The sequence below is a fragment of the Henckelia pumila genome, chromosome 3 (genome assembly GCF_033568475.1).
Source record: "Henckelia pumila isolate YLH828 chromosome 3, ASM3356847v2, whole genome shotgun sequence".
In the NCBI taxonomy this organism is placed as follows: domain Eukaryota; kingdom Viridiplantae; phylum Streptophyta; class Magnoliopsida; order Lamiales; family Gesneriaceae; genus Henckelia; species Henckelia pumila.
Window position 1 is genome coordinate 135,706,942 of NC_133122.1, and position 72,089 is coordinate 135,779,030.

General features: G+C 37.8%; 4 protein-coding genes across 10 annotated transcripts; 1 reads left to right on the forward strand and 3 right to left on the reverse strand.

The window, feature by feature from the left end:
* Nucleotides 1–32,173: 32,173 nt before the first annotated feature.
* Nucleotides 32,174–42,643, reverse strand: LOC140887586 (gamma-tubulin complex component 2-like). Of its 7 annotated transcripts, none has more exons than XM_073294928.1 (23): nt 42,284–42,643; nt 40,787–40,840; nt 40,131–40,244; nt 39,909–39,967; nt 39,697–39,742; nt 39,060–39,194; nt 38,806–38,937; nt 38,131–38,214; nt 37,947–38,045; nt 37,725–37,816; nt 36,513–36,585; nt 36,289–36,441; nt 36,101–36,220; nt 35,954–36,007; nt 35,472–35,555; nt 35,265–35,339; nt 35,054–35,185; nt 34,398–34,523; nt 34,217–34,324; nt 34,036–34,098; nt 33,306–33,380; nt 32,668–32,855; nt 32,174–32,584 (listed from the first exon to the last, which is right to left on the reverse strand). In XM_073294928.1, exons 3-23 carry the CDS (start codon nt 40,203–40,205, stop codon nt 32,461–32,463), a joined length of 2,097 nt encoding a protein of 698 aa, XP_073151029.1. In that variant the 5' UTR covers nt 40,206–40,244; nt 40,787–40,840; nt 42,284–42,643; the 3' UTR covers nt 32,174–32,460. The 7 variants fall into 7 exon arrangements, with proteins under 7 accessions (XP_073151029.1, XP_073151028.1, XP_073151024.1 ...); XM_073294927.1 differs by having other exon boundaries at nt 40,131–40,261; XM_073294923.1 differs by having other exon boundaries at nt 40,787–40,892.
* Nucleotides 42,644–45,031: 2,388 nt separating this feature from the next.
* LOC140889557 (uncharacterized) lies at nt 45,032–45,829 on the reverse strand. The gene has a single exon (XM_073297270.1). It carries the CDS (start codon nt 45,827–45,829, stop codon nt 45,032–45,034), a length of 798 nt encoding a protein of 265 aa, XP_073153371.1.
* Nucleotides 45,830–50,978: 5,149 nt separating this feature from the next.
* LOC140891374 (GDSL esterase/lipase CPRD49-like) lies at nt 50,979–52,982 on the forward strand. The gene is made up of 6 exons (XM_073299835.1): nt 50,979–51,282; nt 51,775–51,852; nt 51,929–52,069; nt 52,213–52,289; nt 52,394–52,543; nt 52,665–52,982. The coding sequence occupies exons 1-6, from the start codon at nt 51,172–51,174 to the stop codon at nt 52,873–52,875; spliced, it is 768 nt and encodes a 255-aa protein (XP_073155936.1). The 5' UTR covers nt 50,979–51,171; the 3' UTR covers nt 52,876–52,982.
* A 245-nt stretch (nt 52,983–53,227) lies between these two features.
* Nucleotides 53,228–58,753, reverse strand: LOC140889463 (LIMR family protein At5g01460-like). Its single transcript, XM_073297183.1, has 14 exons — nt 58,174–58,753; nt 57,987–58,072; nt 57,195–57,319; nt 57,010–57,120; nt 56,490–56,588; nt 56,253–56,375; nt 55,676–55,738; nt 55,460–55,524; nt 54,978–55,087; nt 54,775–54,889; nt 54,610–54,675; nt 54,179–54,289; nt 54,031–54,097; nt 53,228–53,665 (listed from the first exon to the last, which is right to left on the reverse strand). The coding sequence occupies exons 1-14, from the start codon at nt 58,521–58,523 to the stop codon at nt 53,618–53,620; spliced, it is 1,539 nt and encodes a 512-aa protein (XP_073153284.1). The 5' UTR covers nt 58,524–58,753; the 3' UTR covers nt 53,228–53,617.
* Between the last annotated feature and the right edge of the window lie 13,336 nt (nt 58,754–72,089).

Sequence of the window (72,089 nt, forward strand, 5' to 3'; positions counted from 1 at the left end):
AAAGGTTTGCCGGGTTTTGACTATCGATTTTCCTTTTGTTCGTTGTTACCGGTTTATCAACATAATTTATTGGAACGTCTTTTAATTTTAAGTTATATAGATCGTTTTCAAGTTGTCCATTTCCAATCAAACATTCATTCTTGTAAATATTGCAAATCTCATTCACAAAATTGCAAGAAAAATCATCTCTATCAAGCATAGAAACAGAAATAATGTTTTTAATCAAGTCTGGAACAAATAAAACATCTCTCAAAAGTAACTTAAAATCGTTCTGCAAAATTAAATAAACGTCTCCCACAGCTTTGGCTTCAACTCTAGAACCATTTCCGAGCCTCAGCTGGGTCTCACCCATTCTAAGCTTGCGACTTTTTGTCATCACCTGCAAATTATTGCAAATGTGAGATCCACATCCGGTATCCAATACCCAAGAAGTAGTATTAAGTGAAACATTTATTTCAATATAAAACATACCCTTCGCAGTTCGCAACTGCTCTAGATATTCCTTGCAGTTACGTTTCCAATGATCGGGTTTCTTGCAGTGATGGCAAACATCCTTGGACTTTTTCATGTTTGAAGCCTTTGTCTTGTTCTTCTTCTCGGGTCCGGTTTTCTTGGATGGGGCAGAACGTTTCTTATCCTTTGTACTTGGCCCCTTCTTAGCAGAAGAAGAGGAGCCCACCAAGAGAACCGGTTTATCCTTCTTTAAAGTGGCTTCATAAGTTACAAGCATATTGACCATCTCTTCAAGGGAGGCCTCTATCTTGTTCATATTGAAATTCACCACAAAACCATCAAACGATGAAGGAAGAGAGAGAAGTAATAAGTCCACATTGAGTTCATGCTCCAATACCAATTCAAGCGTTACCAACTTCTGAATGAGCCAAATCACGCGTACCCCAAGATCACGGACCGAAGTCCCTTCACGCATGTGACACGTCATTAACTTTTTTACAGTAGCGAACCTTTCAGCTCTCGATTGAGCCCCAAAAAGTTCCTTGAGTTGTACGTGAATGTCAGCAGCATTCACGGTATCCTCAAATCGCCTTTGGAGTTCATCAGACATCGAAGCTTGCATATAGCATTTGGCCTTGATATCATGGTTCCACCATTTATCAAGTTTGGCCAACTCTTCCGGACTTATATCAGCTGGTGCTTCCTTCGGAGGAGATTTTTCTAACACGTAGAACATCTTCTCCGAGGTCAAGACAATCTTCAACTTACGGAACCATTCCGTATAGTTTGCGCCAGTCAGTTTATTTTGTTCGAGAATAGAGAATAGTGGATTGCGCGAATTCATCTTAATGAAATACTGAAAAGAAACAGACAATAATCAGTGATTGTTTAATTAATTTACTAAGACTTATTCGAAATTTATTTTATGAATCTCACTCCCACTATTTTAACGATTTCACTACCCTCTAGTGAAAACGAAAAACATTTTCTTTAGTGGGAACATGGAGTCCAATTGACAAACTATAGTCCCGAATAATATCAGCCAACCATAATTTTCAAAAGGTAGAGCCCAATTGCTTCCAAAGCAACCTCCATGTTTTTACCTCATGTCCAATAAGGGCCCAATAATATGACGCAGTTTATTGTGACATGTCAAGATGACCCATCAATATCAAGTTGTGATGGACGGTCGCCATGTGGATCCCCAATAATATGAGCCAATCCCATGGGAGTTCCATCCAACTTACAACATGTGTCGATCCAATGTACAGCTTTCCGACAAACGGGCCCCCCCCAATAATATGAGCCGGACCGTATCCGCGGGTAGCATCTCATACATTGATCGTTGATGGAAGGTAGGAACATTTAAACAATATTTAAATTTCCTTTATTTATCTTGATATCAATTTTAAATCATATTTAAAATGAGGGATTTTAATTTTGAAAATTTGTCTCATCATTTAAAATTTGTATGCTTGCGGGATTCATACAATTTAGTCTAAACATGCATACAACGATAATATCATATATTATATTTTAGGATGATCGATTCCATTACTAATCGACCCGTGGTTGCCAATCACGAGTCTAAGTCCAATCTTAGCTGATATGCAAGTATGCAATGCAATCCTATTACATTGTGCTTCCAATTTACATTTCTTCAGTCTTTATCATTGCTTGCTGGTCCCACCTCCATCTTCAAAATCTCCCACTATTTCTAGTGAATTTACAATAAATTACTATGACAAATAAAGGGATACATTATAGTGGTGGGAACGGGCCATAAACCAGGCCCATTTTTATTACAAATGATAAAATCAAATTTGGGCCATAAACCAGGCCCATTAATAAAACCCAACAATCAATAATAAAGCCAAATGTAAACAACCTAACATACACCTATAATATTGGTCATGGAAATCGATCATCCTTATCCAATAATATTTAATTCAAAAATTAATTTATTGGATATCATGCAATGGCAATAAATATAAATAGATAAAATCATATTTCATACATAAAATCTTATTTTATATATAAAATCATATTTTATCTAGTTTATCCATAAAATCATATTTTACATATAAAATCCAATTTTATACATAAAATCATATTTTATTATCAATTGTACCAAAATTAATAATTAAAGATTTAATTTATGGGATTAAATTTATAAATTTCCAAAATTCAAAATTTATCCAAAAATTAATTTTCTTAAAAATTTTGGGCTCAAACAATTTTGACCCATTGCCTCGTGGACCAACTGAAACAATCTTCAATCGGGCCAAAAATTGGGCCCAAAACCATTTTGGGCTAGAATTCATAATTCACGAAAAATTTTAATTTTTAATAAAAAAAAATTTCTGGGCAGCCCGGGACACTCCCGGGCTGCCCGCCCGTCACTGGGCTGGACTCGTCCAGCCCAGCTGCGCGGGCTAGGGCAACGCTTGCCCTAGCTCGCGCAGGGCTGCTGCGTGCAGCCCATCTGCGCGCAGGCGCTGCTCGCTGCCTTCGGGCAGCAGGCAGCCCCGAAAATATTTTTTTTTTTTTTTTTCGTTTTATTTTTCTGAAAAATCGAGGCTTTGTACAATCGATAAAATTTTAATCGTAAAATCCGAGAACAGCCTGGCTCTGATACCACTGTTGGAACACGGTCTTTCTCCGGATTGAAAAAGAAAGTGATACCCGGTGCAGCGAAAGTTTTAAATTTTTTTATATGGAACGATTCCATATGGGTAGCAAATTCCTACGATTAAAATTGATAATATAAAATTTAAACAATATAAATTTTACCTTAAAATCTCGAAACGAGATTATGGACACCAACAGATTAAACTGCTCTTGTTGTATATCCCAGGAACTGATGAACGAACAATTCTTCAATCAGGTCCACGAACAGAAGTTTAATCCCTCTGATAGACTGCACTAGAAAGTCTATCAGAAGTTTCTACAAAGAGATAGAACAGATATGATCTGCTAATTCAGACTGCAAATTCGAAATTCGCAGACTGAAAATTCTCTAAGACAGATAGAGGGGGGAGGCCGAAATTCCAAGTCTGGAGGCTAGGGTTTTCGAAAATCTGAGTGTAAGTTGTGTGTAATTTATGTACTGCAATAACTTATTTATAATGTGGGCTGCTAACAGCTTAGGGCCCATTAGTCCTAAGTTCAAGCCTGACAAGCAAAGCCCGCATGTTCAAAAATTAATATAAAATTCATCGTGACTCAGATTGATAAACCAATTTCACCAATGTGCACAGAAACCATTTCTGCATCTTTTAAAGTCAAGATAAATTTTCTTAATCCGAATTCAGTGGTTTCCAAAAATGTCCATCACTATGTCATTTTAGGAAATCTTACTCCCTCTACTCTTAAATAAGAAGTCCCACTTCTTTATTCACTAAATTTAACTCTTTAAATTTAATTATCTCAACGGGGATTAAAAATCCATTACTTGTGTGACCCTCAATGGTTCAGGGATACAGCTAGCCGTGGGCTCACAACTCCTTGTGACTCGGAACAACAATTTCCAACTTGCCCATCGAATTATGGTAAGAGCGCCTAGAAACATCGCCCCATGATTCCCTAGGTATCACTAATAGTGCCTGCAAGAACCAATAGATTTTGGTTAGCATACAGTACGGTCCCTTCATCCAAATATCCCGATCGAATCAACAACCATTGGTAAATCGAGAGTCGTTCGAGATTCGATAACTATGCAATACATCTTGAAGATCAAATAGTGACATCGCATGTGCTACTAGGAAACCAAGTAACCTAAAACACATCATGTACTCTGGCCAGAGATTCGTCACACTAATATCTCCTCAGATTGCATAGGATATCCACACTAGCAAGTATGTGGTGAATCCTTGACAACAAAGCATCGACTCCTATATGTGTCATAATTGTACCCAATCCCGACACCTGATGACCCCAATAGAGTCGGTAAACGAGTCAAAGTACAGTACTAGCATATAGAGTCTCAATGATGTTTCAAGTAGTAAGGACTAATGGTGTACAACCAAAACCGCGGAATTTATCCACTCGATAAGTGATAACCACTTGGAAAGTCCGAATAGGGTAGTTCGATTATTCATCGTATGAATATCCGTTTGCATGCTTTGAACATCTCTATGTTCCATACCAATGAAACGTGGTACTCGGCATCGCAAATTCTAGTCTCAATCTCGAGCGATCCTTATCCTTATTAACGGACGGCTCAATCAACTAGGAACTGTTTAGAATATACAGTGACTATAAGATGTGTTTCATGATAGCCATCCCCATGTGCCACCACATCTTACATACACTATAGTATATTCAAGGTCTTCATCTAAACATCTTATAGTATGTCACAACATAATAATATGATAAAAGATAAAGTAAATGTCATTATAAAAGTGTAAATTATATTAAACAAAAGATTCTTTATACATAGAGTCATAAAAGCCCTTAGCCACAAGTTGGCTCACCGGGCACCCACTCTTTCAGGAGGATCACTGCCTGTCTGCTCATACGTCCTCACCGCCGGTAGGTACTACATCTTCCTCTACGTACTCACCTGCATCATATAAGTGTAGTGAGCCTAGAGGCCCAACATGCTAACATAACAAGGATTTAAAATAATTTAAATCACTGAAATACTAATACATAACATATACATGAATGGGCATGCTTAAAATAAATCATGAATCATAACTTAAAATCTTGCTTAAACTTGATCTTAAATATAATCATATAATACATACTCACACATTGTTGAGCATAACATTTTTCTAACATCGCATGGTCATATCCATAGTGTAACCTTAAACTTAAATGGTTCGACTGATCAGTCTCTTAAAACCTACGTACACGGCGGTGACGAATCACCTCTTGCTGGTAGTAAACTACCCTTAAATTGACAGTAAACTGCCCTTAACATGTGGGGACTTGCCCCCCTTAAATTGTCGCACTACTTCAACTTCCAACATAAAATTATTTTCTTGCTCAACCTTAAACATGAAATCATGCCATAAAATTATTTCATAAATGCGTGTACTTAAATAAAATGTGTGTCCTTCATATATATTTAATTTAATTTTTATACTAACATATAAATACTAAAATAACTTTCATACATAAAATAATTAAATATATAATTAGTACACATGCAATTTCTCATGGTTTGTACTGAACTGCTGGCCCTAACACTCAAGCCCATTTTCTTATATTCTGGCCTATTAACACTGAGATTGGTCCATTAACATACTTAAGACCATTAACACATTTCTAAGCCCAATAAATCAATTAAAGCTCATTAGCACACACTTGGCCCAATAACAACTTAATATGGCCCAATGGGCCCAAAAACCCAAAGATTGGCCCAATAATTTCCATGGACTCCCAAGCCTATAAAATTATTGGGCTAACTTAATTTAATTTAATTAATCCCAATAACAATTAAATTCAACCCAAATAATTAAATGGAACCCAATTAAATTTTTGGGATTTAGTTAGGCCCATTTAACACTTAATTAAACTTAAAACTTAAAAATAAAAATACCCGAGTCCGACTCACTTAACCTGGACCCGAACCCAACTAACATAACCCATGACTTTCCAGACCCGACCCGGACCCAACAACCCGACCCGGATCCACTCTAACCCTAAAACCCGATACCCCCTCTCTTGCGCAGCCCTCGGCCGCGAGCATCAGCCACTCCATGGCTGCTGCCGGCCTGCTCCGGCCGCCCCTAGCCGGAGCTCCACCGCCCAGACGTAGCCCATGTCTGGGCGGTCCTAACCTAACCACAACCCCAGCCCCATGCAGCCCTAGCCACCTAGCCGATCACCCCTTCCTCTGAACCCTAAACTGCGTACAAAAGGGACCCGATCTTGCACCAGCCCTTACCTGGGCTCGTTTGGCTTGAACCACTCGAGCCAATTGAGTCCAGACCACCCTCACACAGCCTAGGAACCCTTGGACAGCAGTTGGACGCACCCATGGCAAATAAAACGTGAGCATGATTCAACAAATACATGAACAAGGCGCATACATCCAAACCAATCTCGATTTCTCTGAAAATTCTTGAATAAAACTGATGCTTACACACACACGCGCATAAACACTGATATGGCATAAATAAAAACGAAAAGAAACATGCCTAGCACCGAAAGTTGAAGAGAAGTAGGCGTAGATAACGATTCCGGGACGACGGGACGATGATCAACCACCTTGGAAGCTTAAAATCGATCTCCTATGGGGTTTTCTGGGCTGGCACGATGAAGGAGGTGAAGAACAAGGGAGGGGGTGGCGGCTGAAAGCTTGAAGGCGTGTGTTTGGGTAGATTTAGGGTGTAATTTCAATAAAATAAGGTTTTGGATAATTAAAATATTAATAAGGGTTTTAAATATAAAATATATATAACTTAAAAACTCTAAGTAATAAGTAAGAATCTGATAACAAATTTAAAATCCCGAAATATAAATTTTAGGGGATTTTAAAGGTAATTAAAAGTCAATATTTTGGCTAAATTTGGATAAAAAGGGACTCCTAAAATTATATAAAGTCAAATACTGAAAATTTTGAGGAAATAAAACTCAAAATAATATTTTTGGGCTCTAAAAAGACTCATAAAATAATTTGGGTAGAAAGTTGTCATCTCGTCCGTCCTCGGTCCCGTCTACGCGATAAAATAACTAAATTTCCATTAATCATGAAAAAAATCTCTAATTATGGGTTAAATGCTTCAAAATAACTTAAAACATGCACAAATAGTTTCACATAATTATTTAACCCAAAATCTAAAATTTTAAATAAATAAAATCCCTAATTATGCATGCGAATTTACGTACTAAAAATACTGGGTGTTACAATTCTCCCCCCTTTACTTTGAATTTCGTCCTCGAAATTAAAGTACTTACCCGAATAGCTCTGGGTAGCGAGTTCTCATGTCTGCCTCGGTCTCCCAAGTGGCTTCCTCTTCGGAGTGATTCAACCACTGGACTTTGACCATCGGTATGACCCGCGTCCTCAATCTCCGCTCCTCTCTGGCTAAGATCCGAACGGGTCTCTCCTCAAATACTAGATCCGGTGCTAACCGCAAAGGCTCGTGATCTAGTACATGTGCCGGATTTGAGACGTATCTCCGCAGCATGGATACATGGAAGACGTCGTGCACTGCTGCAAGCCCCGGCGGTAGTGCTAATCGGTATGCCAAAGTGCCAACTCTCTCCAAGATCTCAAATGGCCCTATATATCTAGGGTTAAGCTTGCCTCTCCGGCCAAATCGCACTACTCCCTTCATAGGTGACACCTTCAGGAATACGTGATCACCTACAGCAAACTCCAAATCTCGTCGTCGAGTATCTGCATAACTCTTCTAACGACTCTGAGCAGTCCTCATGCGATCCCGAATCTAAGTCACAATATCAGCAGTCTGCTGCACTATCTCAGGACCCAATAGAATCCTCTCTCCAACCTCATCCCAATGAATAGGAGATCCGCATCTCCTCCCATACAAAGCTGCGTAAGGAGTCATACCTATAGACGCCTGAAAAAGCTGTTATTATAGGTAAACTCCACTAATGGCAATATTGTCTCCCATGACCCCTAAAAATCGATGACACAGGCTCTCAGTAAGTCCTCAAGAATCTGTATCACCCTCTCAGACTGACCATCTGTCTGGGAATGAAAATCTGTGTTGAACAGTAGTCGAGTCCCCAATGTTGTATGTAGACTCTTCCAAAACGCAGACGTAAATCTCGGATCTCTGTCTGACACAATCGACACTGGTATGCCATGCAGTCTAACAATCTCCTTGATGTAAAGCTCCGCATACTATGTCAATGAGTAAGTAGTCCTCACTGGCAAGAAATGAGCTGACTTGGTGAGTCTATCCACGATCACCCAAATAGTTGTGCAACCTCTGGCACTCCTCGGTAAACCAACTACAAAGTCCATCGTAATGTTCTCCCATTTCCATTCCGGAATAGGAAGAGGTCTAAGAAGTCCTGCTGGACGCTGATGCTCTGCCTTGACCGGCTGACAAGTCAAGCACTCTGACACAACTCTCCTGATATCTCTCTTCATCCCGGGCCACCAATACAATAGCTGCGAATCTCGGTACATCTTCGTACTTCCGGGGTGAATGGAGTACGGAGATGTGTGAGCCTCTGCTAAAATCTCAGCTCTCAACTAATCGACGTTCGGTACCCACATCCTACCACGGTACTGAACAATGTCATCCACAACTGTATAAAGAAGACCACCCTTGGCCTCATCTCTCTGCCTCCAACGCTGTAACTCCTCATCAGTAGGCTGTCCATCTCTGATCCGATCTCGTAGAATCGGCTGCACCGTCAACACTGACAAGCTCGGTGCATGACCACCCGAGTAAAACTCCAAATCAAACCTCTGAATCTCGCTGTGCAGTGGTAACTGCACTGTCAAACACGATGCCATTGACGACTTCCGACTCAAAGCATCGGCCACTACATTAGCTTTACCTGGATGATAGCTAATGTCACAGTCGTAATCCTTCACCAACTCCAACCATCTCCGTTGCCTCATGTTCAACTCCTTCTGAGTGAAGAAGTACTTGAGGCTCTTATGATCAGTGAAAATCTTGCACTTCTCGCCATACAGATAGTGCCTCCAGATTTTCAAAGCGAAGACCACTGCTGCTAACTCCAAGTCATGTGTTGGGTAGTTCTGCTCATGAATCTTCAGCTGCCTCGACGCATAAGCAATAACCTTACCACCCTGCATAAGTACTGCACCTAAACCTAGCTTAGATGCGTCGGTGTACACCACTAACTCCTCGTATGGTACTGTCATCGCCAAAACCGGTGCGGTAGTGAGTGCTTCCTTCAGCTGATCGAAGCTCCTCTGACAGTCTGAACTCCAAATAAACTTTGCATTCTTCTTGGTTAAGGAAGTCAAGGGTACTGCAATAGAGGAAAAACCCTTGATGAACTTCCTATAATATCCTGCCAAATCCAAGAAACTGCGAATCTCCGAAGCATTCCTCGGAATACCCCATTTTTGCATTGCCTCAACCTTCGACTGATCCACTGCAATCCCATCTCTCGAAATAATATGGCCAAGAAATGCCACCTGCTCAAGCCAAAACTCGCACTTGCTGAACTTGGCATACAAACGTTGCTCCCTCAAAGTCTGCAAGGCTGTCTGTAGATGCTGCCTATGCTCCTCAATGCTCCTAGAGTAGATCAAGATATCATCAATGAAGACTATGATGAACTGATCAAGATACGGCTGAAATACCCGATTCATGAGATCCATGAAAACTGCTGGAGCATTGGTCAGCCCAAATGGCATCACTAAGAACTCGTAATGCCCATAATGTGTCCGGAAAGCAGTCTTGGACACATCTGCATCTCTAACTCGCAGCTGATGATAACCAGATCGCAGGTCGATCTTGGAGAACACCGAAGCTCCCTGCAACTGATCAAATAAGTCCTCTATCCTCGGCAGTGGGTACTTATTCTTCACTGTGACCCTATTGAGCTCTCGATAATCGATGCACAGTCTCATACTGCCATCCTTCTTCTTCACAAATAACACTGGAGCTCCCCATGGAGAAAAGCTAGGACGAACAAAGCCTTTCTCTAATAACTCCTGAATCTACTCCTTCAACTCTTTCATCTCGGTAGGAGCAAGTCGGTATGGTGCCTTTGAGATAGGCACGGTGTCTGGCACTAAGTCGATACTGAACTCCACATCTCTCACTGGTGGAATTCCTACAACAACCTTCGGAAAGACGTCCGGAAAATCACGAACCACCTCTATCTCTGATAATGATCTGCTTGATGGTTCTGAGGCCGTGACAATACTCGCTAGAAAACCTCGGCAACCCCGTCTCAACAGCTTCCTCGCCTGAATATAAGATATCACCTGAGGAATATCACTGCTCTGAGATGCATGGAAAGTAAACGGATCGCCTTTCGATGGTTTCACTGACACTGTCCTCCGACGAAAATCAATCGAAGCTCCATTGACTGTCAACCAGTCCATACCCAATATCATATCAAATCTGCTCAACGACAAAACCACTACATCTACGCGAATGGAGTGCCCCTGTAGCTCCAACTCCAGCTCTCGGATGACACTAGAGGTAGTAATAATCTGTCTTGACGGCATAGTGACATCATAACCATTGTCGGCAATCTCAGGGGTGATGCCTATCCGTCTGATAAACTCCAGGGAGATAAACGAATGCGTAGCCCCTAAATCTAGCAACGCAAACGTGGAGTTGCCTCCAACTAGAATTCTCCCTACAAGCAGAAGAATCCCAACAATTTCATACTACTACTAAACTTTCCCCCAAAGATGAGTCACTAATAACCCTTAATTCTAATCACAAGTAAAACATGCTTCTTATTCTAACATGCAGATAGGTAACCCAAATAACAAATTATTCCACAAACAAAAATCGAAAATCTTACCCAAATGAAGAAATCATAAAATGCTAGGGGTAAGATATACCGGTGATCAAGGAGGTATCTGGGTCTGCCTCCTCAGCATGCATCACGAACACTCTCCCTGTAGTGTTCTTCTTCCTCGGGCAATTGGCTATCTGGTGCCCTGGCTCTTTACAATGAAAATAGACGCCTGCTCCTAGAAGACATGGTCCCGGATGCATCTTCTGGCACTTCGGGCAAGTAGGATGTCCTCCAGTATTAGGGGCCCCGCCCCTAGGATGCTGTCTCTGCTGCTGTGGCTTCTGCTGGTTTGGGCCCTTAGACGGCCCAGTAAACTGCTTCTTCGCAGGAGGCTGCGAAGATGGTCGCTGAAACCCAGACTAAAACTGCCTCTTACTCTGCTGTTCCCTCTGGATCTCTCCTACCCTCCTCAGAACGCAAGGCTCTACTGACTGCAGCCTCATAAGTAGGGACGTCCGACATGCGAACGTCATGCTTGATTTCTTCCCTGAGCCCCTCAATAAACTGTCTCATCTTCTCAGGTGCACTCCCAGCAATCAACGGCACAAGGTGACAGCCCCTCTCAAACTGTCGGATGTACTCCACAACGGTCTTGTCCCCCTGTCGGAGAATCATGAACTCTCGACTCATGCGGCTGCGCACGTCCTTAGTGAAATACTTGGAATAAAACATCCTTAGGAAGTCTGCCCATAGCATAGTAGTCAGATTCACTCCTCGTGATGCACTCTCCCACCATAAGTCTGCATCACCCTTCAGCATGTACACTGCGCATCTCACCTTGTCCGCATCAGTCAACCCCATAATCAAAGATGCTCTCCAAAGAACGGATCCACCCCTCAGCAATGAGTGGATCTGTGGCACCTGTGAACTCCTTCGGTCCCTTCTTCTGGAACCTCTCAGCCACGTCCTCATCATGGGAAATTCTCGGACGTGCCGCCTGCTGCTCCAACAGAGCAGTAATCCCAGCCATCATGTTTGCATTGGCCTGCTCCAATGCTGAAAGAGGGTTCTGCGGAGGTGGGGATCCCCCACGCCTGTTAACTGGTTTCGGAGGCATTCTGCACCACCACATATTTCTTTACGTAAATCGTCATGAATAACTAAGTACTTAAAAATTTTCTGCTAACATAAATGCTTAAGTCTTAAACATGCTACTACAAAATTATACTAAAAGCAATTAAAACTTACAGACCGGTAGCGTGGATTTCTGAGCTCGCATAGCAGTGATGGCTCCTCCAAGAACGCGGCTTTGATACCAATTGAAACGACCAAATTTTCTAAAATAACATATGCGGAAAAAAAAAATTAAATACTAAGTAAAATAAATGTACATACATGCCCATACATATATGCACAACAATAAACAGATTTTAAAATAACTTAAATAAAATGCAACATTTCATACTTAAATATCTGAGTCAAACTTAAATAAAATACTGTCAAAACAATTAACTTAAAAGTTTGCATGCAATAAAATTACTTAATAAAAATAGTATTAAAATTCGCCACTGAAAAGACTTAAAAGAAATAAATAAATAACAGAGTTTAAAATTCTTAAAAATATTCATAATGACTCAGACGACGGCCGCGGGGGATCACTGCCTGTCTGCTCATACGTCCTCGCCGCCGGTAGGTACTACATCTTCCTCTACGTTGTAAGGCCCTGAAATTAATTATTTCGAGATTAGAAGAATTGATTATTATTTAATTTGGAATTGTTGGAGATTATTTGAGCCGGGATTGAATCGATTTAAATTGGGAGATTCAGGGACCGAAATGCAAAAATGGGATTTTTATATTATACAAGCAAGTTGCCTCCTCCCCATCACTTCAACCCATCACTCTCCTTCTCCCTCTCACTCTCTCGATCCCTCTCTCCTCTCCCAGAAGCCATGGCCAACGACATTTCGAGCTTTTTCTTCCGTCCGATTCGCGCGATCCGACCGTTAGATTTCAGATTCGAGTTGAGAATCACGATCACCGCAACGAGGGCGTCGTTTTGACGTAAGTTTTGCTACGATCCACGAAATTTGATTTTTGTCGGGTTGTCAGAATTTGATAATCTTCGAGTATGTTGTTCTTGAGCTAGCATAGATCGTGTATTCGAAGTCGGTTCAGAAAAAGATCGAATTTGGATTTTATATGATTTTTGGAGCTTAAATTCGAAAATGGGTCTTTGGATTTTGGTTGGATTTGGTTGTTTTTAATGGATTGGAAGATGATATGAGTTGCTTAGAATTGTTTAATGATGTTGATGATTTTTGGTTTGACCGTTTATAGCCGTTATGCCGTCGAAATCGAGTTTTGGATTATCGATCGTTTGTTTCGGTTTGATTTCCGGATTTGTTGAGTTTTTGAATTGATATCGAATCCGTATGTTCAACATTTTCGGATTTAGTTGACGATTCGGGTTTGGAACGAACTTGGGAGTTTGAACCGATTCGAGAATTGAAGACGGTATATTGATTGAGTTTCTTTGCTTTGATTTGTTTTGATTCGATTGATTATTGATTGAGTTTGTTGTTATTTTCAGACTTGAATCCTCGACGAACTTGAAAAGGTAAAAAGACGACGATTGAATGAACGGGACGATTAACTCGAATTTGAATTAATTCGAGTGCCCGAAGGAAATCACATACTCGTATGCTTTTCGAATTATTTGATTTTAAATGGAATGAGTTTAGTTTCATTTGCATACATCTTGAACCGAAGATTCGATTCATTTTGAATTTAGACGATTTAGGGAGCTATATTGAAGTGGCTTTGGATTTCGAGTTTTTCCAATTGCTAGAATGCTTCTTATAGTTGCTCTGAAGTCTAGGGGTCTGAGTTGAACGACATCCACCCCGAATGGGTGTGTCGGTGAGTTGTTCGTGAAAACTTGACCCTGGGATCCCAACCGAGTACTGATTGATATTCGATTATCCGATTAGAAAATCCCGAGTTTTGAAGTCATGCATTGCATTTTAATGCATTTCGAGTTGATAGCTGATATGCCTTTTGAATTAATTGGCTCGTTGTTTTATATAGCATGAATTGTTATATTATTTGAAATTGCTTTACTTGTCTCTTTTACTGGGAATTATATTCTCACCGGATTATCCGGCTGTCGTTTTGTTTGTATGTGTACTTGACGGCAGGTGGGGCAGGATCGAGTCACAAGCTGCATGACTAGATCGAGTTGGAAGTGATAGAAGTGAGACACCTTGCGTCGTAGAGTTATGTCTTTGAACTTGTATTATTTTGATTAGTCGAACGAACCCTATTGTCGAACTTGTTATTTTATTTTTTTTGGGCAGAACTTAGAATATTGTATGTTCTAAATGTTGATATATATGTGTTCTTGAGTTTAGAATTGATCGGAAATGCTCTTGGTTGTTTTTCAGTGTTTCCAGGTTTCTGTCCGTTTGGCCTGCGCGCGGGCGAGGCAAGACCTCGCGCGCGCGTGGCTTGCTTGGAGGGGCCCTGGAAGTTTTGCCCGCGCGCGCGCGAGCACTCCCCTTGCGCGGGCGCGAGCACTTCCGTGAGCCTCTGGATCTTTTGCCTGCGCGCGCGCGAGGAGAAAGCTCGCGCAGGCGCGAGGCAATCCTTTAAAAAAAAAAATTTGATTCGATTTTTCCGCGGCTCTTCGTGATTGATTGTGTTTAATTATTCGAGATTAGATGATTAGAAATGGGGTCTCACATTAAGTGGTATCAGAGCGATAAGATTCTTGGAATTGAATTAGAGTGAGTGGGATAGATCGAGTCCGCATGAATTGAATTATCGCATGTGATTGATTTATTTAAATGACTATTTAAATACTTGCGAGCATGATTTATTGATTCTTGAATTAATTGAATTACATGAGTTGTGATTTAATTTTCGAATCACGATTACTTGATTTGATCGAAAGCATGCTTTATTATTTGTAAATTACTTGAAATTGCATGATTATGTGATTTAAAATTTAAAGCATGAATTACTTGAAATATGAACTGTATTTTAATTTCGGACCCGATTTCCACCATCTGCTTGAGCTAGCAGATCAGAGATTGTTTGCGATGTGAATTAGAATCCGATTGAGATCCAAAATTCAGTAACATGTAGTTGATTGAACTTATCAAACAGAGATGTGGAACGCCGAAGGTTGAGATGTATATTTGGTATCCTTTTCATACTGATTATCAGAATTTTCTCCTGAAGAACTTTAGTAGACGACAACCAACAATAACTCCTTCGACTGATCTAGATCGTACCACTATTGCACTGATAGATGTCACACTTACACCGATGGGAGTACTACTGAGGAGGTTTTAGTCGTTTGTATTACCAATTTTGAAGAGTACCGAGAATGTTATCTGATGTAGAAGTTGAATAGAAGAGATCGATAAGTTGGGTGATTCTCTGAACTACACAGATGACCGGAGAATTCGGTTAGTGTGGTACCAACTTAGAGGATTGGTAAAAGTTGGTAGAATTGGAGAAGAGAGCTTTAGGGAATCAAAGTTCGATCACTTTTTGGAATCCTCTTTCATCCGAATTTCTTCGACAGACTCCTTTTCACCGCTTGATCAGAGTCATAGGAACGTAGAGATCATCTTTAACTGAAGAGGAAGCAGTTTATGAAATCAGTGAGCAGTGCATTGAGATCAGAAGACACTGTCAGGTCTGTCATCAGCCCGGACACTATGTCAGAGTTCATCATCATAATATTATCGAGAGATCTTCGAAGAGGAATTCCTTTTGTAGTCAGCTCTGACAGAGATGCAAGCTGTTTCAGTTGCTCCTTTTGGCCGCAATAACAGAATCTTGGAGAACTCAACCTTATGACGAATCAATCTTTGAGGCAACAGATTCTAGTTGCACTCTTATCAAGGATCAGAGTTAGATTTCACCGATGACGATGGCAGGAAACAGTAGAGTATGTTTTCTATTCTTATTCTGATATGATCGGTTACGCACCTTATCTTCTTCTTATTGATATTTATTGATGCATCTCGGTTGTTGAATTTTGATTAGCAGTAGTCGCAATTCTTGAATTGATGGGTTAAGTTGGAACCGAGCAGTAGTGTACTTCAGATTCTGATTTGATGGAGATTTTGAATTGATTGTAACTGAGCAGTATCGTACTTCAGTTATCAGATTTTGATTTGATTGGTTGTTAGTTGCTTTATCCAGTACAAGACTACGGTGGATTTGTTTCAGGAAGTCGACAGATTCCGATCCGAGTCAATAGACGAACGGAAATCCTCTGGTAAGGATTCTCGATTCCAGGTTTCCTTGTTAGTTAATCTGCCAAATGACCTTCTGATTTCAGAATTTTGCGGAGGAATTCTCTTGTTCAACTGATGTCCTAGAAACTAGCCTGATTTGGTTGATAAACCAGTGGTTAGAGAGTTGCTGTTATCATCCAGATGAGATTTCTGAATTACCTCTGAGTCATGAGGTTAGATTCAGCAATGACTTGAGATCAGACATCATCAGCTGAGAGTTTGATGGAAAGTAATATTGAAGACTGGACTTGGATCGAGGTATGACTTCTTTGGAGTATAGTTGTACCGTTTGAAGAGAAACTCGTCTACAGTATTTTAGATCTTTTGAACTGAATATATCAGAGATATTTAGATGGAATTATAAATCCTCATCGATCTTTTCGTTTTTCTTTTCGAAAAATAGTACTGATCTTACAAAGTATTGAAGAAAGGTCTTGCAGAATTATGTGCCGAGACGTTGCATGCTATGCTATTGAAGTCTGAATTTTGATTGTATCGAGATGTCCTTTCCTCGATCATTTAATTCTAGAGCTGGAATTTCTGTGATCATTGCAAGACCGAAGCTGTTTTGATTGAAGCCAAACCGACATATGTACCTGAGAGTTGAAGATTTTGAGTTCTATAGCAGATTTTCGAGAGATTCTTATCGTCGTGGAGCCGATTTCTCATCTAACTCTAGAGAATGCACTTGTATCTGAACCAAATCTTATGAGATCAGTTTGTTGGCATGAATAAGAGATCGACCCAAGCTCCAGTATTTCTTGTTTTTCCTCTGTACTGATAATTTTCAGTGCATTGCATCTTCTTATCCAGATTTTGGAGGTATTCTTATTCAGAAGAAGTCTGTGATAGCTCAGTTATAGTAGCAGCTGGAGCGGTGCGAGACTCAAAGTCCGATTTGCAATATTGAATTGACAGTGATCTTGTTGCTTATAAGATCGGGCATCACTATCTCCAGTGAATTTTCGAAGTCTTTTCCGAACTGAGAAGTCAAAGTATGAGTTTCGAAACCGAACTGATTTTGAGATTGAGGAAAATATTGGATATGATGAAGATTCTGATGGTGAATTCCAGTATGATCCGAAGTGACACGATGCAATGATTGAGGTTTGAGTAGGATTATCTATTATTATTTTATCTATTGTCGTTATTCTCTTTGAGCCGATGAATCTGTTCTTATTTTATCTAATATCCTTGACTTCGTCGACCGATGAGTGTTGCACTTCTGATTTGGTGACTGGAACAGATATGAAGTTTATCAGAATTCTTTTATCCGAACTGAACCAGAATTGATTTAGAAGATGGAAATAGCGCAGAAACAGATTCGAATTGGAGAATTTAGTGAAGAAGAGTCAGAACTGGGCATAGATTGAATTTCAGAACAATGACGATATCTCAGTGGTGAGTATTTGTGTTTTGTGCCGGAGATTTTGATAGAGACCGAGTATCTTGAGATTGGCACTTTGCGGTTCTTCATTATTCTTTCAGACGACCGAAAGATATTCAAAGGATTGAGAAACCGACCTTTGTAGGGACAGATAAGAATGATGTTCGAAGTATGATTTCGTAATTGCTAAGTCTGTCCACAGTTGATAGCTGATTGAGAGAAGGAACCGGCTATCTGTGGTACAGTTCATTGTCAGAATGAAAAGAAGATTTCTTTTCGATGAATACCTTTCTGAAGCTATCGATCAGTCTGGAAGCCAGCTGAACTTTATTAGACCGATTGCAGAAATCTGCTTTTGGTATTCCGTACGGAATGAAGTCCTGACTCGACCCGATGTTGAGAAGTTGGTCAGAAAGAATTTCAGGTTGTTTTGCTCTGTCGCAGTTTATCCATGCAGAATGGAATGGAGAGTGTTCGGCATGTGGTCACGGAGGTACAGAACTGTCTGATTTGGAGATGATATTTTATTAGAATCGAATTATAGCTATAGTCTACTTCTGTGTACGTACAGAATAGATTTCAGACACGACAATATGAATGAGATTGTTGTCAGGAGAATTTTCAGATATGGTCGATTTGTCAAAGGCTGTCCTTTCATAATAGGATTTTGAATTAACTCTCACCTTGAACTCAGTCTTTGAAAGACTTTTGTATTGGATTATAATTGAGTTCAGTTTATTACCCTCAGAACGACGGACAGTCAAGATTAAGCGATATAAACTTTAAGAGGATACGCTGAGCTGTAGTGCTTGATTTTGGCACTAGCTGGATGGATTTCTCACCTTTTGCAAAGTTTTCGAACAACAGCTATCAGACGAGTATCTTGATATCAATTGTTGTGAATGAGTTGTACGAGAAGCAATGAGAATACCAATCGAATCGGGATGATTTCATGAGTTTCCTGAATTGGGATCAAATTTTTTAGAGGTTCGATAGACGAATAGAGATTTCTTGTCTAAGATGAAGGCGACTTGAGAAGAAGGATGAACGAAGTAGTCGAATTCCGACGTAGATCGCGATACTTATGTTCAGTTAGGCGGGGTAATTCTGAAGATTACTCCTTTTAGAGGTTGTGGCAGTTTTGATAAGAGAAAGAACTGTCTCGATGAACTCTCGAGTTCTTTTGAGATTCTAGAGGAGATAGGCGACCTCACCTATCGACTTTTACTCCTTCAGTTCTCTTTGTTTTCCACTACCTTGATCTTCCGTATTCATCAGGTATTCTCGACGTGATTATTGTCTTTTGTTGCCAAGTTCACTGATTTTCTTAGATGTCGAGACAGAAATTGATGAGTCGCCAGTTTTGTTTGAGACGACCGATTCAGAGTTGACCGAACTTAGTAACAGCTCCTTAACGGGACCGATTCAGATGAGTTTGTGTAGTTGAGCCGATACGGATTTGAAGAAATGGTGCAAGAAGCAGAGTTTGATCAAAACGGCGATTTCAGAAATATTTTGAGAGAAGAATCGTTCTAGCAGTCTTCGAACTGTATCTTGTTTTCTGAGATGAAACTACTTTGATTTCGAGGACGAAATCGATTCTTAGAGGGGGAGAATTGTAAGGCCCTGAAATTAATTATTTCGATATTAGAAGAATTGATTATTATTTAATTTGGAATTGTTGGAGATTATTGAGCCGGGATTGAATCGATTTAAATTGGGAGATTCAGGGACCGAAATGCAAAAATGGGATTTTTATATTATACAAGCAAGTTGCCTCCTCCCCATCACTTCAACCCATCACTCTCCTTCTCCCTCTCACTCTCTCGATCCCTCTCTCCTCTCCCAGAAGCCATGGCCAACGACATTTCGAGCTTTTTCTTCCGTCCGATTCGCGCGATCCGACCGTTAGATTTCAGATTCGAGTTGAGATTCACGATCACCGCAACGAGGGCGTCGTTTTGACGTAAGTTTTGCTACGATCCACAAAATTTGATTTTTGTCGGGTTGTCAGAATTTGATAATCTTCGAGTATGTTGTTCCTGAGCTAGCATAGATCATGTATTCGAAGTCGGTTCGGAAAAAGATCGAATTTGGATTTTATATGATTTTTGGAGCTTAAATTCGAAAATGGGTCTTTGGATTTTGGTTGGATTTGGTTGTTTTTAATGGATTGGAAGATGATATGAGTTGCTTAGAATTGTTTAATGATGTTGATGATTTTTGGTTTGACCGTTTATAGCCGTTATGCCGTCGAAATCGAGTTTTGGATTATCGGTCGTTTGTTTCGGTTTGATTTCCGGATTTGTTGAGTTTTTGAATTGATATCGAATCCGTATGTTCAACATTTTTGGATTTAGTTGACGATTCGGGTTTGGAACGAACTTGGGAGTTTGAACCGATTCGAGAATTGAAGACGGTATATTGATTGAGTTTCTTTGCTTTGATTTGTTTTTATTCGATTGATTATTGATTGAGTTTGTTGTTATTTTCAGACTTGAATCCTCGACGAACTTGAAAAGGTAAAAAGACGACGATTGAATGAACGGGACGATTAACTCGAATTTGAATTAATTCGAGTGCCCGAAGGAAATCACATACTCGTATGCTTTTCGAATTATTTGATTTTAAATGGAATGAGTTTAGTTTCATTTGCATACATCTTGAGCCGAAGATTCGATTCATTTTGAATTTAGACGATTTAGGGAGCTATATTGAAGTGGCTTTGGATTTCGAGTTTTTCCAATTGCTAGAATGCTTCTTATAGTTGCTCTGAAGTCTAGGGGTCTGAGTTGAACGACATCCACCCCGAATGGATGTGTCGGTGAGTTGTTCGTGAAAACTTGACCCTGGGATCCCAACCGAGTACTGATTGATATTCGATTATCCGATTAGAAAATCCCGAGTTTTGAAGTCATGCATTGCATTTTTTTAATGCATTTCGAGTTGATAGATGATATGCCTTTTGAATTAATTGGCTCGTTGTTTTATATAGCATGAATTGTTATATTATTTGAAATTGCTTTACTTGTCTCTTTTACTGGGAATTATATTCTTACCGGATTATCCGGCTGTCGTTTTGTTTGTATGTGTACTTGACGGCAGGTGGGGCAGGATCGAGTCACAAGCTGCATGACTAGATCGAGTTGGAAGTGATAGAAGTGAGACACCTTGCGTCGTAGATTTATGTCTTTGAACTTGTATTATTTTGATTAGTCGAACGAACCCAATTGTCGAACTTGTTATTGTATTTTTTTGGGCAGAACTTAGAATATTGTATGTTCTAAATGTTGATATATATGTGTTCTTGAGTTTAGAATTGATCGGAAATGCTCTTGGTTGTTTTTCAGTGTTTCCAGGTTTCTGTCCGTTTGGCCTGCGCGCGGGCGAGGCTGGACCTCGCGCGCGCACGGCTTGCTTGGAGGGGCCCTGGAAGTTTTGCCCGCGCGCGCGCGAGCACTTCTGTGAGCCTCTGGACCTTTTGCCTGCGCGCGCGCGAGGAGAAAGCTCGCGCGGGCGCGAGGCAATCCTTTAAAAAAAAAAATTTGATTCGATTTTTCCGCGGCTCTTCGTGATTGATTGTGTTTAATTATTCGAGATTAGATGATTAGAAACGGGGTCTCACATTAAGTGGTATCAGAGCGATAAGATTCTTGGAATTGAATTAGAGTGAGTGGGATAGATCGAGTCCGCATGAATTGAATTATCGCATGTGATTGATTTATTTAAATGACTATTTAAATACTTGCGAGCATGATTTATTGATTCTTGAATTAATTGAATTACATGAGTTGTGATTTAATTTTCGAATCACGATTACTTGATTTGATCGAAAGCATGCTTTATTATTTGTAAATTACTTGAAATTGCATGATTATGTGATTTAAAATTTAAAGCATGAATTACTTGAAATATGAACTGTATTTTAATTTCGGACCCGAGTTTCACCATCTGCTTGAGCTAGCAGATCAGAGATTGTTTGCGATGTGAATTAGAATCCGATTGAGATCCAAAATTCAGTAACATGTAGTTGATTGAACTTATCAAACAGAGATATGGAACGCCGAAGGTTAAGATGTATATTTGGTATCCTTTTCATACTGATTATCAGAATTTTCTCCTGAAGAACTTTAGCAGACGACAACCAACAATAACTCCTTCGACTGATCTAGATCGTACCACTATTGCACTGATAGATGTCACACTTACACCGATGGGAGTACTACCGAGGAGGTTTTAGTCGTTTGTATTACCAATTTTGAAGAGTACCGAGAATGTTATCTGATGTAGAAGTTGAATAGAAGAGATCGATAAGTTGGGTGATTCTCTGAACTACACAGATGACCGGAGAATTCGGTTAGTGTGGTACCAACTTAGAGGATTGGTAAAATTTGGTAGAATTGGAGAAGAGAGCTTTAGGGAATCAAAGTTCGATCACTTTTTGGAATCCTCTTTCATCCGAATTTCTTCGACAGACTCCTTTTCACCGCTTGATCAGAGTCATAGGAACGTAGAGATCATCTTTAACCGAAGAGGAAGCAGTTTATGAAATCAGTGAGCAGTGCATTGAGATCAGAAGACACTGTCAGGTCTGTCATCAGCCCGGACACTATGTCAGAGTTCATCATCATAATATTATCGAGAGATCTTCGAAGAGGAATTCCTTTTGTAGTCAGCTCTGACAGAGATGCAAGTTGATTCAGTTGCTCCTTTTGGCCGCAATAACAGAATCTTGGAGAACTCAACCTTATGACGAATCAATCTTTGAGGCAACAGATTCTAGTTGCACTCTTATCAAGGATCAGAGTTAGATTTCACCGATGACGACGGCAGGAAACAGTAGAGTATGTTTTCTATTCTTATTCTGATATGATCGGTTACGCACCTTATCTTCTTCTTATTGATATTTATTGATGCATCTCGGTTGTTGAATTTTGATTAGCAGTAGTCGCAATTCTTGACTTGATGGGTTAAGTTGGAACCGAGCAGTAGTGTACTTCAGATTCTGATTTGATTGAGATTTTGAATTGATTGTAACTGAGCAGTATCGTACTTCAGTTATCAGATTTTGATTTGATTGGTTGTTAGTTGCTTTATCCAGTACAAGACTACGGTGGATTTGTTTCAGGAAGTCGACAGATTCCGATCCGAGTCAATAGACGAACGGAAATCCTCCGGTAAGGATTCTCGATTCCAGGTTTCCTTGTTAGTTAATCTGCCAAATGACCTTCTGATTTCAGAATTTTGCGGAGGAATTCTCTTGTTCAACTGATGTCCTAGAAACTAGCCTGATTTGGTTGATAAACCAGTGGTTAGAGAGTTGCTGTTATCATCCAGATGAGATTTCTGGATTACCTCTGAGTCATGAGGTTAGATTCAGCAATGACTTGAGATCAGACATCATCAGCTGAGAGTTTGATGGAAAGTAATATTGAAGACTGGACTTGGATCGAGGTATGACTTCTTTGGAGTATAGTTGTACCGTTTGAAGAGAAACTCGTCTACAGTATTGTAGATCTTTTGAACTGAATATATCAGAGATATTTAGATGGAATTATAAATCCTCATCGATCTTTTTGTTTTTCTTTTCGAAAAATAGTACTGATCTTACAGAGTATTGAAGAAAGGTCTTGCAGAATTATGTGCCGAGACGTTGCATGCTATGCTATTGAAGTCTGAATTTTGATTGTATCGAGATGTCCTTTCCTCGATCATTTAATTCTAGAGCTGGAATTTCTGTGATCATTGCAAGACCGAAGCTGTTTTGATTGAAGCCAAACCGACATATGTACCTGAGAGTTGAAGATTTTGAGTTCTATAGCAGATTTTCGAGAGATTCTTATCGTCGTGGAGCCGATTTCTCATCTAACTCTAGAGAATGCACTTGTATCTGAACCAAATCTTATGAGATCAGTTTGTTGGCATGAATAAGAGATCGACCCAAGCTCCAGTATTTCTTGTTTTTCCTCTGTACTGATAATTTTCAGTGCATTGCATCTTCTTATCCAGATTTTGGAGGTATTCTTATTCAGAAGAAGTCTGTGATAGCTCAGTTATAGTAGCAGCTGGAGCGGTGTGAGACTCAAAGTCCGATTTGCGATATTGAATTGACAGTGATCTTGTTGCTTATAAGATCGGGCATCACTATCTCCAGTGAATTTTCGAAGTCTTTTCCGAACTGAGAAGTCAAAGTATGAGTTTCGAAACCGAACTGATTTTGAGATTGAGGAAAATATTGGATATGATGAAGATTCTGATGGTGAATTCCAGTATGATCCGAAGTGACACGATGCAATGATTGAGGTTTGAGCAGGATTATCTTTTATTATTTTATCTATTGCCGTTATTCTCTTTGAGCCGATGAATCTGTTCTTATTTTATCTAATATCCTTGACTTCGTCGACCGATGAGTGTTGCACTTCTGATTTGGTGTCTGGAACAGATATGAAGTTTATCAAAATTCTTTTATCCGAACTGAACCAGAATTGATTTAGAAGATGGAAATAGCGCAGAAACATATTCGAATTGGAGAATTTAGTGAAGAAGAGTCAGAACTGGGCATAGATTGAATTTCAGAACAGTGACGATATCTCAGTGGTGAGTATTTGTGTTTTGTGCCGGAGATTTTGATAGAGACCGAGTATCTTGAGATTGGCACTTTGCGGTTCTTCAGTATTCTTTCAGACGACCGAAAGATATTCAAAGGATTGAGAAACCGACCTTTGTAGGGACAGATAAGAATGATGTTCGAAGTATGATTTCGTAATTGCTAAGTCTGTCCACAGTTGATAGCTGATTGAGAGAAGGAACCGGCTATCTGTGGTACAGTTCATTGTCAGAATGAAAAGAAGATTTCTTTTCGACGAATACCTTTCTGAAGCTATCGATCAGTCTGGAAGCCAGCTGAACTTTATTAGACCGATTGCAGAAATCTGCTTTTGGTATTCCGTACGGAATGAAGTCCTGACTCGACCCGATGTTGAGAAGTTGGTCAGAAAGAATTTCAGGTTGTTTTGCTCTGTCGCAGTTTATCCATGCAGAATGGAATGTAGAGTGTTTGGCATGTGGTCACGGAGGTACAGAACTGTCTGATTTGGAGATGATATTTGATTAGAATCGAATTATAGCTATAGTCTACTTCTGTGTACGTACAGAATAGATTTCAGACACGACAATATGAATCAGATTGTTGTCAGGAGAATTTTCAGATATGGTCGATTTGTCAAAGGCTGTCCTTTCAGAATAGGATTTTGAATTAACTCTCACCTTGAACTCAGTCTTTGAAAGACTTTTGTATTGGATTATAATTGAGTTCAGTTTATTACCCTCAGAACGACGGACAGTCAAGATTAAGCGATATAGACTTTAAGAGGATACGCTGAGCTGTAGTGCTTGATTTTGGCACTAGCTGGATGGATTTCTCACCTTTTGCAAAGTTTTCGAACAACAGCTATCAGACGAGTATCTTGATATCAATTGTTGTGAATGAGTTGTACGAGAAGCAATGAGAATACCAATCGAATCGGGATGATTTCATGAGTTTCCTGAATTGGGATCAAATTTTTTAGAGGTTCGATAGACGAATAGAGATTTCCTGTCTAAGATGAAGGCGACTTGAGAAGAAGGATGAACGAAGTAGTCGAATTCCGACGTAGATCGCGATACTTATGTTCAGTTAGGCGGGGTAATTCTGAAGATTACTCCTTTTAGAGGTTGTGTCAGTTTTGATAAGAGAGAGAACTGTCTCGATGAACTCTCGAGTTCTTTTGAGATTCTAGAGGAGATAGGCGACCTCGCCTACCGACTTTTACTCCTTCAGTTCTCTTTGTTTTCCACTACCTTGATCTTCCGTATTCATCAGGTATTCTCGACGTGATTATTGTCTTTTGTTGCCAAGTTCACTGATTTTCTTAAATGTCGAGACAGAAATTGATGAGTCGCCAGTTTTGTTTGAGACGACCGATTCAGAGTTGACCGAACTTAGTAACAGCTCCTTAACGGGACCGATTCAGATGAGTTTGTGTAGTTGAGCCGATACAGATTTGAAGAAATGGTGCAAGAAGCAGAGTTTGATCAAAACGGTGATTTCAGAAATATTTTGAGAGAAGAATCGTTCTAGCAGTCTTCGAACTGTATCTTGTTTTCTGAGATGAAACTACTTTGATTTCGAGGACGAAATCGATTCTTAGAGGGGGAGAATTGTAAGGCCCTGAAATTAATTATTTCGAGATTAGAAGAATTGATTATTATTTAATTTGGAATTGTTGGAGATTATTGAGCCGGGATTGAATCGATTTAAATTGGGAGATTCAGGGACCAAAATGCAAAAATGGGATTTTTATATTATACAAGCAAGTTGCCTCCTCCCATCACTTCAACCCATCACTCTCCTTCTCCCTCTCACTCTCTCGATCCCTCTCTCCTCTCCCAGAAGCCATGGCCAACGACATTTCGAGCTTTTTCTTCCGTCCAACTCGCGCGATCCGACCGTTAGATTTCAGATTCGAGTTGAGATTCACGATCACCGCAACGAGGGCGTCGTTTTGACGTAAGTTTTGCTACGATCCACAAAATTTGATTTTTGTCGGGTTGTCAGAATTTGATAATCTTCGAGTATGTTGTTCTTGAGCTAGCATAGATCGTGTATTCGAATTCGGTTCGGAAAAAGATCGAATTTGGATTTTATATGATTTTTGGAGCTTAAATTCGAAAATGGGTCTTTGGATTTTGGTTGGATTTGGTTGTTTTTTATGGATTGGAAGATGATATGAGTTTCTTAGAATTGTTTAATGATGTTGATGATTTTTGGTTTGACCGTTTATAGCCGTTATGCCGTCGAAATCGAGTTTTGGATTATCAGTCGTTTGTTTCGGTTTGATTTCCGGATTTGTTGAGTTTTTGAATTGATATCGAATCCGTATGTTCAACATTTTCGGATTTAGTTGACGATTCGGGTTTGGAACGAACTTGGGAGTTTGAACCGATTCGAGAATTGAAGACGGTATATTGATTGAGTTTCTTTGCTTTGATTTGTTTTGATTCGATTGATTATTGATTGAGTTTGTTGTTATTTTCAGACTTGAATTCTCGACGAACTTGAAAAGGTAAAAAGACGACGATTGAATGAACGGGACGATTAACTCGAATTTGAATTAATTCGAGTGCCCGAAGGAAATCACATACTCGTATGCTTTTCGAATTATTTGATTTTAAATGGAATGAGTTTAGTTTCATTTGCATACATCTTGAGCCGAAGATTCGATTCATTTTGAATTTAGACGATTTAGGGAGCTATATTGAAGTGGCTTTGGATTTCGAGTTTTTCCAATTGCTAGAATGCTTCTTATAGTTGCTCTGAAGTCTAGGGGTCTGAGTTGAACGACATCCACCCCGAATGGGTGTGTCGGTGAGTTGTTCGTGAAAACTTGACCCTGGGATCCCAACCGAGTACTGATTGATATCCGATTATCCGATTAGAAAATCCCGAGTTTTGAAGTCATGCATTGCATTTTAATGCATTTCGAGTTGATAGCTGATATGCCTTTTGAATTAATTGGCTCGTTGTTTTATATAGCATGAATTGTTATATTATTTGAAATTGCTTTACTTGTCTCTTTTACTGGGAATTATATTCTCACCAGATTATCCGGCTGTCGTTTTGTTTGTATGTGTACTTGACGGCAGGTGGGGCAGGATCGAGTCACAAGCTGCATGACTAGATCGAGTTGGAAGTGATAGAAGTGAGACACCTTGCGTCGTAGAGTTATGTCTTTGAACTTGTATTATTTTGATTAGTCGAACGAACCCTATTGTCAAACTTGTTATTGTATTTTTTTGGGCAGAACTTAGAATATTGTATGTTCTAAATGTTGATATATATGTGTTCTTGAGTTTAGAATTGATCGTAAATGCTCTTGGTTGTTTTTCAGTGTTTCCAGGTTTATGTCCGTTTGGCCTGTGCGCGGGCGAGGCTGGACCTCGCGCGCGCGCGACTTGCTTGGAGGGGCCCTGGAAGTTTTGCCCGCGCGCGCGCGAGCACTCCCCTCGCGCGGGCGCGAGCACTTCCGTGAGCCTCTGGACCTTTTGCCTGCGCGGGCGCGAGGCAATCCTTTAAAAAAAAAAAATTTGATTCGATTTTTCCGCGGCTCTTCGTGATTGATTGTGTTTAATTATTCGAGATTAGATGATTAGAAACGGGGTCTCACAACGTACTCACCTGCACCATATAAGTGTAGTGAGCCTAGAGGCCCAACATGCTAACATAACAAGGATTTAAAATAATTTAAATCACTGAAATACTAATACATAACATATACATGAATGGGCATGCTTTAAAAAAATCATGAATCATAACTTAAAATCTTGCTTAAACTTGATCTTAAATATAATCATATAATACATACTTACACATCGTTGAGCATAACATTTTTTTAACATCGCATGGTCATATCCATAGTGTAACCTTAAACTTAAATGGTTCGACTGATCAGTCTCTTAAAACCAACGTACACGGCGGTGACGAATCACCTCTTGCTGGTAGTAAACTACCCTTAAATTGACAGTAAACTGCCCTTAACATGTGGGGACTTGCCCCCCTTAAATTGTCACACTACTTCAACTTCCAACATAAAATTATTTTCTTGCTCAACCTTAAACATGAAATCATGCCATAAAATTATTTCATAAATGCGTGTACTTAAATAAAATGTGTGTCCTTCATATATATTTAATTTAATTTTTATACTAACATATAAATACTAAAATAACTTTCATGCATAAAATAATTAAATATATAATTAGGACACATGCAATTTCTTATGGTTTGTACTGAACTGCTGGCCCTAACACTCAACCCATTTTCTTAAATTTTGGCCCATTAACACTGAGACTGGCCCATTAACATATTTAAGCTCATTAACGCATTTCTAAGCCCAATAAATCAATTAAAGCTCATTAGCACACACTTGGCCCAATAACAACTTAATCTGGCCCAATGGGCCCAAAAACCCAAAGACTGGCCCAATAATTTCCATGGACTCCCAAGCCCATAAAATTATTGGGCTAACTTAATTTAATTTAATTAAGCCCAATAACAATTAAATTCAACCCAAATAATTAAATGGAACCCAATTAAATTTTTGGGATTTAGTTAGGCCCATTTAACACTTAATTAAACTTAAAACTTAAAAATAAAAATACCCGAGCCCGACTCACTTAACCCAAACCCGGACCCAACTAACATAACCCATGACTTTCCAGACCCGACGCGGACCCAACAACCCGACCCGGATCCACTCTAACCCTAAACTCGATACCCCCTCTCTTGCGCAGGCCTCGGCCGCGAGCAGCAGCCACTCCATGGCTGCTGCCGGCCTGCTCCGGCCGCCCAGACGTAGCCCACGTCTGGGCGGTCCTAACCTGACCACAACCCCAGCCCCATGCAGCCCTAGCCACCTAGCCGGTCACCCCTTCCTCTGAACCCTAAACTGCGTACAAAAGGGACCCGATCTTGCACCAGCCCTTACCTGGGCTCGTTTGGCTCAAACCACTCGAGCCACTCGAGTCCAGACCACCCTCACACAGCCTAGGAAGCCTTGGCCAGTAGCTGGACGCACCCATGGAAAATAAAACGTGAGCATGATTCAACAAATACATGAACAAGGCGCATACATCCAAACCAATCTCGATTTCTCTGAAAATTCTTGAATAAAACTGATTCTTACACACACACACGCATAAACACTGATATGGCATAAATAAAAACGAAAAAAAATATGCCTAGCACCGAAGGTTGAAGAGAAGTAGGCGTAGATGACGATTCCGGGACGACGGGACGATGATCAACCACCTTGGAAGCTTAAAATCGATCTCCTATGGGGTTTTCTGGGCTGGCACGATGAAGGAGGTGAAGAACAAGGGAGGGGGTGGCGGCTGAAAGCTTGAAGGCGTGTGTTTGGGTAGATTTAGGGTGTAATTTCAATAAAAATAAGGTTTTGGATAATTAAAATATTAATAAGGGTTTTAAATATAAAATATATATAACTTAAAAACTCTAAATAATAAGTAAGAATCTGATAACAAATTTAAAATCTCGAAATATAAATTTTAGGGGATTTTAAAGGTAATTAAAAGTCAATATTTTGGCTAAATTTGGATAAAAAGGGACTCCTAAAATTATATAAAATCAAATACTAAAAATTTTGAGGAAATAAAACTCAAAATAATATTTTTGGGCTCTAAAAAGACTCATAAAATAATTTTGGTAGAAAGTTGTCATCTCGTCCGTCCACGGTCCAGTCTACGCGATAAAATAACTAAATTTCCATAAATCATGAAAAAAATCTCTAATTATGGGTTAAATGCTTCAAAATAACTTAAAACATGCACAAATAGTTTCACATAATTATTTAACCCAAAATCTAAAATTTTAAATAAATAAAATCCCTAATTATGCATGCGAATTTACGTACTAAAAATACTGGGTGTTACATATAGACACACCAAAATTCTCAATTTCATTCATATTTTCTCATCAAATCTCAAAAATAGTTTTATGAAACGTTAAGAACGATACACGTATCACAATTCTATATCATGCTCTTAAAAACTCTCAAAATCATGCATAATACAATACATACACATCAATACACATGAAGTTTCATAGTAAAAATACCTATATTCTTGAATGATGGTTTCAAAACATTTAAAACTTGTCTGATTGTTGAATTTTGGATTTAAGTTGTACTTTGGGAGCGATCTAGCCTCGAACGGCAAAGAACTCGGCCTAGCTTTGGAACAAAGATTTGAACGTGTACGGGAAAAGGGAGAAAAGACGTAGGCGTACAAGGAGAGAAAAGCAATGAAAAACTTTGATGTCTAATCTGTTTGTGACTAATGAGCTTGGAAGTCGGCCCCTTATTCTCAAACAATAACTTTTAAAGTTTTTCTCCTCTCAACTTTTAAATTGTATTAAAGCATTAAACTTACATAACATAAAATATTTTCTTTTGACCTCGTTCGACGGCTAGTCTCGTTTTTCCAGTCCAGTATTAATCGCAAACTTGAAAACATTAAATTAACTTGAAAAACATTAAATATCAGGCATATTCATAGCATCACATAAATCAAACATAACTTTTAAATTTCTTAATAAAACGCATAAAATCATATAATTCATTTACAATTTTTGTGATTGAGCTAGTGGACTTTTGGACCTTACAACGTGACTTGACTTGTCCAGCCGTGATTTCATCCAGTTCAGCTTGTAGACTATTTAGCTCAGTTCAGTTTGGGACTTGAATCGTCCAGTTTAGATCTTTAGTTGCTTATGTAGACTAAGTCACTTTAATTCAGTCAAACTCAGTAAGTTTGTCAAACACCAAAACTTAAAAGCTTAATTTTCCAACATATTCTTCACAAACAAAGAAATAATATACAAGGAAAGAAATTTCTCCCCTAGCCACTGCTAGTATTCCTCACAAACAAGATGAATAAACATTTGAATGAATCACTAGTCTCACTCCTCCATCCCATTTTATTTATGGCTCCCTCATTTCTAGATTCTTCTAAAGCTCAAATAAGGCCCAATACTTTAAGCCCATAATAATATAAGTCTGTAACACCCTTCAAGCTGGGTTGCTTTTGATAAAAGAGCGTGTGTGCGTCATTTGCAAAATTTTACCATCTTCAGTTGCTAACACCATTTTGGAAGATTCAATATTGTGCTTAGGGCATCCACAGTGGGAGCTTTTTCAAGCTCCCACTATGCCACTTGGCATAGATGAAAAAGCTCCTCCGATTGGAGGAGGAGCTTTTTCAACTGTCAGACAAAAGGCGCTCTTAAATTCAAAAGTATCCTTTGTTTTTTTATTATTATTAAAAAATGTTGTTTTTTATTATTTAATGATAAGCTTGCCGGCCTTTTTTTTTTTTCCTTTTTTTGTTTTTTTTTCATTTTCATTTATAACGTTATTTTTCTTTTGTTTTTTTGTGTTTTTTTTTAAATTATATGTTTAGTTTAGTGGTTGTAATTTTATCCTCTAAATACACATCAAATTTTTAAAAATATATATATAAATTTCAACTAATAAAAATAATAGTTATTTTTTATTAAGTATAATTAATGAATATTATAAATATATCCATGATAAATTATGTATACAAAAATATATTAAATGTATATATTGATAGTGTAAGTTAATAGTGTGTTTCATTAAATAATAGTTGAGATGTTTGAAATAAGTGTGGGGTTCATAAAAGAGTTGTTTGATATTTTTATTATAGTGGATAGTTAAATGATATTTTTTGTTTTTGATGTGGCGGAGTTGATGTGACGGAGTGAAGACACAAAAGAGTGGTGGTGGGAGGTTTACCATTGTGGATGCCCTTAAAAAGCTTATACAGTTATTCTCATTTTCATGCATCGAGTTAGAACTGTCTTTATTTTGGGTTTGTGCAGTTTAGTAACTATATTTTATTTCTTTGATAGTTAAGTTTTTATTTGTTGATAACAGAAAAAAGGACCCCTTGAAAGTTATTGCAAATATGATATATGGAAGGTTTCTCTAAGAAAAACAAAACAAAATAAAATCTGATATAAGGAAGTTGATTGGTAGAGGCCTTAATTCACTGAAAGAAAATGCCTTACCGGACCGAAGGCATACCCACAAATTTGATTGATAAATTCTGAAAACCCAAATAAGTTCATGTGATTACATAATTTACAATTAGCTCGGATGGGTTAGTTATCATGTTGATACCAAAAACGGAGTCTACACGGACCAAAGATAAGATGTTACAAAGCGAGCTTCGCATTGAAAGAAAAAAATAAATAAGGGCTCGAACATTAAAAGCATCATGTATGCGGCGTTTCCTAATTTGGTTACACCCGAGCTCTCTGTACTACAACGTAAATTACTAATCCCTTCCAACACCAAGAAGCAACTGCACAAGATGTGTCAAATACGGCTCTGCACTAGAGCTGCTGTTCAATATTGGCCCTAAGCTCCGAAGCTCAGCCGAGAATTCCCTTTCAAACTTCCTGCAGATCATGCATTGAACAACATCAGATAACACGCACGGAAAGAGATGTTGCGGTTCAGGGAAAATTGTCTAACAACATACAGAATTGAATCAATGACAGTTGCATTATCAGACACCACTTTCTGTGCCTGAGATTGGGTCCTTAGTTTCAATTTATTGTATTTTTCTACATCAAGTGCATCTGTTTCGGGAGTGTCGACTGAATAAGTGATCAATCGTGGAGCTGCTGCTGCATACTGAAGGCACATCATTTTCATTTTCTCCAGTTTCTGCAATGAAGGCAGTCATTGAGTGAGGAGAGTAGCATCTTCATCGAATTAAATTGCCATATTAAATCAAGGTTGTGCTATTCACAAGCTAGAAACAAGTTTAATACTTTACTGAAAAACAAAATAAATGTTATTTAGATATATAGCATGTGTTACTGCTATACCAATGGGAGTTGGTTACCTGGCACAAGCAAAAAATACAAGATGGGATTTCTAGACATCAGGTTTTACTCAATGGCAAATGGCTTCCGAAAAACATATTCTTCAAAAGGCTACCATTTAAAATGACTTGCCAAACAAGAAAGATACTGTTCGGCAATTTGCACACCAAATAATTAGAGCAGAAAATTGTGTGATTTTACTGATATAAAAAAGTGAGTTGTATCTGATAATGATTACCAGTTATTCACAAAGGCAAAATATAAACCAATGATGAAACAGATAGCATACCTGGAGAAGAATGGGAGAAAGGAGCAAGCATTCTCGCAAACACTTATCCAGAAAAAAATCATGGTACTCAATAACCTGGATCATAGAATTCAAAGAGCTAGTTTAAAAAATTTCAGGGTTTGCATAACGATGAGAATTTCATCAAACTTAAGATTTGTTCACTACCAGAATCATTACCTCCATCCCTATTATATAAGTCATATTATCTTTTCCGTGGTCCCAAATATATAGACATGTATCTATGTTTAGCAATATTTCTTTTATTCTCTTCCTAATGTACCCCTATTTAATTAGGGTCTTGTAATTAAGTAACTATTGGAAAGATGACAAGCCAATTATATAAACACTCATTATATAATGGTACAAGTACAACTTGAAAGTTGTTTGTATTATTGTCGATATATTAGGCCTGATTTGATTAGATTAAATATGTTACGATTTTATTTGTTTAAAATAAATTTAGGAAGGTAAATATTAGGACGAGAATATTTCCTTATTTGTGAGATTTGGACTTGTAAGCTTTCTTCTATTTAACGTTGTATTGAGATCTGAATAAAATAACAGATTTCAGTTTTTCTCCTTCACTTTCTTTCAGTGCATTATATACAATTATTGATATTTTCAATAAATATATTAATCTCTGTGACAAAAGAATCAAACATATAAAATTGGGACGGAGGCAGTAAAAGGTTTCAATAAAGAGGTCTGATAATTAAGAATATCCACTTACGTCATCAATACTCTTTGCAGTTTGAAGTTTATTATGCATCACATGCCAATTTGGCTCAAGAACCTGAAAGAAGAAAGGGAAAAAAAAGAAAAGATAAAATGTTCAGAATATCTAGCAGGAATCGTGTGAGCTATCAGCATGTGAAATTAACAAAGGAAAACAAGAGGGTTGAGTGATATGCCTCAAACGTCAAATAATGCAGAAGGCTGTTGATAAATTTAAGCATATTACGGCACAACAAAGAAGAGACAGAAATTGCTATCCCTTGCATGTCGAGTTTGCGAAGACCCTACACAATACACATCTCAAATAAGTTATTTGAAAGGACTAAGGGGATAGTCACATGGTATCAAGCACCATACTTGATATAGTTGCCATGTCCCACAAAGCTGTCGATTCACATGTTTGCAGTGAAAGAGAAAGCGAAATATGAGCTGGTATTTTGTTAAAGCTTTTCTTGAGATCACAAGTGACAATGGCCAACAAACCTGAAACAGAGAAGACAGAATTGCATAACATTATAATGGAACCGTAATTTGAACTAGATAATCAAAAGAAATTTTAAAACTTAAATAATTTTCTTTCATTGATAAATTAAGGCATTTTTACAAGTTTCAATCTTAGCATACTTCCTGATTGGTAAACTGGTTAAATCACCTAGGACCATCTAATAAATAAACCGAAAACCAATTTTGTATTTGATTAAGAGGTGCTGAAACTTAGCTGAATTTTGGTTGCATGCCATTTACAACATCTAAGTTATCTATCCGTTGTTCTAACAGAAGTAATGACACAGATAAACAAAACATTAAAAGCAACAAAATGCATACCGCAAAATAAACACCCCAAAGTTACCACATGGGAATTAATTCACACTCACTTCTAGGCACCTCATTAATAAAGCTCAAAACAAAGATATCTTGCATGGTGGATTGGAACACTGAATTTGAAGTTGATTTACAGGGACCCAGAGCAAAAAACATAAAGAACAGAGAAAGAACTGCAAATGAATGTCGACCTTAAAACCCAAGGCAAACGTTTCCAAGCCTGTTATGTTCACAGGTTCTTCTAAGTCACCATGGCTAGAAACAATCTGGTTCATTTGAAGATCTGCGAGCACACTCAACCGTTTCCACAGCGTGGTTGTTTCCTGGAATAAAATTAAAGAACTTCCTGAAGTTGATGCAGATACAGTTCCATACCACACAGGTATAGCTCTTGGAACTCACCACACAACATGTTAAGTCCTCATGGTATGAATCTGCCACAGCAGCTGTGGATCGCAATGCAAGATCCAAGAGTGACTGGATAGAACAGAAATAAAGTCATACCCCTACTATTATTGAATTCAACAACTTGTTTTCTCATACAATTATTGTTATACAAAATTTAGTCTTTACTTTTCTAATGCACAAAATATATATTTGCCAACACACCTGTAGCTTCTCAGTAGAAATATCATCTGGTTTTTTCATGAGCTCCTCCCGAGCTATATCCATGAAGTGAACCAAAAAATCTCCCTGCAAGTTTGGTTAAAAAAGTGTGAAAAGACTATTTAATTGACTCAATGAACCTCTGATGTTTTAAACTACAACCCCACATGGAAAGCCACAGCAAATATCAGTCACAAAATCACATGTGGTAACAGGAAAAACCATTCTACTCCGCAGCCAAAGAAACATAAAGTTTCTTATCACAGCTTGGAGAAAAACCAATATCTCTGCAGTCTGTATAGGAAATTAAAGAGTACTTAGCATCCTTTGATCACCCGTAGACCAAAAATTGACCTAAATGATCCATGGGTGAAAAATGTTCGTAGGATTATTACTTCACAATAACTCATCCCTTGTACACACGACTGCAAAATCTCAATCTAAACTGAAACATGAATCACTGTAAATGCAAAAACCAGTAATACCTGATCAAGAAGAAGATAGTGTTTGATCGATCTCAGTTTTCCCATTAAGTCATACTGCAAACAAGACATAATATTTGTCAAAAAAGGAATTTTACAAGGCAAGGGAGAGCAATAAATGAGGATAGGGAAGGCGTGGTTTGAGCAGACCTTTTCTTTAATGAGATTTAATAGTTCCCCACTAGCGAAATCATAAGCCGCTTTAATGAGCTCGTGATAACGATGATTAGACCCTACACTTGTTAACTTTGAATCTTCGGCAACAGGAACCTGTTCAAACCAATTTGACTCGAAGATTGAAGACAGTAATCATAGACCCACAAGTTCAAGATATTAACCTGAATATTATGTCCACACTCTCTCATGACATTTAAATATTTTCCAGTTGTCAAAATTGTTTCAGCAGCATTTGCAAGGAAACTAGGTATGTCATCTTTCAGGCTGTAGCGTTGTTGCCAATACTTTGCATCATAATCTAGCGTGAGACTTTCCTGTTAAAAGTAAGATCAGACGGTTCCTAAAAGCCAAGTCCGGCAGCATTTATTTTTAAATGGAAAAAAACCTTTTTAAAAGACTTATTCTCAGCAATGAAAAATTCACCATATGGATCAGTAATCACTCCCTCGTAGACCCACCTGTAATTGTTTCAATTCAGCAGTAAATATAACAAATTTGTATAAAGATAAGCGCAAAAGAGAAGAAACAGCACTCCATCACACATCTGCATATTACCATACTCGCTCTGCACTGACATCAGTCTCTCAAGCTGAAGTTAAAACTTCTTATCAAGAAAAACGTATTTTTACAACATAAAACAGTTCATTAATTTCAAGGGATGCGCTGGAAAAAGAAAATCACAATGCTTATAAAAGAGAAGCCCAAAGCAGCAGTGGAACCAAGATACTGTTTGTACATTTATTTACTAATAAATATGCTAGACAGGGCAATTCAAAATTTTTAGGGTTCTGAAATGCAAAATTTAAGAGGGTAAATTGGATTTTTTCGGTGCTAAATGAAAATTTTAAAGGGGAAACTTTTAGGGGGAAGGGGACAATCAAATTTTTAAGGCCAGAGTATTTCTAGGAGAGACAGTAAAAATTTTCAAGAAGGGAATGAAATGTTATTCCATATTTCTATCTAAACTACCACTAAAAGATTGAAAAATATGAGCATAGTAGCTCCCCCCGCACCCTAGGCCCAAAATCCCCAAAATTGTACTTTTACTAATAAATATGCTAGACAGGGCAATTCAAAATTTTTAGGGGTCTGAAATGCAAAATTTAAGAGGGTAAATTGGATTTTTTCGGTGCTAAATGAAAAATTTTAAAGGGGAAACTTTTAGGGGGAAAGGGGACAATCAAAGTTTTAAGGCCAGAGTATTTCTAGGAGAGAGAGTAAAAATTTTCAAGAAGGGAATGAAATGTTATTCCATATTTCTATCTAAACCACCACTAAAGGATTGAAAAATATGAGCATAGTAGCTCCCCCCGCACCCTAGGCCCAAAATCCCCAAAATTGTACTAAGCCTCAAAATTACAAGTGCTATAATTAGAACCGGGTGCTAGTCCCTTGAGTAGATGCTTTGATTTGTTAAACTCACTGGTTAGCTTTCTTCAGGTTCGAAGGCAAAATGCATTTCCTTCACCCTGCTACAACTAATTTTTCCACCGTTTAGGTTTTTCAAATCTATAGTGCATATGAAAAGTTAGACATTTAAGCTACTGTTACATGAAGACCCTACTGTATGCAACCCTAAGGCATCAACTGATAGTACCTTTCTAATATACCAAGGTATGCTTGGCTTGCACTATGGGACATCATTTCCAACAAAGACCTCACGACATGGTCACCAGCCATGGCCTTAGCCTGAAAGGAAAGGTTATTCCGCCAATTTGAGAATGTCACCAAAAAACTTAGCCCAGGAAATGTAAATCATAAACTACAACTTTTAATCTGAAATAACCTTCAAGTATGTTTAAAATGCACAATGTCAAACCTGACTCTGCAAGAGGTTGAGAACAGAGGAACCAGTAAACTTATTAGCCGAAGACTTCTTTATCACTATGGATAAAGCTTGCATTGACCCCATCATTGGCTGTGAGATGTTAGAAACAAACATCAAGTAAATTCCTCAATAATAAAAGGTTATATACAAAAAAATTAGGTTTTACCAATCAAACCTGGCAATAAAACCAGAATCCTTGAATAGAAAGTTTTCCTAATCGAAATTGATGTTCAAGCTGAGCCACAATAGCTTGGTAATCCTAAATACACATTCATCTGAAGGTATTAGTTCTTTTTTCATAATAATCCAGGTATGTATACCAAGTCAGGTATCTCCACCTCTCCGACAACTTGCGCATGATTAAAAAAAAGATGAGAATCAGGTTTTGATTTAGTTTGACAAACAAATGTGTTCAACAATCTTATGTTACAAGCAGAGGTAGAGAAACAGATCACAATCGTATTTAGTCTTGATGGAAATGAGACCAAAAAGGTTGTCCTGGAACAGTTGACATCCCTTTTTCAAAATCAAACTTTGCGATAGTTAAATTCTATTTATAGACCCACAAGTAACATATATCTTTATATTTGATTGAAAATCGGGTAATCCACTAATAGACTAATAGCAGGCACTAGGTAGAGAGAGCATTCTACTGCAATTTCTCCATGGCACACATTTTCCCACATGCTAAGATGCCAACTGTCATATGCTTGCTTACAGCTATGTGAATCACATATAGGATTATTGCGGGCTTATCTTCCCACCAGAGACATGGAGCATTGTGTAATTGGAAGAACAAAGAGTGACGCAGAAAACATATTACATGACAACAAAACAACAAATAGCATACAAGAAGCAGTGATCTGAGTGCAGCTGCAAATGCATGATTTACAAGACCGGACTTGAACTGGGACCTCGATTCAACAAACTGATTGATTAGTAAGTAGCTCTCGCACAGAGGGAATATCCGTTTTGCAGACTCCTGAAATTATGTAAATATTTTGTGTAGGTTAGAAAAAATCAAAGTGACTGATATTTATGAGAAAAATGTAATGGACACATGCATTTTAGACCGAACACAGAAGGCATATGAAATATGCTTACTTGAAGTGCCAAATCCATAGATGCATCAACTTGGAAAGTTACATTATCATCCTTCCCAAGAACTCTGCGGATTGAAGTATATCGGCCCTCAATACCAACTAAAGCGGAGAGCAAATCATCAATAACAATCAATTCCTGCAAAATATAATAAACAGAGGATACTAATTTTTTTTTATCAAAGGCTAGAGATTTTGAGGCTTAAAACATAATCCATTATTTTTCATGCTAGTATCAAACTCTATAGTTAGAGCTACAAATATCTTAAATGCCGACAAGTTATTTTACATACCACTACAATTGAGAACAAAACCATTAACACATCCCCAGCTCAGTTCAATGCAAAATTCATCATCTACATTGAATTCTTTCCATCACATAATACAAGTCGCAATTGAGCCAATTTTGTTTGAATGGGATCATAAAGCAACTCAAATGTGCATTTAGTAGTGACTGAAACACATTCAAAAAAGAAGGTTTATTTTAGTGTCATCTAAATCTGCGGTGGAGCCAGAGCCCAGAAATATGACGGTAGGTTGTTAAACATAATTTTTAAAAACTTTTCAAAATTTGAGAGAAAAAATTACATTTTTCTCTTACTTAGTAGAGGGGTGGGGGGCTAACTGCCCAATACACTTACCTGAACTGCAGCATGGTAGCAACCTATAGGTTTGTCCACTCCAGGACTGCACAAAATAATGCATGGTCATCAACATTATGATATAAAAATACTCTACGAAAAATTATCGGGCTATTGTAAAAGAAATATGGAAGTACAAATTGACGGGAAATATAAACATAAAAAGGAAAATCATAGGATCTGTGAATTCTCAAATTAAAAACTGCCCATACCTGAAAAATTCCAAGGAAAAAACCTTTGCTTCAGTAGCTCGAGATGTAGATTGTGTTTCCTGCACAAACCACTTCTTGAATAATTGGAAATCTCCTCATGTTCAAACCCCAAAATCGAAAATAAAAATGAAGATAAAATGAAACTTCATTTCAAGTTAAACTTGCAAGAAATACAGGATATCAAAACTAAGAAATAAATCTCTACATATGGAAAATTGGGACCTGGAGGAACCGGCCGGTGAGGAAAGGTCGATCGACATTCCACTTGGGTGTGGAGAGGGTTGGAGTGTAATCCATCGAACGAATTTGATGATAAAAATTAAACCCCTGATTGATCTAAATCCAAGAACACGCTGAATCTTCTTATATATTAGATTCGATATCAAAAAAAATCGTAGATGGAAGTTCAAAATTTGTTTAGTAGTGGGAACCAATCGTCATATTCAAGGGAGAAATGCAATTGGGTACAAGAGACCCCAAAAGAAAAGGACCAAAATTTGAACTTCCAACGACGAATCGACAAATTGATATATATAATATAATATAATTGAATTTTTTTTTTTTTTGAAACTAATATAATTGATATTAAGAGTGTGCAAAAAATTGCTATTTATATAAAATAGTATGCATTTATCCTAATTTGTGAACCATGTAAAATTATTATTTTTACATTTAACTAAAATAATATAATATGAAATAAAATATTTACGATAGTATTAAACATTGGATTATTTGTATTGTTATGGTTAGTTATTATTAATTAGAAAATAGCACATATGGATGATTTTATAATTAGTTTTATTTTAAAATACAAATAAGGTTTTTTAACAGTCAAATTCTTAAACCAATATAAAACATGGAAGCAAGAAAAGGCAAACCTGATGATGAGATGGTTGCTACAAACAATTCACTTGCAACCAGTATACTTTAACCTACATGTGTAGCCCAGACTTCAAAATACTGATTATTTCCATCTTCCATACTCTCCACATAAATTGCACAAAAAGCAGATAGTTAATAAGAAAAATCATGAAAATCCATTATAACCTGAAAACCACTCGGGTAAATAGAAGAAGGAAAATGGTATAAAAATCAATGGCTTCAACTTTTGGTCGGTCATGAAGAGATTTGCGATTTCAAGTCTGGACGATTTTTTCTTGTATGTTTCCCTCATGATTACATTGCAATCATATCATTCACATAATCGCATAAAGTATGTTGTCACTCATGACAAGATATTTAAAGTCATCACATGTCATTATAGGCGTCGTAATAAAACAGTTCATACGTACTTCGACTGATACTTAATTTACCACATAAATATCTTAAATATTTCTCGAAAAATCCAATCCTGTGGCAAATCATGTATCTCATATCACTTTTTAGTTCTTAAATAATCCAAGAATTATCGAACTAGTTTCAACAATCGAAATAAAGATTCCATATCCATATTTCACATAGTAACGTCCTAATGAAGTAATGATATCCAGATAGTGAATACACCACTCTTAAAAATCGAAATACCCAAGCTAAAATTCCTACAAATTTCAAAAATGCGCATTTATATTTTCTAGAGCGTCTAACACCCAATTAATGAATAATCAACACTAAAATTCGAAAATCCCCTATCTTAAAAATCTAGAAATTCGAAATTAATTTCAAATAAATTCTGAAAAATTAGCAATACCTCCAATCGGCTTAAATATGGCACCTAAAATTAATATAATATCAAATATCAATCACTAGAATTCAAATGGATCGAAATTTCCAAAATTGGAAACCCTAGTTTCTGAGATATACATTTTACAACTTGAATTCTAACTCAAAGCTTAAGATAGAGCTCCAAGAAACTAAGAATATCCTTTTGATATCCTCCATGTCCGATTCATTATCAATTTTCAATAGTATTCTTTTGATATTCTTACGTCAATTTAATTTTATGCCCTTACTTTACCCCTCCTTCCAAAAAATTCATATTCATCTTCCTCACTTTTCCCACTTCTTTCTTCGAAAAATTCCTTTTCATCTTCCCTCTCATTTTCCAGCGGGAAACATTGGCGCGCCTCTGATTTTTGGAAAACAAAGTACGAGTTCATTATAAATACAACCATCAAAGAATATATGGAGTTATAAAACTATCTAAATCTGGAAGGTGATTTCATATTTCTTTTCTGGTTTGTTCATTATGAAGTGGAATGAAAGAAAAATGATATTTTATTGACTTAATTTCGCCATTTTCATCCCAGAAACAACAAACAAATAAAATCAACTCATAATCTAGCAAAAAACAGTGTGGTCATTCAAGATTTTAAGAGCATATAAAAAGAAAATACAAATTAATTTTATGTATTTGCATGTTTGGTATTTTGGAGTACCTTCAAACGGAATTATGTCACATTTGAGTACCAAAACCCAACACCTATACTGCGTGTTTCTTCTCAAGATGGCTCTGCCAATAAAATAAAGTTAAACAAATTTTCATGACATTCTGAATGAAAAGCCCATTCAATTAGCTCTGATGAAAAGTCCAATTCTTCCACCAAAGGCAACCTATTGAATCTTCGTGAAAAATTTATTCGTTCAAACCTAACTGCAAATCAAAACCTTCAAAAGAGAATGTTGGAAAATTAATAGAAATTCAATGGGAAGAATCTATATAAAAAAAAATTCATTGGTGATGCATCGCCTATTGTAGAATAAATCTTCTTCGTCTTTAGGCTTTACTGGGGACAAGATCATCTACCAGGTTCTTTCGTCTCTCGACAAGATAGTAAGCGAAATCCAATTATTTTTTTTTGTTTTATTATGCAGGGGTAATTAAGGTATTTCATTGATATGAATATTATAATCCATCTTTTTTATCATCAAAACAAACACAATATTATTTATCACCTAACTTTTAATACTTTAAATCAAAATAAACTATCTTTCTCTATCTATCCTCATTTATCCTATCGTGGACTTCAAACGATACCTTAATGTGTTATAACTCAACACTTAGCACAATATGATCTTCAATACATAGATATGTGTGCTTGTGTTCAATGAATCTTTAATGTAAATGTTGAAGTAAGCTTTTTTCTTTCATTGACTGAATGTGTTAGTAAACTGAAGATGCTCATTTTACCTCAGACAATGAAAGAATATGTGCGAGTACTATTCTAAGAACCCTGATGATTCTCAAGGGCTCATGTTTATGTGTCGAGTACTTTTCTAAGAACCCTGATGATTCTCAAGTGCCCCTGTTTACGTGTATTTATCCTTGGCGGACAACGGTTCTTTCAAATTCAAATCACAGTAGTTATCTTGTATTTTCCGCAGACATTCTCTGAGAACATCGTACACCGTTGTGCTCTGTTTATGCGGCGTCTTATCTGTACGAAAAAGTCTATCCAAAAGAGTAGGGTTGATTCACTCTAGGTCAAGTGTACTCTGGATGATTCAGTCTAGCGTTGTTGGAGCAGTTTGCCTTTTGAGGAACTCATTCAGTTTAGCTTCCTAAACTGAATGCAGTTTGTCATGTGAAGATAATTCATTTGCTCGACTGCTCGATGACACTTGATGACTTTGATGGTTTAGTTTAGCTTGATCAATTGTCACAATATAGCTTAAGTGAGATTGATTCAGTTTAGCTCCCTAAGCTTAATACAGTCCATATATTTTGCTTTGGTTGACCTTTGGTCAACGGTCAACTCAGTTGATGTCTTCAGTTTGGCTCCAAGACTTGACTATTCTTCTACTTTGGTTTTGCTTGTTGAGCGAGTACAGTTTAGTACTGATTTTGCTTGATTAGTTTCGTAAATATCAAAACTATGCAAAGTTCCAACAAAGTTGAAATATCTAATAAGGGGAAATTGAATACATAACCCCTGTTAAATATCAAGATTTCTAAAAATCTCTTATGAATTAAAAGAATTATCTATTAGCTCCCTATATTTTTTTAATATTGAGTATATACATCCCTATATTTTCAAAAATTAACCACTCAACTCTTTGTCAGTGCATGTTTCCAGGGGTATTTGTGCGCATAATTTGAAAACACAAGGGGTTAATAATCGAATAGGGCTTTTAGCAATCTTATGATTTCACAAGGGTAGTATATGCAATAATCACTTTATTAAAGATACAAAAATGTAACAACCCAAAAAAATTGAAATATTTAGTTATATATTGACTTAATTTGCTATATTTATCTTTACATATATGAGTTTTTTCAACATGAATGTCATCTTGAATTCAATCAGATGTCTAATTTATCACAAATAAAATGTTTTCACGTGCAAAGCACATGTTCTTTACTAGTAATAATAAACAAATGAATGTTTAAAGAAATACTTAAGGTAAAAGATTTTGAGTTGCAACGTTACCACCAACTATAACTTTTGATAATATGACAAGCACTCGGTCCAACACTAACTTGTGAAGATCTTAAATCATTAACTCAAAGTCTCAACCTATATATAACATTGATCTGCATAAACGTAGAATCAAAAATTTTCATTTCTTATTGAGAAACAAAGGATACATAACCAAATTTTATGGAAACGGGATTTTTATTTTTATTTTTTTAAGATGAAACGGGATTTAAATGAAAATAAAGCACCCATTTGTATCAGAATTCTCCATGTGACGATTTTGGAAATCATCGAAGCAATTATTTGCTGCATTAATTGTGGAAAAATTAAAACAATAGTATCAATTGTTGAAATATTATCTCACATCGGTAGGATAGAGTTTATGAGAGCCCTTAATATAGACAAGGGAAATCCTCATCTCTTGAGCTAGCTTTTGAGGTGAGTTAGGTGCAAGTCAATTTCAAACATGGTATCAAAGCCCAGACCCTCCGTGTATGTTGGACCGCCCATAATTGGGCTGCCTACCAATGCTCCAGATGTTCATTCCTGGGGGTGTTGAAATATTATTGCACATCGGTATGATAGAGTTTTTGGGAATCCTTAATATAGACAAAGACAACCCTCATCTCTTGCGTTAGCTTTTGAGGTGAGTTAGGTCCAACTAAACTAAGCAAATTCCATTTTTTTTTAAAACAAAGATATATTATTAAGAAGACAAGTCTGGGGCAATTACATTCAAAAGAATAGTAGGATGTGGATCAATCCTTCCTACAAGATCAGACATAGAAGTAGTCGCTCTAGCCAAAGCGTGAGCGGCTTGATTCGCTGATCTACGGGTAAAAACAAAAGTACAAGATGCAACTCCTTGAGCAAGGAGTTTACAATCTTCAATGAGAAGACCAAAGGAGAACGATCCGCAACAGAGTGGTTGAGAGCGTCGATAATGACTAAAGAATCAGATTCCACAATGATAGAGAAGAAATTAAAATTCTTCAACCAACTAAGAGCCTCTCGTATGGCAAGAGCTTCACTTGTTGCTGGGTTTTGCAAACCGTGAATTCTTCCTTGGGATGATGCAATAACAATACCATGATGGTCTCTGAGTATACTGCCGAAGCCAACATGAGGAGGATTTGGAAGAATAGCTGCATCAACATTACATTTGAGAATGTTCCTTGTAGGTTTATGCCAAAAGCGCTCTGTGATTGGAGTATGAACTGACTGAAGGAGATGAGCAGTATGCCATAGGGAATGAAGATCCAAAGCCGAGAAATATAAACGAATTGCAGGAGAACATTGCCCATTCAAAATCACATTATTTCTATTCTGCCAGATGCTCCACATGACTGATACTGTAATCTCAATATCTTTTGGCTCCTGATTGATGGCAATAGAGTTCCACCAATCAATAATTGACACAGCTGCTATGGAACTCCTTAAGGATGTGATACTCCACACTGCACGGGCCAAAGGGCAGGATACTAAAGCATGAAAGTCATCTTCTGGCATATTGTGGCAAAGTGGGCAAGTAACCTGAAGGTCAACTCGCTTTGATTGTAAGACCATCAAAGTAGGGAGACAAGATGAAAGCGCCCTCCAGACAAAATTAATCACTTTAACAGGTATACGCAGCTTCCAAAGAAGATTTCAGTTGGTAATTCCGACGAAGGGTGATGAATCCCGAGAATGAAGTTGAGACTTATACCCGCTCTTGATCGAGAAAACACCATTCTTTTCATACATCCAAATCCATTTATCTTCAGTTAATTATGCGACGAATTCCAAGTCATGTTGCATTATATAACTTAAATAATGTCTCATTTATAAACCTTTTTAAACACATTCTCATTCCTAACAAAATGGGTTAAACTGAACAAACCTAAGCTTTAATTGCTTATATTAAATTTTATTAGATTATTCCCCAAAAAAAATTGTTAATTTGGATACAAATAAAATGATCTATTTTAATTTGGCTTCTTATACCCATTTTACTATCATTTTGGTTTAACTGATTTTAAATATGATTACTATCAATTTATTTCATATGCTTTATAATTATCATTATTATTATTAAGATGTTTTCTTTATTAAAATAATGAAAACTAATAAATTTATCGAAATTGAAAAAAATAAAAAAAATAAAGCGAGGGGACCCGTGTGGCCGTGGCTATCTTTCTATTTGTCTTTATGTCGATCGATGTCAACGTCGGTCGAAATCCAATCACACAAAGTTTGTATTAATTATGATTTCATGAGGCTGGAAAAATTGTTTGCGCATATATAATTTTTTAATTGTAAATTTTTAAAGCTCAAAATAAATTAAGTTTCAAGGTTTGTAATCTACATAAGTATTGTAATTAATAAGAAAAGATGTAAATCAAGATGTACACTAAATTTTATATATATATATATATATATATATATATATATATATATAATGAATTGGGCTGGCCCAATTCATTCTTGCTCTCATGATCTTCTCCCCCCTGGTGGGGAGTTTTTTGCCCTCCCCAGGATTCGAACCTTGCACTCCAGGTCATAAATGCAGTAGCTGATCTATCCAAAGGAACAGTTCAGTAGAACGTATCAGCAGAGCAAATCAGTAGAAGCAGAAGCAGCAGAGTAGATGTTCTCAGTAACTAGTATAAGCCATTAACCTCTGGACAAAGTCTCAAGTACACTGGTACACTCAGAATTTCTCAGTCGCAGTAATGTACCTTCTTATAGAGAACTAAAAGACAAGAAAACAACTATAACACAACGGATGTATTTGAATCAAAGATGATTTATCTTGTACCTATAATAAGAGACCACAACCAGAAGGAAAAACATCCAGCTCTCAAGAACTCACAATCACTCATATCATGTCCAAGAACAATTGAACATGTTCAGTTGTTCACATAAGCACTAGAGGAGTTCAAAGCTTTCATTACAGATCATATCAGAGCTGAAGAACACTCAGCACACGCCTCAAATAAATCAAATCATTTAGGATCATATTGTGTTCAGTGTTAAACTATAAACTTTGTATTCTACAGTTGAGGTGCTGCAAACCTCTGTAACTTGTTTTTAGTAGAGTGCTGAAACCAGTAGATTGTCTAGGAGTCTCAGCAAAAGGCAGTAGGGTAAGTCCTAGCTGAGATGGGGTGTTGCAAAAGGTTGTAATACTTAAAGAATTCGTTTGGTTTACATGATTAGTGGAGGATTGAAAACCTAACCAGCGTTTGTCTGGATTTTTGGACTTCTCTCCCACTTGGAGCCCCGGTATTAAACACTGTTCAGAATGGAAAATAGATTCCGAGCTGGCCCAGGGTTTATGAGTCCACTTTCGTACAGTGTTATGGATTAGGAGATAAAATTACCAAGTTGTCCCTTGATATTTATTTCAACCTCATTAACGTGGCGTAGATCTCAGATCTAAAGCAGGATGTAGAGACGAGAGAATGGATTCAGCCTGAGACACTCACCGTTGCAGCAGAGGATTCCGTTCAACTAGCACGGTGCGAGAAGAATAAATCGTAAACATGTATGCAAGATCTTCACCCATATTTTTGAGAAATTCGTGTATGAAGATTACAGACTTTTCCAAATCACACTACGGCGAACATTGAATCGTTCCATGGCATGGGAAGGATTAATTACAAGAAATGGTCACATCAAAGACTAACAACACCACCATTACTATCAGCAACAAAATGAGATTTTAGCTCAAATCACAGAAACACTTTGAAAAGTATTTTGTTACTTAATGTGGGAGTATAACTGAACCAAACATCAAACACATTCAAAAATCCAAATGAGATATACAAATCACTGTAAACAACCAATGTCACAATTAATCCATCTACCAAACAAATTCTATCTTTTGATAATTGGTAATCACTGCACGAGAGACGTCTCAATTGTGTACATCAAAATATTTATCTCCAAAAACCACCTAACGTCAAATGGATCTTGATATATAAATTTTGAGGAGCTAATTAGAGAGAAATTCATGTTAATTAGCCAAATTGTATGAATAAATTGTAATTTATTATCTTTCGAAACAAGTAAAGGAGGCAAGGAGCGAGATGAAGATTGACGTTGTTATGCCCAAATCTACGATGCACGAAATGGGTGTAGGATTTGAGAATTCATCGGAACTTCATTTGGGTTAAGAGGGTGTTTTGACGTGATAAAAAAAAGGATGAGATTTTGTGGTTGAGAAATAAGTATGCAGTATATATCTTTTGCAGATCGGATCGAGGGGCATTATCGGAATTGAAAAATTGAATGTATTGATCCATTCAATTATCCAATCAAAATAAATAAGTAATCAGTCATACAAAACAAGGTCTCTTGTATCCACATTTTTTTAATAATCCATACATTATCCACATAATTATCAATCCATCAATTATCCTATCACGACAACTAAACACACCCAAAGTCTTCTAGAGTGTTACCTTCTGAAGAACAGAAGAAGGGGTGGCGTAGAAGTTTAAGCTCCGAACATCCAGAAACAAATACTTGTGTTGATTATTTTCCGTTAAACTCACATACATCCAGTAGAGCCCCACTTGATGCATGCTTAATTTCTCAGTTGACCTTATTTCGCACATTCTTATTTGTTGGTCAATTGATACTGATATTCAGGAGAAAGGAGAGTTCAGTGGCTAATACTACTGAACTCAATAACAGTAGCAACTCACTACTGACTGAACAGAAGGGATCTCATCCAGTTGAGAATTGATCCAGTTTAGTAGATTGTATTTCGATCCTGACATAACATATACAATCTTCAAATAGCAAAGACTACGTTTCTTTGCCTTTTTTTTAATAACGTATGGGATGAGTTTTCGGTATATCTTACCACAATACTGGTATGAAAAAAATTCATACCGGTATCGATACCGAAATTTCAAAATTTTGGTATGAAAAAAATCCACACTGATATCGTACAAAACCGAAAAAAAATTCAGTATACTGAAAAAATTTCTGTATATAGAAAAAATTTCGGTACAGTATCCCGATAATTAGATATTTTGATACGTATGTCAGCCCTACGTACGAATCCACAATCACTATCATTCAATTCGTTATATATTAGGTAAATCTTTGGGATAATGTAGCGGTCTATAAATCATGCTATTTATTTATATATATAGGAGTACTGCATCGACAAACTTACGTGAAAAGATATTAGCCTGAAAAATCGAGATCGATATCACTAATGAAACATATATGTACGTACTCCACCAATATTGTTTATTGCAATATCAGTGGCCATATTCTTCCTTTCTTTACCTTAGTCTATATATTAAAAAAGAAGCAACCCACTATAGCAGATTTAAAAATGGCCTCTCTCCCTACAGAATATTCGAAAGCCTTGTCACTCTACTCTCCGTCCAATTTTTTTTTTTTTGGATCTATTATTTACTTAATTAGTTCGACAAATGTTTATGAATGTTTTCATAACCGGACTGGTGATCGAATCAGTTTACTTTAAAAAAATAATTCAACTGGTCGAATCGTTTTAACCGGACGGTCGAACCGGAAAACCGTTTATATAATATAATATAATTAATAATATATTTTAAATTTTTAAAACTAAAAAGATGTATATAAATAGAAAAATATATAGATTTATCATAGTTTGAAAACTAAATAACCATATAAATATATTCAAAATATTAATTTTAGTTATATATTTTTTAAGAATAAATAAATTAATTAAAAAATGTAATATTACTAAAATAATATTTTTAATGAAGTACAAATTTCAAATAATGTTGTATATATATATATATATTAAAATATTAAATTAAGATTTTAAAATTAAAAATATATTTTTTAAAAAAAAATAAAAAAATTCGAAAAACCGGTTGAACCGGTTCTTGACCGGTTCTGTGCCGGTTTTTTGACCGGTTCTTTACCGGTTCGACCGGTTATTGATCGGTTTTGATCTGTTCTGATCGTAAATACGATTTTTAGGAGCAATCCGAACCGAACCAGTGACCGGTTCCCGGTCGAACCGGTTGAACCGGCCGATCTGGTCCGATTTGAAAACATGGTGTTTATCCAATTTCCTATGTACTAGATAATAAGATAATGTCTTGTTCATGACGTTGTCTATTATATTTGGGTTTTATCTTGGTATCTTTTGAATCAATATCATCAATAATGTACATATCAACTGTTGTTTGTGTGCATGCGCGCCTACACACACACACACATATATATATATATATATCCGTCGTTATTTTTATGTGTATATATTGAATAAAACACAAGTTAATGCATACAAATTAACCACATAAACCAAGTAAATCGCATTGGACGACCAATATACGACAGCTTGCCCAAGAAAATGTTGCAAAAGCTCATCAATTCTACCAATTCCGTGAATGAGTACAACATTCTGCACTATATTATTAATTTTGTTATTACTACTAGGAAAAAATACAGACACAAGAAGAAGTTTATTTATTTTTTTAAAATCAAAATATAAAGTGCGTTGAAAGTTTTTAGTGGTTAGTTGATAGAAAAAGATAAATATTGAATAAATAAATTTGGTGTTCTTAAAATAGTTACTATAATAGCCATATTTTTTTTATATAACAGTATAGATTATATAACGACAATACTTGTACAAAAGAAGACGAGACTTTCTTTAATATGATCTTCACCGAACAATCATCATTCATTCATTCATTCGGGACCATATATTAGAGCAAAAAAGGCCTTGAAAAGGACAGAAACAATTTGAAGCAAATGATTTATTTCTTTGCAGGCTCCTTCCCCGTCTTCTGAGGGTCTCATTTTGTTGTCTTCTGTTTGTATTGGTCTTCCATTGAGGTATATTTTTGCTTCACCGAGACACAGAATCTGGAGAGGCTCTCACAGGTTGCCATTGATCAGTGGGGCAAATGGTGGGTCCGAGTCGGCCCCAGATTGTTCTGTTCGGGTCGTCCATTGTGCAGATGAGCTTCAACGTCGGAGGCTGGGGAGCCATTCTTGCTGACCTCTATAATAGGAAGGTATTCATGCCTTTCATCTTCTCCGATTCTCATCCCTCTTTTCTTTTGCAAAAAAGTTCAATTTTTTCAGTTTCCTTCAGCTTCGATTTACCCCATAAATTTGATGTCCTATGGGACATTTGGAGACCTTGTCTAATAAGCCTTATCGAAATCGAGGTGGGTTCGCCACTAATTATAGCCCAGAATATATGGAAAAATCGGAAGAAAAGAAAAGGTCATTCAGAAGTAGTAGTGTCTTGATATCGAATCAAATCGATTAATGTTAATCTTAACATTTATTTGATTGAGTCTATGGATAGCCTAAAACTGAGATGATAGTTAGCAATCAATAAGGCTTTTGGTTGTTATATCAGGTGCATGTCACATTGCAAATGCTGTGGAGATTCTTACTTTTTATCCAAATGGACATTTGGATCCAAAAGTGTTCAAACTGTATAAAAGATTCGTGCCTAAAGATTGATGTTTTTTTTTTGTTGTCAACTTATTCTTTAGGCAGACGTAGTATTGCGAGGATACGCTGGGTGGAATTCGAGGAACGCCCTTCAAGTTTTGAATCAGGTCTTCCCGCAGGTATACACTGCAGAAAAGTATGAGCCTTTGTATTTTCATTGCCACCATAATATGACTCTACTTGTATCAAATCCAGGATGCAGCTGTTCATCCTTCTCTGGTTATAGTATATTATGGTGGTAACGATGCGATGCATGCTCACCCGAGTGGATTAGGCCCTCATGTTCCTCTTCTCGAATACGTTGAAAACATGAAGAAAATCACCCTTCTTCTCAAGGTACCATATTATTCGAGGTGATCTCATCATCTCATCTGTTTATTATTTGATCTTGGTTGATTATTACTATCCATTATCAAAATGTGTTCTTCAAGATTATGACGATGACGATTCTCTTCTTGCAATTTTTGGACAATTTGCAGAGTAACTGTGAGGATACCAGGATCATTTTTCTTACTTCTCCCCCTGTGCACGAGGCGATGATCTACGATTATTACGGGTGATCACTGACCCGAATTTAAATCAAGGTTTCGTATTAGCTTCCCATGTAAACATTTTTCCATGACACCTAAAATGTTTAACCCATGCATGTCCCAAATCCAGTGATACATTCGTTAGCCAAGCCCGATCAAATGAAACCTGCCGCACATATGCTGAAGCCTTGCTCGGACTGGGCAAACATTTGGATATCAAAGTCATCAATCTTTGGACCGCGCTTCAGAACAGAGACGACTGGGGAAAGACTTACTTATTGTGAGTACATAACATAATATAAAATATTACCTGTCCAAAATGTTTTTACCCATCCGGGTTATTAGTTTAGATCTAACCAATTTGATTTCCGAGGTTTCTGAATGTTGTTGTTTTTGCGTAGGGATGGAATCCATCTGAGCTCTGAAGGAAGCCAGATAGTAGTGAAGGAGGTTTTGAAGGTACTCCAAGAGGCTCAATGGGAACCAAGCTTATATTGGAGGTCTATGCCAGATGAATTTTCAGACTACATGGATGATCTTCGTGCAAAAACTAGCCAAGACTGTGTCGTCTTGAACAGGATTTCCGGCTCGAAGATGGGGTGGAGTAATTAAAATGGATCATAGATCCGATAATTTCCGAACTTGCAAGTACTATATATTGTAGTGAAGAAACAAATATTGAAACCTATCAATAAAATTTTCAAGTAATCAAGCTACACAAGTTGGGTGTAAAATAATCAAGTTTGTTACACCCAGTGAGGCAATAGCTCTTGGATCAATGGACTATACATGATTTCATTCATGTGAGGCGTATGTTAATCCAAGGGCTGAGTTATACCTCAAATTTTAATGTGGGGACCATGTTAATACTATGGCTGAGCTATACTAGGTGTAGCATAGCATCTGCTGCTACACAAACAATCATTTCATTAAAAATTCATATAGAAGGACAATTCGTTTCCTCGCTTACATTTGTAAGTCGAAAAGCAGAAATTCAATTCTTGAATCAAAGAATGTATACATTTTTGAGGTCATGGTCTAATTTACACTCGCCAACTATATTACATCATCGAAGATAATTCACAAAACGTTCAACTCTCTCTCATACAGGTAAGTACAAGCGCATACAATTTTATAACATGATTAAACAAGCGATACACACACTGGGCGGGGAACAAGTGAAAGGAGCAGTAACAGGAGCAGCAGCAAGACTACCATGGCCGGAGAAATTTCATGTTCTCCAGCTGTGTTAGTCTTTCCAGCCGCCAAATTAAAGAAAACGGAGCGATTCACAGCAATGAATTAAGAGTAGAGCTATAAATGAATCCACAACTCCCTGTTCGTGGCTATATTTTTATGTGGAGAGTTGGAACCTGCCACTGGGCCTTTTTCTTCTCCATCCCTGGAAAGTGAAAGGAAAGAGATATTTTAGCTCAGCCTTCATGGACAAAACTAAACTTGTGGTTGGAGCACACTCGATAAGCATGTGCATTCAATTTTAATTGATAGAACAGAAAAAAGATATCCATTGATAGAACTGAAAAAAGATATCCAATTACATTTTGTTATGTAACTTTTTTTTTTAAATATGCGATCAGTCGTTCACTTGATGCTGAGTGCAAAAAATAGGTAAATAATCAAGGTATTTGAAAGTCTTGGAGAAGGTCATGTAGCTAAAAGAATAAAAATAATGACATTGAAGATTCTCAGAGTAAGAAAGGAATAAAGAAAAAAATTAAGGTGAAATTTAAAAAGTGGAGAACTTACAAAGGCAGCATAATAAATAAATGTGAGCCCCGCGAGAACAATGAATGCAATTTGGAACACATTGTACCTGCGACAATAAAAGTAATGTTAAAACCACGAGACTTGGATACTTCATGGACTAACCACAATATGGGAACTGGAAACTAACTTATATAAGTATTTGATTCCCCGAAGTGATTGCAAGGTGTGACCAAAAATTTCTTGAGCTGCAGTAGCTTGGGCATAATATCCAAATGCAGTGGCACAGAACTGAATTACACTGCATCAAAACAACAAAAAATGATCATTTCAAAAGTTATCACAGGCGTTCAGTTTTTCAAATGTAAGCATTCAATCACTCAAAATTCTGCAAACAATAAAAAATGGTGATACTTTACTACCATATAACAACATTTACTAATTTCGCATATAGTTCATCATGAAGAAGAGGATAATAGGATCATCATGCATTAAAGGTCAATTCTGGACAAACATAATTGAAGGATGATTATAGAACCCATGGTCGTCCCATTGAGTTGTTTGCATGCACACCTCAAGCATTGCTTACAAAGCTGAAGAACAAAAGTTTATGATAATTACCTGATTGAGCTAAGAAGAATGAGTCCCACGTTAAAAAGAAATGAGTTCATAAGTGTGGCACCCCACCTACAAAAACAGGTCAAAATATTAGGGAATAACCATCGCTTGCAACGAGAGTGAGAGGCAGATATTGAAAAGGAAAAAAAAAGTGATAGCTAAGCATACTTCATAGGATGGATCGTAATGAACACTAATTTCATGCCAAGCATCATTGCCCCAGCAACCACGGATATTAAGAGATAGAAGCAAAAAAATGCGAATGCTGCAGTTCCCAGAAGACCTAAAAGTAGTAAACAATATTCAAACAATTAACAGTAGTAATTAAAAGAAAATACACAGATACAATGCAAAGAAAAATCTTGGTGTACCCCAAACATCATCCAACTTGATGAAGACCTCATTGAGAAACGGGGAAAGAGGAGGATCAATCAGCAAATATATCACAATATGTGCAATCCAAGCCACTGAAACAATCAACCTGTACAAGGAAATAAAACATTTCAATAATATTTTTCAATGCTTGGGTGAAACTACAACATCTGAAAATGAAAACCCAACTCAAAGATTTAGGAAGTGTCGTGGTGATTCATAGCGAGCAATAATTTTGGTATCTTCTTTAAAATATTGCTGAGAATTGTAGGAAAACAAAGCAGCAATCTAGAAAATGCCAAGCCAGGTAAAAAGAAAAAAACATTTGATAGTTGAGTAAAATACTAGAAAGTATGGTATAATGCATATAAACATCAAGCATGAGATAAGGGAGTGATTCAAAGATCATAAGTACCAACTTTCTTATAATTGGAATTCGAAGCAAACACAAAGATCAGGAAGTTTAGTAACTGGAACGAACCCTAAAACACCAAGTACCAGCTTGGCAAGGTAGCCAAGAACAGTCAAAGCCCAAGATGCCTCAGCCTGCATAGATTTGGGGAAAAAAATGCTTTAGCTCTACTGCCTTTTAGGGAAGGAGGTGGTGACCAATAAAATACCCACGAGAAAAATAAAGATGGATTACAACTGATATATATATATATATATATACACATATATAATTTTCATTTATCACCTTTTCTCCTTGAGGATACATCTCTTCCAAAGCCTTCACATCTTCTTCCAAAAGAAGTAACTCCTGCAAAGCAAGATGACACAAGGAAACTTACTGGATAATGCCACAAACCCAATAGATTACACCACTATCCAATTTACAGCAGATATCTTCACTGACAAAGATAGAGAAAGGAAAAAAAATACCAGAAGAAAAATTCAACTGGAGAAGCTACAAAATATTATGACACAAAAATATCAATCAACAAGCAATAGCAGAAAAATCACAGGCTTCTTCAAAAAAACATCACAGGATTTCCCAATAAAGTATATAGAAACAATGAACTGTGTCCGATAAAGATCTCACAAATAATGATCAGTTGTCATCAAGAATATCGAAGGACGAACACCTATCCTATAACCTAAAAGTCTTCCTCTGAAGCCATTGCTAGAGCGAGAACAGACAGTCAAAAAAAGGTCTTCTGACAGAAGTTTCAAGGTCCACAGTCAAAGAAACTTCATGCAAAACCTTAGAAATTTTAATTTAACATCTAAAGATAATAACAATACAGGTAAACTGCAATACCAGTACAACAAACCTTTTCTACTGTCTTAACATTTTTGCGCCATTTTCTGACCTTCTCACCGCTCCTTTCCTCCTGATGAAGAGCATCAGCTGCTTTTTTCAGTTCTCTTGCTTTTTTTCCCATTTCAGTCGCTTCCTACATGAGATGCAAACAAGTATCAGAATGAAACTGTACATAGAACCCAAATTCTACAAGATTGAGATATCCTTTTGGATCCAAAAGGAAACACACCAATGAAAAAAAACATACCTTGATATACTGTGAACGAGTGATAACAGCCTTTGGACGCCGGAAGAAGGAAAATATAAGTCCTAATGGAAGGCAAGCAATGCCAACACCACCAAAAATCTGGAGTGCAGTACGCAAAAAACCTTAAACAAGAGATTTGAAAATGATGCAGAAATATATTTTTGAATACGTTCATAATATACATATATATACACACACATATAATTGACGAAAAGATGGCTCAAAATGATCCAATAATCATGCTTCATGTCCTAGTGAACCACAGTAAGTTTACTTTAATCAGTATTGTTAAATAAGACTAGGGCTAATTATGATCCTAGATAAAAATCAACAAGAGTGCCTATGTGACTTTCAGAACAACCGAATACACATACATGGAAACAGAGCTATGCATGCACTATAGAATCACATCATGATAAAGAAATCAAGTTAGCAAGTCTACATGCAAGAAAAAATAGAGAACATCTAATTCCTTCTGAAGTTTACCACTGTAGCAACAAACGAACAATGAGGGACATACAGTAAAGAGCACTGATCCAACAATTGTAGCGAGAGCAACCACATATTCTGGGAAGGTAGTGCGCATAGTCCATGTTGTCTCAGATGAAGCGCTGGCTAAATAAGCGGCACACTGAAAATGAGCAAGAGAGAAGTTGTAAGAACAAGGCCTTAACCAATACTTAACACCTAAACAGTATTTCAAACCTGTCTCGCTCCTCCACCAATACACTGTTGACCACTGGAAAAGTCCCATGAAGAAGGAGAAGATGGAAAGGGTCCAGTTGCTGAGGAGAGATGCCTGACAGTAAAATCCACCTTTCCAGCAAGCCCTAGGACACAATCAGTAAGAAAATTTTACACAAGTGTGTCTCAATGGAATTTCTTGCCCAGTGCCCTTATAATCCTCCCAGTTTTCTCAATAGTGAGGATAAATACAAAATTTTATCAGTTGGCAAAAAAATTTATTTGAGAAAATAACCAATCCATATGAATGCCAACCACATAACGCAAAGATGAAGCAAAACAGAAACCATTCTTTTTGCATAATTTTAGAACACTTCGCATTCCTAAGAAACAATAGCTAAAAGATCTATTCTCAATGCACAATCATTCTATCAAGTTGTGAAAATTAGAACACAAATAACATTAATGACAGTCAGTACAACGACCTCGGGAATACACATGCGGTACATATAATTTGAAACCCAAATCAACTAAAGAACTTAAAAAATCATAGATGAGCTATGCACTTGAGCACGAGAGTTTATCACAGTTTTCGCCAATAACTACCACAACAAAAGTCAAGCAACGGGAAAACTATATATGACTTTCCTTTACTCAACATCAGAGCAGTTAAATTTAATGTGGTTTCAAAAACTTAATCGTCAAATTTTCATAATTCAATGCCCACTTAAAAAGGTACGTTTTTCCTACCCAAAAAAAAAGGAAGAAGAAGAAGAAGAAGAAGAAGCAGGAACTCTACTGATACAACATTACCGTATAAAATCCCCAGAACAAGAGCACAAACAACAGCTGTCACGATCACCCAAACCAGTGCACTTTTCAACCGCTTAAACAAACTCCTGAAAAATCCACAAAACAACCAGAAGAAAAACATCAAAACCCACCCAAAGAAAAAAGCAACTAAACAACGCACAAAGTTAAAAAAAAAAAAAAACCCAACTTGTCTTGATCGCCTTCGTAATAAAACATAGCGAACGGAATGACGAAGAAAACAAGAATGGCATCCACAATGTAGACAGCGAGCCACAAATCCTTCATCGGGAGGGTCAGAGCACACGCTCCATTATAAATCGAGCGGCGGCAGGCCTGCCTGTTGGCCACGTCAGCTGGGAGCATGAGAATGGAGATAGCAGCAACGGAGAGGCCCAGAACGACCACGAATTTGGGGAAATAGGCTTGGTTGGCGTCATCGGGGTGCTGGTAGTTAACGAGGAGGTACAGGTTGAAAATGAACACCACGATGCAAACAACTATGGCCACAATAAATAGGGCTAAATTGAAATCCCCCATTAGAGGCGATTCACGCGATCCAAATCAACCTGCTTTCTTAAATCCTTCTTCAAGGGTTTGATTGATCAAAATGTAATTTCAATTTCAAAGTTGAGTAGATCTTGGAATGAAGCCTCTCTCTTTGCGTTCGAAAATGGGGGACAAGAGTTGCTCCGGCGACGGTTTGACCCGGGAATGACTGGACCGGTTGGGCTTGAAATCACAGTTTTTTCTTTTTACCTTTGTTGGTTGTCTCTTGAACCGAACCGAAAATTAGACCACACGGTTATGGTGAACCTTTATCTCAGTTTTCTTTTGATGAACCTTTCCATTATTAAAAAAATTATTTAATTCTTGATAAAAAAAAAATTATTAAATTCTAAATCCAGTTGCAATTTCAAATTAAAATTTAAAATCAATTTCAAATCTCATTTTTATGTTTTTCAGACAGTATTAGTGTTGTAACGCCCCATTTTTATCTTAAATGAGTTTATTGAGTTAATCGGAGATTGCAAAATTCACGAGCCGACTTGATTTTGATCAAAGTCTATTTTGCAAATTTTGGAAATTTCAGGGACTAAAACGCAAATATTGAAATTGTTATATTATCTACACTTGTAGACTTAGTCCACTCTCACCATCACCTTCCCCAACTCGTTATCCTCCATTAGAGCCGCCCCCTTCTCATTCCAAGCTTCCAGATTTCTGTCCGAGCTCGATCCGGCCGTTGAAATTTATTTCTGAAGGCAGTTTAGCGATCACTGCAACGAGAGCTCCGTTATACCGTAAGTATTTCTCCGATCAGATACGTTTTGTTTTTCAGATGTAGTTAGAATCGATTGAGATTCGAGTATGTTGTTCTTGACAGAATTCTGATAGTTTATTATATGTCGGTTTTGAAATAGAGCGACGTTCGGAATTGTTATGATTTTTTTGGTAGCCATTTTCGAAAAAGAGGTTTTGAGATTTGTTGGAATTGCCTTGTTATTGGTGTATTAGCATTGATTCGAGTTGTTATCGATATTGAACTGTTGTCTGCGTTTTTGGTTTGATCATTTATAGTCGTTATGCCGCCGGTTTGAGTTTTGAGGATTTTGAACCATGTTTGAGTTGTAGAACTTTGGACATTGGGTTTGTTCGTTGTTGTTGATCATATTTTGTCTCCGTACAGATTCGTTTGGAGTTGTCGAGACAGAGAAGCATCAGTCGATCGTCTAGAGTTTGACGAAGAATCGGTAAAGAGATTACCTTGAGCCGATATTGTTGTTAGGTTGTATAGTTTCTGATATAACTTTTTTATTGTAGCTTATCCAGAGTTGGAACTACTTGCATTGAAAGGTAAAAGCAGTCATCGTTAGCGGGATAGCATATTCGGGACAGTTGGTTCTCGAGTTTCCCTTAAAATCACATATTGCATCGATACTTGTTCTAGCATGTAGGACTTGTATTTTGTTGATTATTTGATTGTATTTTATGGCTAAATGCCTTATGCTTTCATATGCATTCATATTGAGCCAACACTATTGTTTCAACGGGCAGAACAACCCTTTTGTTAGACGTTTAGGAGCTATAGTAGAGTGGCCTAGGACGTAGTTGTTGCGCCTAGTGCTAGCATACTCATTATAGTTGCTCAAAGTCTAGAGGAGTGGGATACGTGGCACCACCTCGATTGGGAGGGTCGGTGGGTTGTTTACGTGATCTCGTCCTTGGGATCCCAAAGCAGAGCAGCAACCCCTTGTTTATCAGAGTTAATATACCTGTTTTAAAGAAATGCATATCTTTTGTTTTGTGTTGATTCTGTTGTTTTGAAAGCATGTGGTTGACTTATTACATGTATTACTTGTTATGTTTTTTTTACTCGGAATATCTTTCTCACCGAAGTTATCCGGTTGTTGCTTTGTTTTTGTGTATGTACTTGGCAACAGGTGGGGCATGATCAAGTCAGAAGAGGCATGTTTAGCTTCGAGGGCAAGAAGTAGAAGTGAGACTCGGTTTAGAAGTCAAATCAGCATGCCAATCTAGTTTATGTTTCATAGCATGTTTAGATTCGAACTCGCCGTTTCTGTTATATCGATCCTGCGAGTATCGTGGACTGGAGGTTGTCGTTACATGTATTATGAACCATGTTATGTTTGAATGTCATTTTGGTCATGTATGCATGTTGAGAATGGATCGGTTTTATATTGGATTGGTTGAGCTAATTGCTGTTTTTTTTACTCAGTTTTGGTCTCGCTCGAGCGGCAGTTGGTGCTCGCTCGAGCGAGCGTTTTTCTGTGTGCGAGACAGAACCCTGCTTGCTCGAGCGAGGGTGCTTCCCCGCTCGAGCGAGAGTTCTCTTGGCAGGCGGGCAGAACATTGCTCGCTCGAGCGGACGTGTCTTGCCGCTCGAGCGAGGATCTTTAAAAAAAAAAAAATTCATTACTTTTAAATCTTGGATCTTGTTTACTTATTTTATTGTTCAATCCGAGTTTAGTTTGATGTTTAGAACCGAGGTCTCACATTAAGTGGTATCAAAGCGTTAAGATTCTTGGTTGAACTAGAGTGAGCGGGGTAGTTCGAGTCCGCATGTATTGGCTTCTCGCATGTGTTTGAGTTCTGTAATTGTTTAATTAATACCATGCGAGCATGCTTTATTATTTAAGAATTAATTGAATTACAGGATGTTGTGATTTAATTTATAAAACATGAACTACTTGAGATATAACTGTTTTTGTTATCGGCGGATATCCAGTATTTCAAGCGGTTGTAAGGGCACCGAATTGTAGCGATTGAGATATCTTGTGTCCTAACCTTTGATTATCAGATGGGTCCTCATCGAGTGATAAACAGAAACCCACCGCCAGTTATTCCTACGACTGAGCAAGCTAGTACTGAAGTTGATCAGTTGGATGCTACAGCGACTCCGATGGAAACCTTGCTGAAGAGGTTTCAGTCGTTTAATCCGCCTTTGTTGATGGGTACTGAGAATCCAGTTGACTGTGAGAGTTGGTTGGATGACATTGATCAGCTGTTCGATTCCCTTGATTATTGTAGTAGCCCGTACCCGAAATTAGTGATTAAGTGTTAATCAATTCATTAATCCTACTAGTTAAGAGTAAACGTGATTAAAGGAACTCTTAATGGGTTAACGGAGTCCGGAATTGGATTCAAAACACTTGAAAATGGTTTGAGGGTCATCGAGTTCGGAAGATCTGAAGTCAAGGTTCGGACGGTCCGAAGTCAGGGTTCGGACGATCCGAAGAGTGGTTCGGACGCTCCGAACGTGCTGCCGATAGTTGTCATGGATGACGTCATCATGCTGATGTAAGCAATGACATAATATCGGGTTCGGACGACCCGAAGCCCAGTTCGAACGACCCAAAGGTGTTCGGACGACCCGAAGTCCAGTTCGGACGATCCGAACTCCGTCTATAAATAGGGGGTGCCGAGCTCATTTTTGAAGTGCACCAATCACCTCTTCTCTCTCGATTCCTTAGCCTTCTAACTCAGATGAATTCTAGGCGTCCCGTGGGGAATCCGGAAGTGGCATAGCGATCCAGGCATTGTAGCGAAGCTGTGACCTAGTTTTGAGGCACTCGACAGCAAAGGGCTAACGATGGACGAAGGTATAGCTTTTGCTTCCTATAAATATTTAGGAGTATGCAATAGCTTATTTAAGGCTTTTAGAGCACTTTAATGATAGTAGTATCATTTGGCAGTGTAGAGCAGACTATAGGCGTGGATCTAGAGTTGGTAGAGCTCGCACTGATTTGAGGTACGGAAGTACTGTTCGAGATATCCTGACTGAGTATGCATGTATTATGTGACTGCATGGTTTATATGTCATTGATTTATGCTGCATTCATTTGCATACTGAGCTATCTCCTTTGAGATGTCTGTTAGTAGGGTTTTTCCCTATCCTGTTAGTGGTTGGACTTTTATCGATTTGGGTCCGGCATATCCACTGGTATTATGGTATGGGAGCCACCTCCTGAAGCGACGGCACATCGTGCTACATACCAGGGCCCGGTCTGTCTCTGTTATCTGATCTTTGACCTCGAGTTTATAGGGAGTTCACTTTGCATGCATGTATACTCATACTCTCGTACTGAGCGTTTTATGCTTACATCTCGTACTCTGTGTTTCTGGACACCCTATTCCATGGGGCAGGTTTGCGATTGGATGAGGCGGGTGGATCCAAGAGGGGCTAGGCAGTGGTTGGTCAGCTGGAGCTTCGCCTAGATTTTATTTCTGTTGTCTTTGGATTGATACAACTATTCGATTTGGTTGTATTATTTTTGGGTATTTACAGATTCCTTGCCTTGTGATTGTAATTTTAGTAATGTTTCCGCAGTTTAGTCTGATATCTGTTTATTAAGTTAATTGCATGCCTAAGTTCTGTTTAGTAGGTGATCCGGGTAAGGGTCACTACAATTATACAGATGACCGCCGAACCAGGTTATTCATTCATCAGCTGCGTGGTGTTGCCAAGAACTGGTGGATCACGACCAAGAGATCCATGGAGAACAGAGGTACAGTTGTTGATTGGTCTCTTTTCAAAACTGAGTTTTATAAGCGGTTTTTCCCTGTTCGTACCGAAAGGACAAGAGAGCCGAGTTTGCCAATCTGAGCCAAGGGAATCTAAACATTGAGGAGTACGTAGCCAAGTTTGACAGCTTGTTGCGTTTTGCCCCGCACATTGCCGACAGTGAAGAAGCCAAAGCCGATCAGTTTATCAACGGCTTGAATCCCGACATCTTCACGTTGGTGAACACTGCCAGGCCAGATAACTTTGTGGATGCCATGAATCACGCAAAGGGAGCAGAAGCAGGCTTGTGGAGGCAGAGAGGTAATCAGATAGTGTCTCAGCAGCAGAGGCAATTTCAGAACCAACCATCTCAGCATCAGAATCAGCCACCTCAGTTTCAGAACCAACAACAGAGGTATGAAGGTGGAAACAGTGGGGAAAACAAAAGGGATCAGTACAAAGCAAAAGGGAAACAGTTCAAGAGGCAAGGGAACAGTTCTTCTAGTTCCAGTGGTTTCAAGCAGTTCGGTTCAGGACAGAGTTCTGGATCATCTTCTTTGTATTGTAGCAAGTGTGGAGGTAGGCACTCACCAGATTAGTGTGTGGGAGTCTTTGGTAACTGCAACACCTGTCAGCAACCGGGATACTTTTCTAAGGTGTGCCCTCAGCGTAACAGAGATCGAGCTCAGAGTGGAAGTTCATCTCGACCTACAGCTCAGCCTGAGAGGCAGTGTTCTGCAGTGCACTCTTTCCAACCTCAGCAGCAGAACCGACAGTGAGGTAACTCTAGTGCGAACCAGCCTCCGAGACAACAAGCACGAGTCTTTGCTTTGACAGAGGATCAGGCTCAGGCAACACCAGATGATGTTATAGCAGGTAACTGTTCGATTTTCGGTTATTTTGCTCATGTTTTGATAGATACAGGTGCTTCTCATTCCTTTATCTCTGAGAAATTTGTGTTATTGCATGATTTGCCTACTGAGTTGTTACCTACTGAAGTAGCTGTTACTTTACCTTTGGGTGGAGGAATTGTTTCTGTCAGAATAGTCAAGAACTGTGAACTCTGTTTTGAGGGGAATTTTTTAGAGTTCGACTGTATTCTGCTTGGACTGTCAGATTTTGATTGTATAGTCGGTATAGATGCTTTAACCAAGTACAGGGAAACAGTCGATTATTTTCTGAAAGTTGTCAGGTTCAGACCTGAAATGGAAGACGAGTGGAAATTCTTTGGTAAGGATTCTCGATCTAGAATTTCTTTGATTTCAGTGTTATCCATGACTCGTTTGTTGCAGAGAGGTGCAGAAGGATTTTTGGTGTATGCAGTTGATGTACTGAAATCTAGCCCTGAGTTGGTTGATATACCAGTGGTTAGAGATTTTGCAGATGTGTTCGCGGAAGATGTTCCTGGATTGCCGCCTATTCGAGAGATTGAATTCAGCATTGACTTAGTGCCAGGTACTCAAACTATTTCCAAAGCTCCTTATCATATGACACCTATTGAACTGATAGAGTTGAAGGAGCAGCTTGAGGACTTGATTTTCAAGGGATAAATCAGACCTAGTGTATCGCCTTGGGGTGCTCCTGTTCTTTTTGTTCGAAAGGAGGATGGTTCTATGCAGCTCTGTATCGACTATCGTCAGCTGAATCAGGCTACAGTCAAGAACATGTATCCTTTACCCCGATTAGATGACCTTTTTGACCAGCTGTAGGGTTCTTCTGTCTACTCGAAGATTGATCTGAGATCAGGTTATCACCAGCTGAGAGTGCGAGAGGAAGATGTTCCTAAGACCGCATTCAGAACAAGGTATGGTCATTTCGAGTTTATAGTCATGCCGTTTGGTTTGACTAACGCTCCAGCGGTTTTTATGGGTTTGATGAACCGTATCTTTCAGCGTTATTTAGATGAGTTTGTCATTATCTTCATCGATGATATTCTTATCTATTCAAAGAACCGTACTTACCATGCAGAACACTTGAGAATCGTCTTGCAGATTTTGCGAGTTGAGAAGTTGTTTGCCAAACTATCTAAATGTGAATTCTGGTTGGATCGAGTTGTCTTTCTCGGTCATATTATTTCTGGAGATGGGATTTTTGTTGATCCCAACAAGATTGAAGCGGTTATGAATTGTCCTAGACCGACATCAGTACCTGAGATCCGAAGCTTTATGGGTTTAGCTGGTTATTATCGCCGATTCATCAAGGGTTTCTCATCTATTTCCAAGACGATTACCCAGCTGATACAGAAGAATGTGCCTTTTAGCTGGACTGCAAATTGTGAGACTAGCTTTGTTGATCTGAAGAGGAGACTGACCAGTGCTCCGATTCTTTCTATTCCAAAAGGTACTGGAGGTTTTACAGTCTATTGTGATGCTTCTAACCGAGGCTTGGGTTGTGTTCTTATGCAGCATAAGCATGTGATAGCATATGCATCGAGGCAGCTGAAGCCGCACGAGACTCGTTATCCGGTTCATGATCTTGAACTAGCTGCGATCGTCTTTGCTCTGAAGATCTGGCGTCACTATCTTCATGGTGAGTCTTTCGAGATTTTTTCTGACCATAAGAGTCTTAAGTACTTGTTTTCACAGGCAGAGCTGAATATGAGACAGAGAAGATGGTTAGATCTGTTGAAAGATTTCGACTGCGAAATCAAGTATTATTCGGGAAAGTCGAATGCAGTTGCAGATGCCTTGAACCAAAAGCTTTGTTCTTTATCTCTTTCTACTATTGGTGTTTCTCAGTTGATCGATGATTGTTGCACTTCTGGTTTAGAGTTTGAAACAGATTGGGAGACTATCAGAGTGTTGCAATTCAAGCCGAGCCGGAGTTGTTTATTGCGATCAAAGAAGCACAGAAGACTGATCCGAGCATTCAAGTTTCAGTGGAGAAAGTCAGATCTGGGCATCAGTCTGAATTCCAGGTTAGAGATGACGTTTTGTTTGTGAATAACCGTATTGTTGTGCTTGATATTTCGGAGTTGAGGCAGCGTATTCTCCGAGAGGCTCATTGCAGTCGGTTCAGTGTTCATCCTGGAGGCCGTAAGATGTATAACGATATGAAGAATCAGTTCTGGTGGAAGAAAATAAAGAGCGATGTTGCGAGGTTTGTATCTCGATGTTTGAACTGCCAGCAAGTGAAAGCAGAACGGAGGCGATCCGGTGGTCTGTTGCACAGTCTATATGTTCCTGAATGGAATTGGGATCACATTTCCATGGATTTCGTCACGAAGCTACCACGATCTGTTCGGGTATGCAATGCTGTTTGGGTAGTGATCGACCAATTGACGAAGTCTGCTTGTTTTATTCCGTACAGGATGACGTATCGTCATGATCAGATGACTGAGTTGTATGTTAGCAATGTTGTGAGATTACATGGGGTGCCAAAGTCGATCGTTTCAGACAGAGACCCTAGATTTACGTCGCACTTTTGGCACAGTCTTCAGGAGGCACTTGGCACTCGATTGCATCTGAGTACAACTTATCATCCTCAGACCGATGGACAGTCAGAACGGACTATCCAGACGTTAGAGGATATGCTTCGAGCGGTAGTGCTAGACTTTGGCACTAGTTGGCAAGATTCTTTGCCTCTTGTCGAGTTTTCTTACAACAACAGCTTCCAAGCGAGTATCGGTATGACACCTTTTGAGGCTTTGTACGGCAAGAAGTGCTGATCTCTTTTGTTTTGGGATGATTTTTCCGAGTCACCTGATTTGGGACCGGATATGCTTAGAGATATGGCAGAGCAAGTTAAGATCATTCAGTATAGAATGAAGTCAGCTCAGGATAGACATGCGAAGTATGCTAATGTCAGACGCAGACCTCTGAGTTTCGATCAGGGAGACCGAGTCTTTCTGAAGATTTCACCTTTCAGAGGCACCGTTAGATTTGGGAAGAGAGGAAAGTTATCTCCGAGATTCATCGGGCCGTACGAGATTCTCGAGAAGATAGGTGATCTTGCCTACAGACTTGCACTTCCTCCGTCTTTATCTGGCATTCATGACGTTTTTCACGTCTCTATGCTGCGGAAGTATCATCCAGATCCTTCTCATATTCTTCAGCCTGACGAAGCCGAGTTAGATGAGACTCTGAGCTACTTTGAGCGACCGATTCAGATCCTTGATCGGAAGGAGAAGCAACTCAGAACCAAGTTGATTCCGTTGGTGAAAGTGCAGTGGAGCCATCACGGCATCGAGGAAGCAACTTGGGAGACAGAATCCGACATGAGACAGCATTTTTCTGAGTTATTTGGATGACGTGAGTTCTTCTTACTGTCCTTAGTTCTTTATTCTAGCTTATAAGTTATGATTCTTATTGATTTCGAGGACGAAATCTCTTCTTAGTGGGGGAGAATTGTAACGCTCCATTTTTATATTAAATGAGTTTATTGAGTTAATCGGAGATTGCAGAATTCACGAGCCGACTTGATTTTGATCAGGGTATATTTTGCAAATTTTGGAAATTTTAGGGACTAAAACGCAAATATTGAAATTGTTATATTATCTACACTTGTAGACTTAGTCCACTCTCACCATCACCTTCCCCAACTCGTTATCCTCCATTAGAGCCGCCCCCTTCTCATTCCAAGCTTTCAGATTTCTGTCCGAGCTCGATCCGACCGTTGGAATTTATTTCTGAAGGCAGTTTAGCGATCACTGCAACGAGAGCTCCGTTATACCATAAGTATTTCTCCGATCAGATACGTTTTGTTTTTCGAATGTTGTTAGAATCGATTGAGATTCGAGTATGTTGTTCTTGACAGAGTTCTGATAGTTTATTATCTGTCGGTTTTGAAATAGAGCGACGTTCGGAATTTTTATGATTTTTGGTAGCCATTTTCAAAAAAGAGGTTTTGAGATTTGTTGAAATTGCCTTGTTATTGTTGTATTAGCATTGATTCGAGTTGTTATCGATATTGAACTGCTGTCTGCGTTTCCGGTTTGATCATTTATAGCCGTTATGCCGCCGGTTTGAGTTTTGAGGATTTTGAACCGTGTTTGAGTTGTAGAACTTTGGGCATTGGGTTTGTTCGTTGTTGTTGATCATCTTTTGTCTCCGTACAGATTTGTTTGGAGTTGTCGAGACAGAGAAGCAACAGTCGATCGTCTAGAGTTTGACGAAGAATCGGTAAAGAGATTACCTTAAGCCGATATTGTTGTTAGGTTGTATAGTTTCTAATATAACCTTTTTATTGTAGCTTATCCAGAGTTGAAACTACTTGCATTGAAAGGTAAAAGCAGTCATCGTTAGCGGGATAGCATACTCGGGACAGTTGGTTCTCGAGTTTCCCTTAAAATCACATATTGCATCGATACTTGTTCTAGCATGTGGGACTTGTATTTTGTTGATTATTTGATTGTATTTTATGGCTAAATGCCTTATGCTTTCATATGCATTCATATTGAGCCAGCACTATCGTTTCAACGGGCAGAACAACTCTTTTGTTAGACGTTTGGGAGCTATAGTAGAGTGTCCTAGGACGTAGTTGTTGCGCCTAGTGCTAGCATACTCATTATAGTTGCTCAAAGTTTAGAGGAGTGGGATACGTGGCACCATCTCGATTGGGAGGGTCGGTGGGTTGTTTACGTGATCTCGTCCTCGGGATCCCAAAGCACAGAGTTGATATACCTGTTTTAAAGACATGCATATCTTTTGTTTTGTGTTGATTCTGTTGTTTTGAAAGTATGTGGTTGACTTATTACATGTATTACTTGTTATGTTGTTTTCACTGGGAATATCTTTCTCACCGGAGTTATCCGACTGTTGCTTTATTTTTGTGTGTGTACTTGGCAACAGGTGGGGCATGATCAAGTCAGAAGAGGCATGGTTAGCTTTGAGGGCAAGAAGTAGAAGTGAGACTCGGTTTAGAAGTCAAATCAGCATGCCAATCTAGTTTATGTTTCATAGCATGTTTAGATTCGAACTCGTTTTTTCTGTTGTATCGATCCTGCGAGTATCGTGGACTGAAGGTTGTCGTTACATGTATTATGAACCATGTTATGTTCGAATGTCGTTTTGGTCATGTATGCATGTTGAGAATGGATCGGTTTTATATTGGATTGGTTGAGCTAATTGTTATTTTATTTTTACTCAGTTTTGGTATCGCTCGAGCGACAGTTTGGTGCTCGCTCGAGCGAGCATTTTTTTTGTGTGCGAGACAGAACCCTGCTCGCTCGAGCGAGAGTTCTCTTGGCAGGCGGGCAGAACATTGCTCGCTCGAGCGGGCGTTGTCTTGCCGCTCGAGCGAGAATCTTTAAAAAAAATAAAATAAAATTTCATTACTTTTAAATCTTGGATCTTGTTTGCTTATTTTATTGTTCAATCCGAGTTTAGTTTGATGTTTAGAACCGATGTCTCACAAGTGTGATCAAATAGTAGAGTAGTTGAGTATTTGACTAATATTTATTGACTAAGTTTTTTCAGTCAATAGTTTCTTGAAGTAGTCTATTGTACAAGATTTATTCAGTACGATTTACTTTTTATTCATTTACTTTGTTAATGTGATTTGCATGTTACTAAGTTCATAGGTGAATCTAATTATAAATTTAATACAATAATTATATATTATTACCAAAAAATAGTTTTGTTATGTTGTCCACCAACCGTGCCAACCTCTGTGCCCATCAAGTACAATATTGAATGTGTTATAGATGGTGGGCATAGAGACTGACACGGTTGGTGGGCAGCATAACAAAACTCTACCAAAAAAATATCTTAAATTTATACCATTTATTTTGAAACTCGTTTGTAATTTCAAGATTTTGGAATAGTAAGACGATAACTACGATTTGAAATTAATTTTCAATTTTTTCCAACTTTTATTTATAATTCATTTTGATCCAATGTTGAATAATTGATCAAAATTAACAAAGTAAATTTTCAATATTCAAGAATTGTGATTTTAATCTCTCAATCATGAAAAGTACTCTCACTTTTTAATATATTCACGTAACACAACGATTACAATAATAAAAAAACATGGAATGAAGCTGATTTTGTGTGCGTACTTATACTTGAGACTTGAGAATCCAAAGTCACGAGGCTAAATATCAACGCATATACAAAGATAAAAATTTTACAAAAATAGTTTTAGAAAAAATTGAAGTCAAATTTTTTATTATTTTGGGTCTGAATTATATAAGGTAAAAAAAAGGTAGGACTTAATATGTAACATATTTTTTAAGATATTATATTTAACAACGTGTTTAAATAATTTAAATTAATTAAATCCATTACGTAACATATGTATAATTATTACAAACATCGATTGCAAGTATCTTCGTAGCGATGTGTAAAAGGGTGTATATACAAGTTGGGCCGGTTTCTCGGTCTTAGTCTTAATTGGGCCACAGTCATTGCTATTGGACTTCTAATCTCAATCCGGAAGAGTCCAGCTTAGTAGTCGTTAGTTGGTTAAACGGTTGAGGAGATATAGATCTCAGCTCAGGGATTCAGTTGGGGAATCGAGGTAATTGAAAAACTAAGAGATTCCAGATAGCAGGGAGAAGTGTGAGCTCAAATCAAGAAGCACAAGAAACACTAGGATTCAGGGGTGATCATCCGAAGAATCAAGAAGAAGGAAGAATATCAAAAGCTGCATTAGATTGGAGAGAACTCAAGGATTGAAACTTGAGCTGTAATTCTTCTTTTCTGTATTTGATTTGTAATCGGATCTTCATTGAATCTTGATAATAAAGAGGTGGCTGGTTTTCCGTGGATGTAGATCTCTCAAAGGGATCGAACCATGTAATTGCATTGTGTTTTTTATTGGTTTGTGTTGTGTTATTTCTTAACAGATGTTGGTGCTTGATGCTCATGAGTTCAGAGTTAGATTGGTGAATTGTTGTTGTTTTGTTTCCTGATTATATCTTAACAACTGATGCCATTTTTGGGAAATGAGAAGGGGAAAACAAAACAAATGGGAACCATGAAGTTCGACATTGAGAAATTCACAGGAAGCAATGATTTTGGGTTATGGAGAATCAAGATGCGTGCAATCTTGATCCAACAGGGACTTCTTGAAGTTCTGGAAAGTGACGAAGCTTTGAAAGGGGATGACAAGGATAAAACTCAAATCATGTTGAAAGCTCATAGTGCAATCATACTTTGCTTGATAGATAAACCACTTAGGAGAATCTCGAAGAAAACATCGACTGCAGGGATTTGGTCCAAGTTGGAAAATCTGTATATGATAAAATCCTTGGAAAACAGACTTTATATGAAACAAATATTGTATTCATTCAAGATTTCTGATCACAAGGGGATCACTGAGCAGATTGATGAGATTGTCAAGATATTAGATGATCTAGAGAACATTGAAATCAAGTTGGAAGAGGAGTATAATGCCCCTGATTCTATTGAACTCATTGCATCTCTCCTATGAGAATTTTCGTGATGCTTTGCTCTATGACAAGGATCAAACTTTAACCTTAGATTAAGTTCAATCTGCTATCAAGGTCAAAGAGTTACAAAGAAAGCTTCAGACACACTCTCAACCCCAAGGTGAGAGCCTTATGACAATAGCAGACATGAGAAGAGATTTCATAAGGGAAATATGGGTAAGTCTATATCCAGAAGCAAGTCAAGACCACCTTTTAAGCTAAGATGTTTCATCTGCCAGGGGAATTTTAAAATGTATTTTCCTGAGAGGAAGAAAAGCTCATCAGAAAGGAGTAAAGAAACTGCAGAGGCCTCACCGGTATCTAATTCATATGACTCAGCAGAAGCTTTGACCATTACAAATCAAAACTCAGTAAATGAATGGATACTTGACTCAGGGTGATCTTTCGACTTTCAACATGTCTCTAAATAAATCATGGTTTGAACACCTTCAAGAAAATGATCAAAGAGTGGTTTTTTTGGGAAATGATAACTCATGCAAAGTCAAGGGAAATGGCTTAATAAGACTGAGAATGCACAATGGCATTGATAGAGTCCTGCATCAAGTAAGATATGTCCCTAAATTGAAGAGGAACTTAATCTCTTTGGAAACTTTGGACACTGATGGCTATTCTTTTAAGTCAGAAAGTGAAAACTTGAAGGTGTCAAAGGGATCTATGGATCGGATCTTTCGACTTTCAACATGTC

Excerpts from the sequence above, each read along its gene's own strand:
- LOC140887586 (XM_073294928.1), bottom strand. The coding sequence starts at position 40,205 with ATGGATTACACTCCAACCCTCTCCACACCCAAGTGGAATGTCGATCGA. Across the intron at positions 38,938-39,059 it reads CTATGGATTTGGCACTTCAA|GAGTCTGCAAAACGGATATT; the intron begins GTAAGCATATTT and ends ACATAATTTCAG. Across the intron at positions 37,817-37,946 it reads TCAACCTCTTGCAGAGTCAG|GCTAAGGCCATGGCTGGTGA; the intron begins GTTTGACATTGT and ends CTTTCCTTTCAG.
- LOC140889557 (XM_073297270.1), bottom strand. The coding sequence starts at position 45,829 with ATGGTCTTACAATCAAAGCGAGTTGACCTTCAGGTTACTTGCCCACTT.
- LOC140891374 (XM_073299835.1), top strand. The coding sequence starts at position 51,172 with ATGGTGGGTCCGAGTCGGCCCCAGATTGTTCTGTTCGGGTCGTCCATT. Across the intron at positions 51,853-51,928 it reads TGAATCAGGTCTTCCCGCAG|GATGCAGCTGTTCATCCTTC; the intron begins GTATACACTGCA and ends TATCAAATCCAG. Across the intron at positions 52,070-52,212 it reads AAATCACCCTTCTTCTCAAG|AGTAACTGTGAGGATACCAG; the intron begins GTACCATATTAT and ends GACAATTTGCAG.
- LOC140889463 (XM_073297183.1), bottom strand. The coding sequence starts at position 58,523 with ATGGGGGATTTCAATTTAGCCCTATTTATTGTGGCCATAGTTGTTTGC. Across the intron at positions 58,073-58,173 it reads TACGAAGGCGATCAAGACAA|GAGTTTGTTTAAGCGGTTGA; the intron begins GTTGGGTTTTTT and ends TGGATTTTTCAG. Across the intron at positions 55,525-55,675 it reads TGTATCCTCAAGGAGAAAAG|GCTGAGGCATCTTGGGCTTT; the intron begins GTGATAAATGAA and ends AAATCTATGCAG.